Genomic DNA, 72,089 nt, shown 5'->3' on the forward strand with positions numbered 1-72,089 from the left:
AAATCAAATGGCTATGAAATATTACAGCACTGCACAAGCTGTTGTATTTAGCACCCCTATGAGAAGGAACAATGGAAGGAATCCAAGAAGGAGAATATAATGTAGTGTAAGGAACTCATGGTGGCAACAGTAAAGACAGACACAAGTATCGCACAATTCAAGGGTGCTTTTGGGGATGCCTTTTCACTCCTTAGTCCCCCTCTTCCGAGTTCAGACCCTTCTCTATTGTTAGCCTCCCTCCGTTGGGTTCACTACAGCTTTCCAAATCAGTTTCACTTCTGGCATTCACAAATCTTAATGTCTTTTTAAACAGTTCACTGTGGACATCCCTCTGTCGGGTTCACTCTTGTTAACACACTGTTCTTTGAAACTTTAGGCTTCTCCCCTTTCCATCGGCAACCCTCCCTCGGATTCACTCTTGCTAACCTTCCAGTTCCTTCTATTTTCTTATGATGTGGGAATGACGTCCCCTGGGTTTTCAATGGTTTGTCAGTCAAAGGTATTTGACTGTACAGAGGATTTTTCTAGACCCCTGGATGACCACTTTGACCTTTTCCTTGCGGCTCTCCTAGGGCCTTCTGGTATCGGTAGTGAAAGTGAGAAGTCCCCAAAAATGCAATTAATTCTCTCAATTAGAGTCAAATAGGACACACACCCGAAGGGAATGAGACCAGGACCAAGTGTGTGTGAAATCAAAAATCTTTTATCTAAAGTAGGGTAAGCAAAATCTACTCTGCTCACGCCGAGAGCGCTCTGCAGAAAACATGTTACAAATCATTTTTATACAGCTTTTGCGTCATCCAGGAGAGGGGAGGCCTAGGGGGCACATAATGGCCATATGCGATAGGAAAATAATAGAGTAGAATATAGGACAGACCCAAAACAGGGTTTATGACCTCCCTTTTTATCTGACCCTTATTGATTCCCTATTTCCCAATGTGAAAACAAAATCAAAATATCGAGGCTGACTACCCCAAAAGGAAACACACCGAGCACGGGTTACAAAGGAACATACAAAGTACTTTATTTTATACTGAATCCAGTCACTAAGAACAGAGCAAAAATCAGATAGCTATCGGCCCTCAGTACAACACAATGAACTCCAGCGTGGTTCAATGTGTTCAGTGAGAGACGCTGTACATTAGAATGCATTGGCTTTTTATGCTTTTTGTGAGCACGATGTCCAGCCCCACTTCGGGTTAATATTCCACTAATACATCACCGATATAGGGTTCATGCCAAGTCTCGCACAGCCGCATATAACTGGTTTGCTTTTAATACATATATCAACAAGCCTATACGGCAACTGTGTAATCTGGGATTTTCCATGTAGGTCTTCTTAAACATTAATACAATGTAGTTAAACAAGTGTTCTACGTTCAGCAATTGAATACATTGTTTTCAACGTATGCTCGTGGATTAGTTTAATTGCACGAGTAATCCTTTACACACATAGGTCAACGAAGGACAAGGTCTCAGTTCACGACCTCAACAAGTGGCCTGGAGGCAAGTTACATATTAGCTACGTACAGAGGTCAAGACAGCCATGTTGTATTTTGGAATGACATCGTCCACCATTTTAACTCACAGGGTGACTTTACAAAGCAAGCCTAAAATGGTGGATTGACCTAAAATGGCGGCTTACATTGATTTTAAGGTCAGGACCTTGCAACACGGATTACTTCGCAAGCGACTTACGAGCAGCTTGGCGTAGGCCGGTATACATATATTTATTGCAATAGGAGGCACAATATAATTTCTCTTTTGACAAACCCTCCTTTTGGCCTATGCCAAGTGCTAAAACTACTTTGGATATCCTTGCAAATAATTCCATGCATCATCGTCCATGCACCCTGAATCACTATCGGAAATATCTATTGCCATTAGGTCATTCGCTAAAATTTCTTTCAACACATATTCTTTGGAAGTTTTATCTGGGGCATACACTTTATGTCCTATCGAACCTATCGCTTGTGCGCAACATCCCCCTAGCATCGAACATATACCAGGTAGACAACAAAGAAACAACAGGATTCCCAAAATAATCAGCAAGACCGAAAGTACCTTCCAACCCCAAGATCGCAAGAAGTCCCAGCACCAAGCGCTAAGATCCCAGTTTCCCTCGGGAACATGTACTTCTGAACTAAGGACATGCAGATTCTGTATTGCCTTGAAGATGGTTGGGGAGGAATCTGGTACAAAAACACAGCAAGCGGACCCCACTAATTTACACACACCACCACGTTCAGCCAGAATGACATCTAATTACATCCGGTTTTGAAGTGCTACTAGTTTTATCTCTTTCTGTTCTAACGTCATATTATAGAGTATGTCCGTGGTCCGGTTGATGGTTCTCTCCAGTACTCTCGCTAGTTTTCTGATATCTTCTGAATTCGCTATCTGCCCCCAAAATGGCACAACTGATTTTGCTATATCTCCCAAGATTTTTGCTGGGGTGTCACCATTCTCGTCCCCCCGTGGACGAGCCTTTGAAACTTCTTTTGTACTAGCTATAAACACCCCAGGTAACAGGATCCCTAAATAACAGGTTCCCTACCAATCCCTGGGCAACCATGGGAATGCTAAATTACCGCAGACAAAGTAGACAGGTTCGCCTACATACAAAGGTCTGTTTTCCCCAGTCAAATTTGCAACGTTGGCACAACCTAGAAAATCTCCCATTGACTGAGTTCCATTTCTCTGTATGCAAAAAGAAACTGAATCGGGGCTTTGATTAACAGTGTAAGAAGGAGGCATGGCATCCTTATTGCCTATTGGAGCCATTTTAAAGGAAATCAAAGATTGGAAAGGACGAGACAGTTTATCAGAAGGCCTAATAGAAGCAACGTTAGGTTTACTCCTGTTTGCGAAAAGCGAGCATCCAAGGGGAGTCAAAACACGTTTCTCAAAACTATTCAAATTGGTGCCAGCAAAGTTCCCTGAGATGCTATCATTCCAACGGCCAAAGAACAGTGCTCTAAGAGAGGGATAGCAAGCAGTTGTCAAAGGTAAAGGATGAATATACCAACCTAACCCCTTATCCCCATGTTGCGGAAAATGTGAGCAGACCCAACAGTTAGACTTATTAAAAATGGCATGCGTAGCATTCATGATAAGTAGTAGAGTATTATTGTGGTACCTTTGTCTATGCTGAGAGTCCCTAGGGGACAGAGTATGCAAATGTACAAAGGGATTAGGAACATTAGGTATACTTTCAGTAGGTAACAAAAATTCTAAAGAATGAGTTTCCTCAAGGTACCACAACCCTAAGGCAGCGACTATTAAACACCCAAGTATCATTATAAAAACACAGCAATACGTTTTCGGGGCCCAGGTATTCTGTCCATTGTCCCGGTTGGTCACCCCCTTATTTACAAGTCCCATACGAGCGGTAGCGGTAGCAGGCATTGTAGTCTTCACACGGATAACCCCAATGTTCGTTGCTGGCGACCTCCAGGTTGCGCTGCTTCTTAGTCCTTCCACAACCCTAGCCAACAGAATCCCCTTTCTCAAATTTGGGCAAAAATAAGCCCTCCATGATCCTTTTCTTCTTCGAATGCACAGCCGAACTGTGCCGTAAGTCTATCAGATGCACAGCAAAACCGTGTCGTAAGTCTATTTTCTTGGACGCAGATTGTACCTTACTTTTCCCGGTAATGATTGATCCGGAAACAATATGTCGTCACTTCCCGTTGGAAGCAACGTGTCAGAGACAAATGAAGATGCTGAATTTGAAACAGAAGTTTCCAGATGCAAAACGTTTGGAGAGTGGGGAGACAAACCTCACGTGCTCAGAGAGATTCTCCCTCACACTCTCAGTGCTACTTACTGCTTTGGGATCGTTGGTTGCAGCATTAGCGAGGGGTTCTGTTTCTTCTGTAACGTGTGGCACTGTGTGAGGAAGTTTCTTGATGTGGGACGCGTGGATCCAGTTCTTTCTTCCAGAGACCCGCACCGCTGTTTGGGTGACCAACAGGACCTGGAACGGCCCACGCCAGCGAGGCACAAGGCAGGAAGAGCGCTCAAATGCCTTGATGAGCACCCAACTCCTAGGCCGTATACTGTGGCCCGGGCCCTCATATCACACAGGTAAAGCTTCTCTTACCTGGTGATAAATCAAATACAGGTTTTTAGTCAACTGGCTGCAATAATCTGAAAGTAATACATTTTCAACATTCCTCAATGAATTGCATTTAGGAAGTTTCCAAATATTGGCAGGTCTCTGCATTACCACCTCAAATGGAGAGAGCCCAGTCTTAGTTTGAGGGGTTGTACGCATCGATAATAACACAATCAGTAAGGCGTTCGGTCATTTTAGTTTGGTGCCGGTACACGTCTTAGCGAGCTTGTTCTTGATGATACTGTTGTGTCTTTCTACTAGTCTGGCGCTCTTATCATGTCTGGCCGAATGGAACCGTTTGTCAATTTGTAATGCCGCACATATCTGCAGAATTACAGCAGCGACAAAATGTGGACCATTATCCGACCAGATAACTCTTGGTAGCCCAAACCGCGGGAAGTATTCCCTTAACATGGTTTTTGCCGTAGTCATGGCTGTAGCATCTTTAACGGGGAAATCCTCAATCCATTTACTAAAAGCACAGATGACCACCAGCACATATTTTTTATTGTCACATCATTCCATTTCAATAAAGTCAAAGTGGATATCTTCAAAGGGGACAGAGGGTGGCCCAAAACTTCTCCTTGGAGTTACTGTCCCCTTTCCCACATTGTGTGGTAGGCAAATCATGCAATCCTGGACGTAGCGCTGGGCAATTTTCGAAATTTTGTCATTTACCCAAACTTTCTCTAACATTTTTGTCATCTTCTGGGCACATACATGCGTAGGACTATGGGCCATGATGACCGTCATCATTATATACGCGTCAGGGAGTAGCCATTTCCCTTCCGCTATGTCTACCCAACACCCGTCATCATCATGTTTCCCCAAGCCTTCAGCCCACCTCTTGGATTCTTCTAACGTGGCATCAGCTTGGATATCGTGTACAGACCCAACACCCTCATCCATTGCATAAGCATTTACAGTCACCCTTGAAACAAACATCTCCGTAAGGGGATCGGTAGCAGTTTGTCTAGCTATCTGATCAGCGAAAGCATTCCCTTTCCCTATGTCATCTGTAATCTTTCGATGTGCTGCACATTTCATAGCTGCTAACTAAGTAGGGAGCGCAAGCGCTGAGAGTAGTTGTACTATTAGGGAGCCATGTTGGATTTTAGTGCCATGTGAAGTTAGGAACCCTCTTTCTGACCAAAGTCTCCCAAAGTTGTGAACCACCCCAAAGGCATACTGGCTATCAGTATATATATTTACTGCAAGTCCTTCGGAAAGTTCACAAGCTCGGGTCAATGCTATAATCTCTGTGGCCTGCACAGAATTATGCGTGATTCTCTTAGTTTCCACAACTATGCTTAATGTGGTGATTGCATAAGCAGCTGTGGATGTACCATCTGGAAGTTTGAAGCAGGAGCCATCACAGAACAGCTCTCCTTGCGGATTATCCAAAGGCGTGTCTTTCAAATCAGTTCTACCCTTTGTTTCTTGTTCGGTAGTATACAGACAATCATGTGACTCTTCATCGCCACGAGTAGTATCTTGCAGGAAAGGTTGGAGTTCAGCTGGATTAAGAACACAACACCTCTTAATTTGAATGTGAGGAGCAAACAAGATCAATTCATATCTTGTCAACCGTGCAGAAGTGAGGTGTTGCGTTTGGGTTCGGTTCAGTAGAACATCTACAGAGTGAGGCACCATCAGGGTTAGATCATGGCCTAGGACCATTCCCTCACTCTGTTTTACAGACGCAGCAGCAGCACCGACAGCTCGCAAACATCTTGGCAAAGCGCATGCTACAGGATCAAGGGCAGAAGAAAAGTAACCGCACGGCCTATTCTTCCCTCCATGTTCCTGCGTTAATACAGCCAAAGCACACTGGTGCAGAGCATAATGCAGTCTTAAGCAAGTCAAACGATTGCTGGTGTTCCGTGTTCCATGGCAATGACGAAGAAATGCCCTTCTTTGTCAAAGCCAACATCGGTTTGATCACTGGTGAAAAATTTGGGATCCACAACCTACAGTAAGAAGCCATACCTATCAAGGCTCTAACTTCCTTCTGTGTATTTGGGACAGACATGCCAGAAATGTGTTTTATTCTTTCAGGTGTCAATCTTCTTCCCTCCTTTGACAGGAGATAGCCTAAATAGGCGACCTCCTGGTAACAATATTGACATTTTTTAAGTGAAGCTTTGTGACCATGCTTAGCTAGATGGATAAGCAATAACACAGTGCCCTCCTTACAGGCGCTCTCAGAGTCAGCAGCTAAAAGCAAGTCATCAACATATTGAAGCAATGTACAAGTAGAGCGCAATTCAAGGGTATGAAGCTGTCCTTTCAAAGCCCTACTATAGATGCTAGGACTCTCTGTGTACCCTTGTGGTGCACAAGTAAACGTGAACGAGCGTCCCCCTAAGGTGAACGCGAACAAGTATCTACTATCCTTGTGTATAGGAATACTAAAGAAAGCATTCTTTAGATCCACCACCCTAAAGTAAGTAGCTGTAGCTGGAATTATGGTTAGGATTGTCGGTACATCAGGCACAATTGGAAATTGTGGAGCGACAACTTTATTAATGGCACGTAAATCAATTATGAAACGGAATGGAATTGCATTATCGCCTTTCTTGTACACGGGTAAAATCGGACTATTACACAAACTTCCTGAAATTTCTTCAATCACCCCGCGATGCACAAAATCGGAAACAATGCATTTCAAAGCTTGCTCGCCCTCAACTGAAATCTTATACTGGGGAATGCGTGGCAGCTCAATTCCGTGTTTCAAAACTATCTTAACAGGTTCAATCTGTAAAACACCCACATCATTGTCGTCAACAGCCCATAAGCTCTCTGGTACATTAATGAATTATGGCGGCAAAGGTCTAGTCAAGAATTGTGAGACAGAAAATTGCTGTGGTGAAATCGTCAAGCGCACTCCATCAGAAGAACAATACATCACTGCATTTCATTATTTTAACAGATTCAACCCCAGCAATTTCTCGCCACAATTCGAAGTCAACCGAAATGGACAGTGGTCCATAAAGGGACCCAAAGAAATAGGTACCGGCGAAGAAACTGGACAAACAACTGGTGTGCCAGAAAACCCTATAGAAACATTGGTTTGCCCTGACAGTGGAATGTTTGGAACGCGCGAATGATCAATGGAACACTTCTGTGCTCCAGTGTCTATCAAAAACTGATGTTTCCTATTTCCCACCATCATTTCAATGTAGGGACCTTTCTGATTGACGGGAATAGGTGTAGGTTCCAAACCCTGCTTCGGGCAATCCTAACGAAACAGAATGTCATCAAACGGAAGCTCTTCAGATAAATATGCAGTGGAAGGATGATCAAATATGTTCCTGGTGTCCACACTCGAAATCTGATTGTTCTGCGAGAAAGGTTGCTGAGGATCCTGTGTAAACTGACCTCTACCAGGGCCCCCTACACCCGGGCGACCTCTGGATCGTCTACCCATATTCCCAAATGTGTTATTCGACCTTTGTCGAAGGACGGGGCATTGTGCACGCCAATAACCGTCTTGACGACAATAGGCGCACTGGTTAATGGTCACAGGACCCAAGGGCACATTCCCTTGCGGGACATACTGACCTCTAATCTGAGAACTACCCCTTCTGGGCCTCTAACAATTTGCTCCAATAGCACTTTAGTTTTCAAATCACCTTTTCGTTTTTCAACTCTATCTTTTTCATTATTGACACGGTTCTCGTAGTACTTAGCCAAGTGCAGTACTTCTGATTGCGATTTCGCTTGCCAAGTGCTCTCAAAAGACATCATTTGTGACTGGATGTCAGGCAGCAATCCACGCACAAATTTGTCCACAAATAATCTTTTCCCAGACTCTGTGCCTAGGTCTTGTCCACTGAAATCCGAGAATACCTGTTCGAACCGATTAAAGAACTTGGTAGCACCCTCAGACTTTCCTTGGACACAGGCCGTAAGTTTGTCCCAAATAATTATTTTCTCTGGAATTATGGTTTTTAATTTTGCAATAATTCTATCAGGCAAAGTCAATATCACCAGCTGGCCTTTCTCCATCGAGTCTAGTTATATTCACCCATGTGTTTCCCAACCCTGGCACGTCGTCTATAGTTCTAACCTGTTTCCCCAAATCTACGGGCAGGAGAACAGGGAATAACAAATCAATATCACCTAAGGTGAACACTGAGGATTGCAAGACGGACTCTATTTCTTTATAGAATCCTGTCGGATTTTTCCTAATATCAGGAATAGATTGTCTAATAGTATTCACTTCCTGTCTTGAGAACGGGACTTGAACCAACTGTGATACATAATGTGCAGGAATGTTCACAGCGACTATATTTCATGCAGCATCGGCCGCAATCTCAACCTTTGGGACAAATGTCAGAGGAACCTCTCTCATAGGCAACTGAGAAGTAGGTGACTCTGAACGCTTACTAAACAACAGAGCTAAATCGAGCGCTAAAGCAGTCGAAGAAGTGTCAAGTGAAAAAGCTCTCTTGTAAATACTCAATAACTCTGTGGGACAACTAATCTTTCTTTTTACACAATCATCCTGTAGGTACTCTATCATTACCTGTATCACTTTCCTCTGCATTTCTGGCGTATACTGACTATATGTGTCATATACTTCAACTGGAGTTATCGACATATCCGAAATCCATCTAAGCGCGTCCTTCGTACAAATTCGTACTTCCTCAGATATCGATTTACGACAAAGAAGGGACCGTTTCTGTACATACATACTTTCCTCCTCGTCATCCTCATTCTGCAACTTTCTAACTCCTTTCTATACCCAAATAACCTCTCGGCATGCTCATTTACTTTCTCCACAGTGTCTCTAGAAAACGCTAAAGTATTAAGATCCCTTAACCCTTGCGGGAGATCTGTATTATTTAATTTTCCCCACATTACACATAAATGAATCCCTAAACCTTCAATAAAAACATTTTTCTCAGGAAAATTATTCATATTACAAAGTGTGGCAAAAACATTAGCTTGATCATCCTTCTCCATACAATGCTTAGCCCATGCAATCAAATCACGTTTCTTCTCTGGTGGTACAGTATTGCGAGTGACAACCTTTGACCCTGCACCTCGATCGACTACAAGTGGCTCAGGACCACTTGGAAGACAGGGAGCAGGCAAATTCAATGGAGGTACTGTAACTGGTGCGATAAGAAGAGGTGGAGGAGCTGGAGGAAGGGGAACATTAGGAGGAGCAGAAACAACAGGAACAACAGCAGGTAGAGCAGGAATAGCAGGAGGAAGAGGCAAAACAGCAGGAAGAGGAACATACGGAGGTGGCGCAGAGGCACCAGGCCTTCGTTCATTTAACAATTTATCTATAAATTCATCGGAAGCATGGAGGTCTTTGGAAGGATATATTTTTTGAATTCCAAGTGAGAAAGCCCTATCCATATTCCTAATCGATTCAGAATGTTTATCTTGGTCATACAATAATGCTTTTTCGGCGTTCGTCTTATGACGGCGCACATGTTTTTCTTTACTTTTAAGTTGCTGCAACGCTTCTTTTTTCCAATTCTGCAAAACATCAAATTCTGCAGGTCTAGCCTTTTTCTTTAATAGAATTGACTCTAAATACTCAGTACAAGGGATCTCAAAACTGCCATTGACTGGCCACTGAAGTTCGGAGGCATGTCTGGTTTGTCTATGCCAAATGTCATTAAATACTATACTTCCAATGCCATGCTTACAGTACATAGTACATGCCGGTGACCCCTCCTGTGGTGCGGGATGGCTAAATTCCAAAGATTGTCTATCGCTGCGGAATAACGCCCTGAAGCAGGTAGACAATTTCCCAGGCATATCAAATTATTGGTGTTACCTGGTCAATAATTGTGTCTGCAGATACAATGCGCCAAATTCAAATTATCAGGGTTGAATTAACAGTCGGGTCACGACTCACCTGAACAAACCTAAGGAGGTCCGATCGGATTTCAAAGAATCTTACCTAACTAATCTTACCTCGTGTATGGTGATTTCGGCAAATCTCCCCGCCTCGATAAGTGGACCCTCGTCAAGATGCCGTCTCGGACCACAAGTTAATCGTCCAGGGAACTCCTTGGAGTTCTCTCAAGGTTACTCCTCACCCTGATGGAGAAGAGTGTGATGGTAAACTGGTGAGGAAAATCCTGGAATGGGGTGCCTATTGTAGGGGAAGCATGGTATCACAATTATGACACTGCCACAATAGGTACAATTTGTAAAACCTTTATTGAAGTTTCTGGGTTTGGAAAAACTCTTTATTTGCCCTATAACTAAGATGGGAGCAGTCTCAACCATCAAACGATAAACAAAACAGTCCTAGTGGAGTCTGCCAAATCAAAATGGCCTATGCTGACAAAACCTATGTCTGCCCTATCGCTTCTACAAAATGTGTATTAAGGAGAAATGTATCTAAAGGAAAAATCAGTGTTCAAAAGAACAAATGTGGCTGAATCAGCTCTCCCTTCCACGTTAGACCACACAGAGTAAGGCGGTCCCTGTAGGCAGGATGACACACTCTAGCTCAGGTTTTCAATACAATAAACAGTTCCAAAACGTGGATCGAGGCCTGTCTGGCCTTCCACGTTAAAGTCTCTCTTTCCAGACTTCCAAATAATTTTTCAACAAAATGTTCATGTAGGCCCCCATCTGTCGGGCTCAGACCTTTCACGACAAAGTTCACATAGGTCCCCCTCGGTCGTGCTCAGACCGCTTCAGGACAAAGTTCAACAAAACTTGCAAGGGGCTCCCTTCTGGAGCTTATTACATTTCGGGTCTCCCTCAGTCGGGCTCAGACCGTTTTCGGATGTTGAAGAGTTTCGAATGTGCATGGCTTTCTTTACAGACCTCCTCAGGACCACACTTTCCCCTTCGCTAGGAGTTAAGTTTGCTTACTTTGCTTTTGCAGTTCATTTGCTTTATTGTTACAAACAATGCACCTTTCACAAAGACTTTTGAGTGGGCCACTTCCTTTCGCCGGACCACTCTGTTACTCAGTATTGCTGATTTCACAGCTGTCCTACTTCAAAGTTCATTCACAGGCATGCCTTTCTTCATGTCTCATCCCATGTGTGCAGCCTTCACTTGCGATATAATGTTGCCACTTCGAACTTACTTTAACACACACTGGTCTCTCAGGTCGCTTGTCAACTCACCGGCTGTGTGTGTTTCTTTCTTGGTTTTACGGTTTCCAATTCACGAGTCAAGGTTAGTACTACAGGCTTTGTCATGATGCCTGCCCCCGGAAGACCAGACCAGGCCCAGCAGCCCCGGAAGCAGGCATCATGCCACTTGGAGCATGCCCAAAAGCCCCAGTTAGGGGCTGTTTGGGTGCAGTCCTGGCGCCTATGGCGCCAGGCTCATAAAGATAAAGTCAGTCCTGGCGCCATGGGCGCCAGGCTCATTATTGATAACTTACCTGAAGCAGACCATGCTGCATACTCACCTGAGGCAGACCATGCTGCATGAAGACTCAAGCCAAATGAGGCTTAGGAGGGACTATTTTACTGAAGGGACTATTTTGTTACTTGGGTGGGGCTGTGGAAGAATACTTACCTGGAACTTCTTCCAAGGCTATTTAAACCACGCCCGGACAGCCACTCGTGCTTCGCGTTATTCTGCTTGCTGCAGCGTAACGCTCACCGTGTTTTCAGCAGCTCCAGTCTTCAGCCACGCCGGCTTCAGTCCTGGGACTCCTGAAACAAGAAGAAAAGAAGGATAAAGGTTAGAACAGGAGTTTTAACTTTAATCCTTACCTGAATCCTGATCCATTTCGCCACGGAGCTGAAAGACGGAAGTCCTTGAATCATTGCTTCGCATTCCTACGGCGCCGCGCTGAACTCACCTGCTTGGCGGTACTGCAGCATTCCATCACGCTCTCTCCATCTCGCGGCCGCCCTCCGACACCTAAGGAGACAAAGACAGCAAGGTGAGCAAGGGGACTCTCTAAGGCTATACAAGCTACCCCCAAGGACTTACCTGATTTACCACGGGGGGTACTCACCTCATCTCGGGTCGGCGCAGTCAACTCTGCTTCATCACCGTACCCCGGCCCCTAAGGGGAAAACCACAATAGACTTACCTGAATCTTACCAATTGCCATTTGGAAATCTTCGAGTGGATTAATCGGCAACCTGCAAGGAATCGGACAGAGTGAAGATCAGACATTTGAACTCTTATGAACAATTGGACTTTAGAGTCAATACTGGAACTCACCAATTCCTCTACGCCAGTGAAGTAACTGGTCATCAACGCGCCCCTGCGGTCGACGCAGGATGGAGAGCTCATCCTTCCAAACCATCAGGTGAGACTAAGGAGGGGACATCAAGAGTGATCTGTGGGAAGACAACGGGAGTGGGGAAGGTAGGTTGACACTCAATTCCACGGGTGGTTAATTCCCCTTCTCCTTTGCAGAAAAATATTCCTGCGAGCCAGACAAACTAGGCAGAGCGGGCCAGTCCAGTCAGTCATCTCAGTGCTACACGTCACTCTGGTGGAAACAACAGCGGCCCAGTTCCGGTCGACGCCCCCGTGGGAACCAGGTGAGCGTAACAGAACGCGAAGCCTACCCACAAATACCCACCTGGGCATCATGGAGACCTCGGAAACTGATCACTTGGCCCAATTATTAGGGGAATTAAGGGCCGAAGTGCATTCCGCTCGCCAAGAAACCAATGCCCTCAGGAGGGAACTGATAGTGTCAAAAGAACGAACTGATGAGTTGGCCAGACAACTATTACAGAGCCAGGCTGAACAAACACCTCTACCAGGACTTGGGGCAAGTCCAGCTCCTGTACCATCGAGTAACCCGGTGCAGATAAATTTACCTGGAGTCGTTCCTTTGGCTCCGCCTGAATGTTTTGCCGGAGACCCAAAAGGGTTTGCAACATTCATGAATCAATGCCGCTTGCACTTTTTATGTAGACCTGGAGCTTTCCCAAACGATCAGGCCAAGGTAGCCTTTGTACTGTCATATCTCAGCGGCAGTGCGGCGGATTGGTCCATTCCACTAGTTAACCAGGATGGCCCGATTCTTCGAGATTTCCAGGGTTTTCGAACAAGCATGGAAAGACTATGCGCCTGACACTCCCGAGGACAGGCTTTGGACAACAAACTTTTATTCCTACGGCAAGGTAACCAGGATCTTTTATCTTACATTGCAACTTTCAATAGATTAGTAGTGGAAAACGAATGGCCTGAAGCCAAGCGAATCACATTATTCCATCGAGGACTTCGGGGAGAACTCAAAGATGTTTTGGCCCAAATCGTGAACCTGCCTCAAGACTGTGCTGAATATATAGATCTAGTGGTCCAGCTCGATCACAGACTTCAAACCAGGAAGGCTGACCGAACCAAGTTTGAGAACAGGGTGTTGGTTAAAACCCACGTAAGCTCCAAGGGAGTAGATGTCTCAGAACCTATGCAAATCGGGGGGGTTAAAGGACCCTTAACCCAGAAGGAAAGAAATAGAAGACGGCAACTGCAATTATGTTTATATTGCGGAACTACTGGTCATTTTCTTCGTAACTGCCCTGTAAAACCACCCAAGAAAGTCATAGGAGCAGCAGACGAAAACCATGTGAAATCTGACTCGGGAAACGACCACGCCCGGCAAGCGTAGAGGTCCGCTTGCCGAGCTTAAAGAAGGACACTCTGACCTCGCATTTCACCATACCCATTGTCCTTGTAGATCCAGAGCAGCCATCACGCATGCACGCGGTAAAGGCGTACGTAGACAGTGGAGCCATAGGAAATTACTTGGACTGGGAATTGGCTACCAGGATGAATCTATCTCTCACCCGCAAGACCACGGCCGATGTTGTCACCACTGTAGATGGAACGGAAATTGCCTCTGGACCCGTAACTCATTCCACTGCAGAGATGACATTGCTGAGTCAAGATGGGCATCGAGAGGCTATGGTGTTTGACTTAATCAAGGCCCCACAGTTTCAGCTGATACTGGGGATACCTTGGTTGGAAAAACATAATCCCTGTATTGATTGGCGAGAGAAGAGACTAACCTTCCCAGAATGTGCTCACACCTGCTACCCAAGGAAAACTCAAAACTCAGTCCTGGCCCCAGTAATTCCAGTAGCCATACAATTACCTGTTGAATACCAAGACTTTCAGGATGTCTTCCAAAAGGAACAGGCAAACACCTTACCACCTCACAGATCGTATGATTGTCAAATAGATCTTGTACCTGGAGCACAACCACCTTGCAGCAGAATCTATGCCCTTACGGAACCCTAAAATCTCCATTTGCGCCAGTACCCAGACCAGTACCTTGCTAATGGCTTCATTCGCCCGTCCAAGTCCCCTGCATCTTCAGCTTTGTTCTTCGTACCGAAAAAGGAAGGCGACCTTAGAACATGTATAGACTACCGCGCACTGAATCAGATAACCATCAAGAATCGATACCCACTGCCTTTGATCCCAGAACTACTAGACCAGGTGAAGGACGCTTGTATATACACGAAACTAGACCTTCAGGGGGCATATCATCTGGTACGTGTCAAAGAGGGTGACGAATGGAAGACTGCTTTTCGCACCAAGTACGGACTATTTGAGTACCAGGTGATGCCCTTCGGACTATGCAATGCACCAGCACCCTTCCAGTTCTTCATGAACGATGTCCTCCGAGAGCTTATCGACGTTTGTGTGGTCGTTTACATCGACGACATCTTAGTATACTCTTTATCAGAATCTGAGCATGTAAAACACGTCCGAGCAGTCCTAGAGAAGTTACGCCAGCATAAATTATATGCTAAACTGGAAAAGTGCATCTTCCACACTACGGAAGTGTAATTCCTTGGATTTATTCTGACCCTGAGAGGAATCCGGATGGATACTCGAAAAGTGGATGCCATTCTTAATTGGCCTTCGCCAAGTTCAATCAAAGGAGTTCAAAGCATTCTTGGCTTTGCCAATTTCTATCGCAGGTTTATCCCGGACTTCTCGCACATTGTACATCCCATTACAACGCTATTGCGAAAAAACAAACGCTTTGTGTGGACAGGGGAAGCCGAGAACGCCTTCCAAGAGTTAAAAGCTAAATTCACATCTGCTCCCATATTAAGACACCCGCGCCCCGAGCTTCCCTACATAGTGGAAACAGATGCATCCAGTTCAGCCATTGGAGCAGTCCTTTCCCAAAAGGATCCCATAACTAACCAGCTTCATCCAGTGGCGTTTTGGTCAAGAAAATGTTCAGCCCCCGAATTAAACTATGCCATAACCGACAAGGAGCTGCTGGCCATCAAGTCCGCCTTAAAGGCTTGGCGGCACTATCTACTGGGTGCCAGACATACCATCACGGTCATCACCGATCACCGCAATTTACAATACCTGAAGACAGCCAAAGCCCAATCTTCGCGCCAACTCCGTTGGGCATTGTTCTTCGCCGAGTTTGATTTTGTAATAACCTATCGACCAGGTTGTAAGAATGGTAAAGCAGACGCCTTGTCCCGGATTGGAATGGGAGAAGCAGAAATAACTTTAGAACCTGTACCCATAATTCCGGAACAGAGAATCCTTGGCCTGACATCCATACAGACACTGGAGGACATTCAAAACAAGATCCACCAACTCTTTCATTCCGTTGCCCTACAGGACTGGGCAAAGAAAGGTCCAGAGTACTCTGTCATCGATGATTTACCTTATTACCAAGGCCGGCTATTTTTACCGCAAAAAGAACTACAGGAACTTGTCATTTCCCATTACCATGACACCTTAATAGAAGGGCATCCGGGTATTTCAAAAACCGAAGCTAAAATTAGGAAGCAATTTTGGTGGCCCACCTGGCGAAAGGATGTCAAGTCATTTGTCATGTCTTGTGGCATTTGCGCACAAAATAAAGGGCAAAAGAAAAAACCTGCTGGATTATTGCAACCATTAGACATACCACCCACCCCTTGGCATACCTTGTCATTAGACTTTATCACAGATTTACCCCCGTACCAAGGTTACAATACCATTCTAGTTATTGTAGATCTTTTTTCTAAAATGGCCCACTTCATTCCTTTAAAAGGGATACCTTCAGCTTCAATCCTGGCCAAGGAATTCCTTGAAAATGTTGTCCGCCTGCATGGCTTTCCTTCAGTGTTAATTTCAGATCGGGGCAGTCAATTCATTTCACATTTTTGGAGGAAATGCTGCCAACTGGCACAAATTGATGTTAGGCTTTCGACCAGTCACCACCCTCAGACCGACGGTCAAACGGAGAGGACCAACCAGACTCTTCAACAGTACCTCCGTTGTATGCTACATCAGTCTGAGGGGAATTGGAAAGACATTCTGTGGATCGCAGAGTATGCGTACAATAATTCCGTACACTCAGGAACTGGACAAAATCCTTTTTTTACCATTTATGGGCACCATCCTCGAACCTCGGATTTGGACTCACCCAGGCATTTAGAGATGCCCGCAGTGGACCATCTCCACGCTGTTATTACACAAGCCTTTAAAGAAGCAACCATCTATTTGCAAAAGGCTAAGGAAAAATACAAAAAGGATGCGGATCAGCACAGAAGTGAAGCTCCTCAATACCAAATAGGGGACCAAGTATGGTTAGCCACTAAGCACTTACCACTCAAGGGGACTCGGACCTTTAACCCCAGGTATTTGGGACCTTTTTCTGTCAAGGCAATTATTTACCCAGTGGCCGTCAAGTTGGACCTACCTGCTCATATGCGAATCCATCCCGTCTTCCACGTGTCTCTTTTGAAGCCAGTGCAACCAGGAACTAGGCTAACCACTCCACCTGAACCTATCCTCATAGACGGGGAGCACGAGTTCGAAGTCAAGAATATTTTGGACTCAAAAAGAGTGAGATCAAAACTCTTTTACCTAATTGACTGGAAAGGTTATGGTCCGCAGGAAAGGTCTTGGGAACCTAGTGACCACGTGCATGCACCTCGTTTAGTGAAGAGGTTCCATCTGGAATTTCCAGACAAACCACGGCCAAGGGGGAGAACGACTTTAGGAGGGGCCTTGAGGGGGAGTGCTGTCATGATGCCTGCCCCCGGAAGACCAGACCAGGCTCAGCAGCCCCGGAAGCAGGCATCATGCCACTTGGAGCATGCCCAAAAGCCCCAGTTAGGGGTTGTTTGGGTGCAGTCCTGGCGCCTATGGCGCCAGGCTCATAAAGATAAAGTCAGTCCTGGTGCCATGGGCGCCAGGCTCATTATTGATAACTTACCTGAAGCAGACCATGCTGCATACTCACCTGAGGCAGACCATGCTGCATGAAGACTCAAGCCAAATGAGGCTTAGGAGGGACTATTTTACTGAAGGGACTATTTTGTTACTTGGGTGGGGCTGTGGAAGAATACTTACCTGGAACTTCTTCCAAGGCTATTTAAACCACGCCCGAACAGCCACTCGTGCTTCGCGTTATTCTGCTTGCTGCAGCGTAACGCTCACCGTGTTTTCAGCAGCTCCAGTCTTCAGCCACGCCCGCTTCAGTCCTGGGACTCCTGAAACAAGAAGAAAAGAAGGATAAAGGTTAGAACAGGAGTTTTAACTTTAATCCTTACCTGAATCCTGATCCATTTCGCCACAGAGCTGAAAGACAGAAGTCCTTGAAGCATCGCTTCGCATTCCTACAGCGCCGCGCTGAACTCACCTGCTTGGCGGTACTGCAGCATTCCATCACGCTCTCTCCATCTCGCGGCCGCCTTCCGACACCTAAGGAGACAAAGACAGCAAGGTGAGCAAGGGGACTCTCTAAGGCTATACAAGCTACCCCCAAGGATTTACCTGATTTACCACGGGGGGTACTCACCTCATCTCGGGTCGGCGCAGTCAACTCTGCTTCATCGCCGTACCCCGGCCCCTAAGGGGAAAACCACAATAGACTTACCTGAATCTTACCAATTGCCATTTGGAAATCTTCAAGTGGATTAATCGGCAACCTGCAAGGAATCGGACAGAGTGAAGATCAGACATTTGAACTCTTATGAACAATTGGACTTTAGAGTCAATACTGGAACTCACCAATTCCTCTACGCCAGTGAAGTAACTGGTCATCAAGGCGCCCCTGCGGTCGACGCAGGATGGAGAGCTCATCCTTCCAAACCATCAGGTGAGACTAAGGAGGGGACATCAAGAGTGATCTGTGGGAAGACAACGGGAGTGGGGAAGGTGGGTTGACACTCAATTCCACGGGTGGTTAATTCCCCTTCTCCTTTGCAGAAGAATATTCCTGCGAGCCAGACAAACTAGGCAGAGCGGGCCAGTCCAGTCAGTCATCTCAGCGCTACACGTCACGCTGGTGGAAACAACAGCGGCCCAGTTCCGGTCGACGCCCCTGTGGGAACCAGGTGAGCGTAACAGGCTTGGCCTTGCCTCCCCAACTCTGTCGTTCACCCGGGAGGATCGCTGGCGTCCTTGAAACACACTGCAGCCTTCTAATGTGTGATCTGGCCTTCTCCACATGTCTTTCGCGGCCTATCAGAGGCAACGACCTCCAGTACGGAACGCTTGGGATTTACGACCCGCTGCTTCCGTCCCTTGATCCATCGCTCAGCTCCAGTAGGCTTGCCTTCATCTCAGAAGTTTTGCTCGTACTTGTGTTCTGCCTTGCTCCAAGTGTGTCTCTAGGTTCTGCCTTTTATCCGTGTGAGGTGAGCTAATTGGTATCAGGTGAATTCACTTAAAGTCAAGTGCCTGACTTTGCCTGACCGATTAACGGGACATGTCCAATACGATGTATGAGAGTTAGTCTTGTTACTCTCAGTTACCCTCTTCCTCGGCCCAGTGTTTGTGTAAAAAGGGGGGAGTTGGGACCACAGAGAATCCTAATAACAGTATGGGTTAGATGAACAAAAAAGGGGGGAATACCGTGTCTCTCCATTGGCTGCCTCACCCCCACACCCCGAAGACCCCTCAACCAGGTGATCCTCCCGCACTAGTCCTCCCCCAGGGTCTGGATACAAAGGTGATGGCGTGCCCTGGCCACCCGAGAGAGAGATCCCCGGGGACTAGTGGGTGAGACACCCTCTGATTTTTCACACTATTCAGAGGCTACTTTGATCTGACCACCACAGAAGATCCTGCTGGAGCCAGGTCAGAATAGAAACCACCATAATTATGGGGTCGGAGATGGAGCTAAGCATGGCCAATTCTCATACTGGCCATGGGCACTGGCAGAACACAGTCTGTCATCAGACCCAACAGACTAAGAAACCAATGAGCTTCTCTCTGTCTCCTTTCCCTACCTCCTACTCTCCTCCCTGCTATTGCTCCTACAGTCTCTCACTGCTGGTCTTCACACAGGCTGCTGCATCATGGCGGACCAGACTATTCTGCACCTAGGCTGTACGACGGAGTAGCCTGGGACTTTTCTGCTTCGCCCTTCTTCCAGATTGGCCAGTGAGCCAGCCTGAGACTTTCTTCACTGCTCTACTCTCTGGGGTGGAGCAGACTCGCCACTCTTTGCCTCCTGGGCCGTACCTGACATATGCAGTCCAGGAGGACTTTAGAAGGGGCACACCTTGCCAGCCATGAGATGGCCTGAGTGGGGAATGGCTGTGCAGCCTGGTTTGGGCTGCTCCCCCTCACACAGCCCAGACTGGGCTCCTCCTCTCCGGCCTGGGCGATCCGACGCACGCTGCAGGGACCATTGTCATTCATAGGCCTGTCCGGACACCTACCACGTCCCAGGGGCGGCTCTGCTGCCAAAGTCAAGCAGCTTGCTCACTCTTTGGGGGGCTCCCTCATGCGCCATCCGGTGCTTCCCGGTCTCTGTGCCTCGGAGGACTGCTCGAGGCAGCAGCCCCTTAGGGGGTTATTTATTTTCTTGTTGTGCTCCTTCTTCTTTCTTTTTCTATTAACTCTCTCTGTTCAAATGTCTTTTTTTCACCTGTCTTTTTTTTATCCTCACTGGATTCTTTTCTCCCTACCCAGCCTATTTCTGGGCAGGGGAGTTCTGTTTCATTGTTCTCTCCTTTCTTTACTTTTCTCTGAACATTCCATCCAGCCTCATGGTGAGCTGGATGGTTTAACCCAAAACACATATGGGCACAGAAAAAAAGAAACACACACACAGCATTTAATAAAGTACATTTATTTACCCTGGTGTCTGGGTCCCTTGGGGATCCGGGCTACACCAGCCTTCTCATATTCACACCTTGTACTGTCTTTTCTACCCACATATCTCACACACATTCATACTAACACTAGAGAGCCACAAACACTCCAATGCCTCACGTACGCAAAAGCCCTCCTCCACAATCCACCACGCACTCTTTTCTTCTGCTGGCCTCCTGGTTGCCGTCCACCTCCTCCTCTGACGTCACCCAATTTACCAACACTTCCCATTTCCTATCCCCTACATATATATCCCTCCCTTGATAAGGGTTGATCCTCTGTCCCCATTGAGAGAAACCTGAACGTGTCTTACCCGCTAGTCCCCTGGGTTCTGTCATCCAGGTAGCCAGGGCACGGCCATCGTTTTTGGATCCAGTTCCTGGGGGTGGACCAGTGCGTGAGGATCACCTGGATGAGGGGTCTTCAGGGAGTGGAAGTTGGACACCGGATGGGAAGACGCTGTATCCCCTTCCCTGTAATACCTTTTCCCCATCCTACCAGGTAGGATACTTAGGAACTCAACTTCCCCCCACCCCATTTTCCGACACAAACATTTTGTCATGGACAGCTCACTGTGAGAGAAAACGGACTAACACCCGAGCCGTATATCTGACATGTCCCAACACAATGGTCAGGCAGAGTCAGGCAATTAGTGATCATTACACACACCTGACTTCTATCACGCTTGCCCACATGGATAAAAGGCGGAGCAAAAAAGCACACTTTGAGCAAGGCAAAACACACAAGGAAGCAGCAGTTCCAAGATGTCAGTTTGATACGAGGAGAAAGATGGCAAGACCGGAGATGGTTGCACGAAGGGAAGTACCCTTGACCTTTTCAGAGAAAGACTATTACTTTTATGAGCCTTTGAGAATAAGAAACATAAGACCTGAAATTATAGCTGAAGAAACCTGCATTGTGTGTCGGAGATACCCGGGGCTCTCCTGTGTCAATAGCCAAGACAGGGAGGAGCATTTGCCGCCGTGGTACTGTCCTTGACTCCTACAACAAAGCAGCACCAGTAAAGTCAGCGCAGGCGGTGAGTCAGGGAGACTGATACTAAACCGGTCTGTGTTAGAGCCAAGGTTGCAAGCGGCAACATTGTATGGAGAAATCTGAATAGAACAGTATGGGAAGAGTATGTGACGAGCAACGAGAATATAATTAAACAGCAGATGAGTGACTGAACATTTGAAGCCAAGATAGATACCGTAAAAAGAGTGCTCCGGTGCCACATGGGTGCTCATTCAAAGGTCTCTGTTAGGTATCCAACTGAGAGGTGGCGAATGTAAAAAGGAATTGTGAAATCAAAGTGGTCCTGCAACGGGTCAAGGTAAACTCTGTGCACATTCGAAAGTCTTCGATAGTGAACACTAACGGAAATTGGTTCAAACCCGGCTGAAGGAGACTAATTGTGTAAGAGGAAGGATCTGAGCCTGGCTGAGGGGGATCCGGGGTGAACCGTGTGTCATCCGAGAAAGAATATTTTCTGAACATTGTAAAAGGGGATCTGAGCCCGAAGAGGGGGATCCAAAGTAACAACCATTGTATAAAAAGGGATCTGAGCCCGGCTGATGGGGATCCAGGGTGAAGAGTGAATAACCAGAATTGATTATTTATAAGAGCAAAATAACTTTCTTTTGTTTTAGTACATCGGGCCCTCTGAATCAAGAGACTTTGATAAGTAATGAGACTTGGACACAGAAGGCCCTGATGCTAATAATTGAACTGTATCCTCGTGCCGAAGAAGCCAGAGATTGTGCTAGGCTCGAGTGAACTGCCTTGTCCCGTGCTGAAAACTTGGGGAAGTGAGGCCAACGGCCCGACCATCCTGACATATCATTTCTGTGAACACTTTTCGTTTTCATAAACATTACCCCCACACTATTTGTGCTTAGAGGTAAGGACTGGCAATAGTTTTTCTTTTAGTATAGGCCCTTTTAATTTGACAAGACACTACTAGGACTGCATTATTATTATTTGATGGTTGTAGCTTGATCCCAACTGTGTATTTAGGATTAGATAGGCGTTTCTCATAACCTTGGTGAAGTTCAATAAACACCAATGTACTGTGGTCACTTGTGTCTATCTTAATCTTACTGTTGATACCATGCCTTCCTTACACTATCCAATCCTTTTATTTCCTTCCCCTCTTGGCCGTGTCAGTGAGAGAAATGGCTTTAAAAGGGGTCGTGTTCCACCGACTTCCTCTGCATGCACTTGCCCCCGGGAAATGATGCATTGCTGGAAGATGGAGTGCAAAGTTTGTTTTCAGGGACCCTGCCGTTAAGTCCCAGGACCTTTGCCCTTCCAAGTCCATGGTGGTCTAGTGGATCGGGACTACTGACGATCTCATGCCACTGCAAGGCTGAGATGTGCTTCTCTGAGTCTCTGCACAGTGGGAGACAGCACATTTCTGTCTCATGCCGCTCCACTGCAGTGATCTGGTCTCAGCAGCGCTGGAGCCCTGAAATTGTTTCTGATCTTTCTGGCTTTTCTCCTCATGTCTCTATGTTCGCTGTCTGATCTTCTCTTATTGTGGACTCTGCATCTGAAATGGAACAAGAAGACTGGCGAGCGTATGCATGCAGAGGCACGGCATGAAACATGGCTCTGCAGAGAAACGAGTGGGCACAAGAAGGAGGGGAAGGAATTGGGTTTCTCTCTGCTTCCACCATCCACCTCAGGGGTAGGTCTGGCTCTGGTGACACCCTGGTATTTGTATTTTATTAGATTTTTAAAATGCCTTAAATCAAAGCTCTGCACAAGCAGCACAATGGTACAATAAATGATAAATGCAATATTAAGTCTGGGAAAGGTAAGTCTGGGAAAGGTAATCAGGATCAAAGAAGCTCCTCGAGTCGAACTCTAAATTGAGGAAAGGTAGAGATAAGGCCGAGAGAGAGAGGAAGAGCGTAACAAAACTTTGGGGCAAGTAAGGAAAAGAAACGGAATTTGGAGTGCGCACATGGGGGCAAATATTGGACAGGAGAAATTGAGACTGTGATTTAAGTGTGTGAGTAGGAGCATAGAGTGAGATTAAAGTTGAAAGATAAGGAGGCGCAGGATAGTTGAGGCATTTAAAAGGTACCAGCTGGGGTACCTGGCGTTGCCGGTGTCCTGATCGAGTGGGGTCTAATGTGCCCCGGAGGATGTTGCTCTTGTCATCTTGTCAGTAAATCTTGCTTCAGTTTGCTCTGGCATCTCATTTTCCCTGGAGAAAGTTGCTCTTGTCCTCTGGTCGGCAAGTCGTGCTGCTGTTTGTTGTGTTTCATAAGATGTTGATATTGATTTTCTCTTTGCATCAGATGGAGCTTTTCCAAGTGGTGTTAGTTTTTTGCGCAGCATGTTTCAGTCACTCAATGGTTTCAGCACATTTCAGAAAATGTCAAAAAAGATTGATTGATTGTGCTCTCTTCTCGTGAATGAACTTAAGTAAACTGTAACCTTGCCATTTCCCATATTCGGAGTGGCGTGATAAAAAAATTAAACATTTTTATTTTTAATTCCCTTTAAAGATGCTATAATAAACACTTTCGAACTGTATACAGTAGTAATACATTTCAAAGGAATAACCAACAGATTGAACATTTTGCTTCAGTGCTTTTCAAAATGTTGCCTCCACCCAGTACCTACTGTAATGAATCGGGGTGAGCATCAATACATGAGGGTGTCTACGGAGTGAATTTTTAGCATCTAAACATAGAATACAATCTTGCCCCAGACAAATGAGGAATCCATACAAAATTTGGTATCAGTGGGTTAAACTGTGTGGATTTTTATAGCCAGACAAACATACATACATATAAAAATTCCGCTTTATAGATAACGATACAGAGGAAATGATATAGTAAACAAGAGTTGAAGGAGACCCAGCGTAGGGACAGAAAAGTCGGACAAATGTAGTCCCGTGGAGAAAGAGAGAAGATGTATAGAAGAATTATAGATTGAGCAAAGAGGGGCACATTGGAAACAGGAAGACCAAAGAGAATAGATGAGCAAAAGAAAAGTTGAGACAATACCAGAGAAGAAAGCAAAAGCTTAGTAGCATGAGTTGTGAAAAAATGGTGAGACTTGCAGATGTTGTACAGTTGATAATGGCAGGAGTGAGATATGGGAGCAATGTGTGGGGAAAAAGATAGAGATGAGTCAAACATTATGCACAGGTTCTGGCAGTAGGAGAAGGAGCAATAGAAGAGGGGGGAAAGAAACAGAGGAGGGAGAGAATGGAGGTGGATGGTTGAAGCAGGGAAGAAAATAACCTCGATTTTAGAAGGATTCAGATGACGATTATGGGATGCCACCTAAGTTTGGATGGCAAGAAGACAGCCAGAGAGATTGAACTGTAGGAATTAAAGAAAAGGAAGTAAAGGAAATGATGATTTGACAGTCATATGCATAGAGATGGTGGGAGACTCCAAAGGAGGAAATAATGGAAGCCAGAGGACTTGTATTTAAGGAGAAAAGAAAAGGGCCTAGGGCGGAACCCCATAAATAAGTGAAAAGGTAGAGGAGAATTGGTGAGCCAGGAAACAGAGAACGTACCTGCTGAAAGATAAGAAGCAAACCATTGTAAGACAGAACCACCGCAAACAATATTGTGCTGAGTGGAAAGAAGAATAGAGTGTTCCACAGTGTTGAAAGCAGCAGAAAGATCGAGAAGGAAAAGACGAAAAGAGATCTTAGAGTAACACGCAATGAGGAGAGAGTTGAAGACAGCAAGAAGAGCTGTTTGCATGGAATGCAGAAGTCGGAAGCCCAAATGATGAGGGGAGAAAAGTGCATTAGAAATCGTATGAGAAGAGATCAGGGAGTAAACTATGCTCTCCAGAACTTTAGAGAGAAAAGGCAGAAAAGAGATAGGACTGAAGTTACCTGGAGAGGAAGGGTCCAAGGAAGGCTTTTTGAAGATAGGTAAGATAGATGATTAAAGGAAGAAGGAAATACAGCATTTGGGAGTGAGTAGTTGAAAAGAGCTGTATGAAATGGAATGCGAAGGGGATCAACTGAAGGAACAAGAGAGGAAAGGAGAGGGCAGGTAGGCCTCCCACCCCCGACTGAGAGTGGTTCCTGACCTCCTTTTGATACGGTCTTGTCACACTGGGTACACTCTAGAAAACATTTAAGGCATACACAATGGGTATTATACAGTGGTGTTGAAGGAAGGATTATCAAAATGGCCCAGCATGAATTGTCCTCCTTATGGACCCTTGATAATGAGCATGCCAGAACAGAGATCCTGCTCTCTTACATTCTCTAAAACCAAAGCTGGACTATTTCTTGCCTGTGGCAGATTAAGAGGACAATTTCCTTTGTTAACCTGGTTTGGCAAGAATATTTTTTGAGGGTCAAATCAACGTAGGACCCTGGCATGGCTTTTTATGAAGAACAAGGCTTCCCCTATCAGGGATATCCACAACACACAGAGTGTGCTGCGTATATAGCTGGTAAAGAGATCAACAGGGTGTTCAAGTCATTTCATAGAGTGCTATATGCTAACAGTGATTTGGTATCTGGTGATGATATTATCTCATACGTATCCAGTATATCTTGGAAGTCTCTTAGTTTGCCATTTTGTGAATAGCTAAATACTCCTTTCACTGTGCATTGACGCCCTTCTAAGAACCAAAATTAACAGGTGCGATGGAGTTCTCTAAGAAGTGCACCCTCTGCTATCCCTGTACCTCCTGTGATTGTGGGGGGGGGGGCTGACTCAGTTTTGTGCACCTCCTGATGCCTTTAGTGAGACGATAATCATACTGCTAGTAAATTCGAATGGTAACCCCCCCCGCCCCAAGGCATGTGGTCCTTAGAGACCTTGATCGATGACCAATGTAGATGCTGTGTTTCTCCCAAGATTCTTGTGGGAAGGCTGCTGAAACATGCTGCCATTCTTGCACACCGAGACCAAGGAAGGGTTTATACCTGGCAGATCCAACACCATGAATGTTCCGTTTGTTCTACATCCTCACGCAAACCCATCATGCAGCGGTTGCTGCATTTGTTGACTGTCAATATTTGAAGACTATTTCAGTGTGTGAATGAACTGCTCCAAATCACATTTTATTCCCTTGACCAGCTCCATAGCTGCCCTGTCAAATTGGAGCCTTACAGGTAGACTGGACCTCTTTCACCTGTTTAGGGATTTCGGTTTGTGCTGGAGCGTTTGTGATGCTCGAAGCTAACCACTTCTCTCACTTGGCCAACCTGCAAGCCAAGATTAAGAGGTGGGCCCCTCACCACCACTCTTTCAATAGCAGGTTCTCACTTTTCCAAATTGTAATTGTCTTTGGATGGGTAGAAGCTGCGATGTCTACTTGTTCACTTGGCCTGGCACCTAAAGGCCCCAAAGAATTGTCTGGGATATACATTCTAACATTACCTTTTTACAGGCCGAATCATGGGTCCACAGACATTGAACTATGTTAGCAGTGCAGTTACAGTTTGCTGTAAACTGCAATTCCTTGTTTCACCATATCTTGTGTGTATCGATAGAGTGTGAATATGTGCTTCCGCACTTGCTTTCCTATCCATTACTGATGGGTAGGGAGGGCACATTATGCAAGTTTGACCCAGTGCCATGGACTCTTCTTGCCTGGTCCAAACTTTATAAATATCTGCAGATCCTGACTTTCTATGTACTGGATGTTGGCCTATAGGACTTTGAGGTATTGTCCCCTAGTTATGACTCCACTGATATGAGAATGGGAGGGGCTATGGGAATGGTACATCTCAGGGATAAGTACCGTGATGGCACGTAGATCCCACCAGAGCTCTACACTGAGAAATTGGGATGTAATCCAGTCAAACTTCTCCAGTACTTAAAGATGCGTGAGTCTTTTAGGGTTGCTGAGGACTGTTAGTCCTTTGTACCTCAGCAAACCTAAGTACTTAAGTACATTGCAAACACTCTAGGCTGTAGAAGCATCATCTCTTTATATTGCCTCGCTCAGAACATTCCTCTGATCAGACCCTAAATGGCTAGATGTAAACGAAAGGGGGAGAAGAGTTATTTAGGCTTTCAGTTCTCTGATGCTGAGTTTAAGTAGATATGTTCCTACTTTCATGAGATCTCCGTCAGCTCCATGCATATATGTATCCAAGTCACAATCCTCAATGGGCCACAGTACTTTAGATAGGCTGGCTTCCTTTACTCTCAATGCAGACTCTAGCTGTCCAATGTATGTGGCTGTGGAGGAAGGATTCTTGTACAAGTTCTGGGGCAGTGTCCGGTAATCAAGATGTTTTGGTATTCAATACTTTCGAAGTTGAGTAATGTCTTATCTATGTCAATAACCATAAAAAGTTGCACCCTTCTTCTTAGTGGGTTGGCCTACCGCTTTAAGAGTCCAGATGGATTTGCGATGTTGTGAGCAAGAATAGACCTACTACAACTTGATAGTCATACAACACCTCCAATATTATGTCTGGGCCCCTTTCCAGATAATTTTATTCCACATTGAAACTGACTGTACACCTACATCTACACAAACAAATCTGCGTAGCCATCTTTCGCCCTGTCATGCAGAATACTCAGTGATGAGGCTGATTGGAGAGCTCTGTGACTTGTGGATGGCCATTGTGCCTCCTTCTGATAAAGGTTCATTGAGATGTGACTGCAGGCTGGAGCCTCATGGGGCCTCCGTATATGGGGCCTCACCGTCTCAGTATTGGCACTCCATTTTCATTGAGATGTGGCTGCAGGCTGGAGCCTCGTGGGGCCTCAGTATTGACACTCCAGGTTAATTGAGATGTGACGGCAGGTGGAAGCCTCATGGGGCTTCAGTATTGGCACTCCAGTGTAGTGCCTTTATTGAAAATCCACCTGTTTTTTTTGTATGTATATTACCACTCTTCGCTGTAGCATATCAGTCTATTGTACTTCTTTCGACAGTAATAAAAAAGGATAAAAATAAACCCACAAAGGGGTTCTAGCCTTTACTATTCCTGGGTGAAGAGAAGCCTTACGTCACCATGTTTGATCTGGGTGACTTCTTTTCATCCCAGAAAGTTTAATTAAAAGTGAAATCACTAGTATGTGTCTCTAATGAGACCTGGCCTCTAGTTCTCATTTTGCAATGCCACATTGCTTTACCATAAACCAAAAGGTGATGAATGCAAGATGTTTTCACCTTTATTACTGGGCTGCATGTCGATGTGAGGTGCTCTGGTGATGTCATGCATTTTGTGAGGGAATCTTGTGAATGATGCATTTAAGCTCTGCTGAGTTGTGCATAAATTAACGTTGGGATGTAGATGGAGAAGTGACTGTGCAGATCTTCAGGAAGTGGCCTGCCCAACCGAAGAAAAGAATAGCAGGACAGCAGGAAGCGTAATATTGAGTAGAGATGTGATGAGAGTTTGCAGAGGGAAGGGAGACTCTGAACTTCTGGGGCAATGGAGCAGAGAAGGAGCAGAGAAGCCTCCTAAATGATGAGCTTCTACTGAGAATCCTTGTAGACGGAAGGGCGTGGAACTCCGTAGGCTACTGTGAGTCAACTGACTCACAGTAGCTTACTGATAAAGTAGCCTACTGATACTACGCGCAGTAGCCTGCGCGTAGTAGCCTACGCGCAGAGGACCAGCATGATTGGTGAGCCACTGGAGAGAAGCTGCACATACAGAATGCTGTGGAACTGAACTGTAAAAAACTTTAAATTACTATTACCACTTGAACAAAGAGAAATGTCCTTGCCCAACAGAGAAATACAGTGTATGCCCTGAAAACAAGAAAGTGTGGAAACCTGCAAACATCTTATAAAGAGGGGTAGAACAGGCGTCCCTAGTGAAGAAAATCCAACAGCCATGATCCACAAACTGGTATGAATGCTGAAGAGAGGTGAAGTGATTGGTAGTCCCCACTTTTTCCGACTAATAAACTGGTCGAATCCCGCTTTCCCCCTTTTTAAATCTTTTTTTTACCGTAAAAAGGTTAGATGGTGTATTGGAGTTATGCATAAAGAAATTGAGGGAAGAGGCAGGTGCGGGAGGTGTGGGTGGTCGCCTTGTGCAATTTTCAGTAAATTACTTGGCCAAAAAGGTGGAAAAATGGGATTCGCTCGGTTAAACTTGATTAAATCTTATGGATCCGAGTGACTGATACGAGATTTTCTATCACTTCTTAAGTGATAAGACTGGTAAAGTAGGGGAAACTGGAACACGGCATATGGCATACTGATAACCTGAGTGTACTCCATGAACTATTAGAGTGCAATATGAGAAGAGGGCAGTGTGCCTAATGGAAGTTGTGAGGCTGTCACTCTTACATAAAAGCTAAGGTGCCTAGTGAAATTGAACCAAGTGAAAGGCAAATTCCCTGCCGATAAGCTGAGTGGAGTCTATGAAACAAAGGGTGACAGGAAGGGAATGGGTGAAGTGCTTGATGCAAGTTGTGATTCTATCATTTTCCAATAAATGCTAAGGTACCTAGAGAAAGACACCAAAGTGAAAGACGAGTGGCTTATGTTAACAAGAGTGAAGTCTAGCAATCTAAGTGCCACAAAGAACAGGTGATGTCGTGCTCTATCACTCCACAGTGAATGCTACACAGCCCAGTGAAAGAGAACCTTGTTCAGCATCATTAGTGTGCTGTAGCTTCTCTCCGAGGTGCAGCGAACAAGGGACCTATACCTGGGCAATCCCTCTCTCCCTGAGGGAGACACACTAAAACCAAATCATAATAGATAGAAGGTTTTAAGATAGGCATAAGCACTGGGTTTACTATGTGCAGCCTTTCATTCCGTCATGCATTAATCAGTCCTGTCACTGTCACCAATTGAAACAATCCAGCTCAAACTGCTATGCAACAAGTCCAAAACATTTCTGCAGTTGCTTTTGTTCCTATGAACAGAAGTAGCCTAGCATCTAGGTTTGGACGGCTCTCATTGGTGGCAGGCAGGCTCGGATTGGCCCCTCGAGCCGAAATCGTCCTTGGGGAGTGGCGGCCGGTTTCTGGCCACGCCTGGGCCGGTTTCTGGCCACGCCTGTGCCAGTTTGAAAAAAAAAAATGTTTTTTTTTCCAATTGTTTTTTTCTTTTCAAAAAGCCTTTCATCCTTCTTAGATCGATAAATGAGTACCAACACAGGTTGGGTGATATTGTATGCATATTTGTTCCATAAAAAAGAGCTTAAGCGTAAATGCTATAAATAACATATTATCATTTGGTCTTGGACGTCTGCTTGCATTCACAGTAATTTGGTAATGTGGGCCTATACACACAGATATTAATTATACATATGGTGATCCATTCTTGTATGAATTATATATCACTTTACAGTGATATCGTAACCATATTTTTGTAGTGTACTTAGGAACAATGCCATTTGATGCCACTTCCTGTTTTGTCAAGGGGTGAAAGGTCGTATTTCACGCTTCCGGGATGTCACTTTGGGGTGGGGTCAAATGGCATCACATCCGGTGATGTCATCAGAGGTCAAGGGTCGTGAGACGAGGCCTATTTCTTGTCCCAGTCCGACCCTGGTGGCAGGAATGGATCAAGGCTGATTTTCATTTTCAATGGCACATACAGACTAAAGAACGCAGGCACAGCAGTCTGCAAAAAACAATGCCAGTTGTTACACCCGCTGTTGGACTCGTGAGCTGGCCTTTCTATCATTCTGCTCGGATTGTGAGGTTGTTTGCAGTCGTCCCTGTTTCTAAGCAACGCTTGTGATTATGCTGCTTCAGCCAATCAGCCTGCACAGACCCCTTTATAACATCTGGCCTGGGCTTTGCCCAGGCGAAGTCAGGACAAGTATGACTTTTTGCTGGAGTGGACCTCTTGCTATTTCCATCACCATCAGAGCTCTCTTCCTCCATTTTCTCCGATGCAGCACTTGGCAGCCTTTCCTGTTCTTCCACCACGGGCGCATCCAGCACTTCCATCTGCTCGTCAAGACGCCTCTTCCACTCTAGTGCTTGGTCCTCTATTCCTCCTCTCTACAATATTTCTTTTACACCCCTACATGGGGACTATGCCACCTGCCTGATCTCTATCTAACCTACATAGTTCTTCTCCCTGGAACTATGCCAATCCTATTTACCCCCCTTGCACTGCAAACTCTTCCGCTATTTATCAGGTTCTCTGGAAAGCCAGATCTCTATGCAACAAATCTTCCTCTGTCCTAGACCTATTTTTAAGGTTAAACCAAAACTTCCTCTGTATTACTGAGACCTGGTGTTGTGGTCGTGTACATGATTGCACACAGGCAGGAGATTGAGTTAGTGTCCTTTTTATTTACATGACACACATAACTCTGATTTAGCCCCCAAATTACCTCTGAGCATACAGTGCAGTAATTGGTGGTAACATCAATTTAGTCCTGCTGGCAGTTCCTGTACTTAAGGTAGGTGGTGGGCCTCTGGTCAGGAGGTTGCAGGGGAGAGCGTTGGGGCAGCCTTCTTCTCTGTGGCTTGCCACACTCATAATGTCATGAGTGGGAAGCTCTGTTTGTTATCTCACGGTAGCTCCCGTGAGACTTGGCACAGGATTTCCTGGAAGTCCTTTACTCTACATACCTCCTTTTGTTGGACAACGTTTGTCCTACTCCATCACGTAGTCGGTGTACCTTGCCCGTCTTCTTCTTTCTCTCTCTGGTCGGGTGCTTTCTGCATTCTCTTTTTGCTGTGTTGCAGCCGTTTCACTGGTTCACTCTTGTCTAACCGCACTCCTCTTGGGACTGGCTTCCGCTTGGGAGGGTGTCCCTATGTCTTCCATCTCTGCATATCCAAATTGCTCTTCCATGGTCGGGTTCTCTTAGGCCAAGCTCTCTTCTGGACTTCGGTGCTCTTGTGTTACAGGGCTGAATGCTTCTTCTGTCCCCTTTTCATACAGTGCCACCCCCTTCAAGTTCCACCGCTTCCCGTCTTGGGTGAGTACATGGTTTGTCCCTCGGTGCACTTGGACCCAGTCTCGGGATCTCTGTGTTTCATTTTAATCTTTATCAGATCCCCTTCTTGGACTGTGTTTTGTTGTGGCTTTCTCCTTTCATCACTATGGGCCTCATTACGAGGTTGGAGGTAGCTATGGTGCTATTAGCACCCTGGCTACCCCCTTACCGCATTCCGGGTCCGGGTTCTCGGAATAGGGAATTACCGGGTCATTCCAACTTTGCAGGACTCAGTAAATCCCCATTCTGAGAACCATTCCCCATTCCCATTCGAGCCCCCATAGGGCTCAATGGGAATGGGGATGGAGCTAATAACGGGCCCGCTAATAGCGGCCCCGTTATTAGCTCCCTGGTCCCTTAGCGGCTCCCGCTAAGGGACCTCCTAATGCGGCGGTAAGGGGTTAACGGCAACGGCACCCTTAACATTGCCGTTAACCCTTTACCGCCGACCTCGTAATGAGGCCCTATATCTCTTCATGTTTTCTTTGCTCTTCTTAACTCGCCACACCAATTCTTCCATGTCCACCCTTTCATCCTCTCTCACACTTGCCAAACATGGAGGGGTCAAGGTGGGTGCTGCCCTGCGTCCTCTGAGAAGGTGGAACGGCAGTATATTTGTGACACCATTAAGGTTGAGTCGATGAGCAGCTATGTCTTCCTTGACTGTGCTGAGTGAGTCGAGTCCCGCTGCTGTGGCTAACTGCAAGGCTCTTTTAATGAACATGTTGGTGCGTTCCACCAACCCATTTGCTTGTGGGTGATATAAAGTTGCTTTGATTTGCTTAATGTTGTTCTTCTTCATGAAGCTTTCCATTTCTCTGGATACAAGTTGCACACCCTTGTCGGTGACCAGTTCTCTGGGTAATCCTCTCTGAAAGATGTTTTTGAGGAACTGAATCACTGTGGTTGTGGTTATGTTGGGCACAAATTCAACACCACCCATTTGGATAAATAATCCACTAACACTATGCTATACTTGTTTTCGTGTTCCATGTGTTCTAGCGGGCCTATGTAGTCCATGCCCATTTTTTGCCACACTCCTTCTGGCACTTCTGTGGGGTGTAGTGGCTCTTGTCCTACTTTAAGTCGCTTGTTGCTACTCACGCAGTCATGACACCTCTCTGTCATGGTCCTTATTTCCAAGTCCATACCTGGCCACCAATATGCTTCTCGCACTCTCTGTCTTGTCCTGTTGTTTCCAAGATGACAGACGTGAGCCCTGCATATGATGGTTCATCTCATGGCTATGGGTGGGATTACTTGGTCGCCTCTCATGAGCATCCCTTCACTTTCAAATATTTCATCTGACACTTTCCAATAGGGATACAACCCCTCTGGAATGGACCTCTCATTGGGCCACCCTTAACTGACCCATTCTGTGATTTCTGTTGTGGTTTCGTCTTTGGCTACTTCTTCTTTCCAATGTCTTTCGCTCATTTCAAGAATTCCACACTCCTCACGTTAGTGAGTGATGCAACGACAAATTCATCCTGTAGGAAGCTGGTTTCTGTGTCTTTGCGCTGCAGGAGTCTTCACATACAGTCTCCCTGGGCATTTTCCCAACCCGCAATGTGCTATATCTTATACATATATTATTGCAACCTGGCTGCAATGCGAGCAAGATGAAGTGTTGCTGTGCGACTCCCTTCCGGGCTCAGTAGGTGCACTAGGGGTTTGTGATCGGTAACCAGCAAAAATGTTGTACCACAGACGACGTATGCGCAGAAGTAATCCGTGGCCCACACACATGCTAACATCTCCTTTTCAATGGTGGAGTCATTTTTTTCTGCTTGCAAGAGCGCCTTAGACGCGAGCGCCATGATATGTTCATCATTGCCTTTCTTTTGAGTGAGGTTTACTCCTATATCAGGCGCGCTGGAATCCGTAGTAATCATGATTTTCCATTGGGGATTTTTAGGGTTGTAGACAGGGCGCCCCGCATGATTCCTTCTTTGAGGTCTTCAAATGCCTTCCATTGGTACTCTGCGCCTTTCTTGAGCAATTCACTCATTGGAGCAGTAGTCTCTGAAAAATTTGGTACGAATTTTGCATAGAATTCAGATAGTCCCAAAAATGATCTCAGCTCTTCTTTACTGGTTGGGAGAGGCACCTTCACGATGGCTTGCAGTAAATCTTTCTTAGGACTGCTACCTGCCTTGGATATGGTGTATCCCAGATATTCTACTTCATCCGCCTGCAGTACACATTTATTACAGCATAGACGCTCACCAGCTTCTTGCAGTTTGCCAACACTTTGCAGAGAGCTGTGTCATGTGTCTCCTTATCTTCTGCATAGATCAATATGTTATCTTGAAAGTAAGAGACATTTCCAATTTTTTTCAAGAGAGTCCATCATGCGCTGGCACGCAGAGGCCACTGTCAACAACCCAAAAGGCATTCTGTTGAATTGCTAAGTTTCAAATGGGATTATGAACGCCATGGGGGGTTTGGATTCTCGATGTGAGGTGATCTGGTGGTAGGGGTCCCTCAAATCTAGTTTTGAAAAGACTTTAGTCTCCTTCATCAGCAAAATCAGTTCATTTATGCTTGATAAGGGGTAACTGCCTGCCACCACTTCCAGATTTAGGCTGCGTAAGGCGATGCAGATGCGCAAGTCGCTGGTGTTCTGTTTCTTTATGAGAACCACTAGGCTGGGCCATTCTGATAACTCCACTGTCTCTATAGTTCCTTCCGATAGCATTTTGTTGAGCTTTTCTTGTAGTGCAACTATCGCCATTTCTGGCACCGGTCTCACCCTGCACATAGTTTTTGATGTGGACAGATGTGTCTGAAAATAATTCCGGGAATTCTCCTTTGGTGATTGCAGCCATTTTTGTTTATGGACAGCACTTGTCCGTCCACGTTGGGGTCGAGCCTAATATGCAATTTGGCCTGGTCATCCCAGCCTAATACTGGTGGTCCATTTTCTGCAAGGTACACTGTGGTTTTGGTGACTCTGCTTTTGAATTCCACTATCGCTCTGATGTACTATAGAAGATTCACAATGGCACCTCCGTATGCTGTGGGACTAATGTTTGTTTTGTATGCTTCTTACTCTTCCCACCATGCTTTTGTAAAAGTTTAAAGGTAGTATGGTGAGGTCGGAGCCCGAGTCTGCCATTACTCTTGTTTCATGGCCATTGACTTTAATAGTACAGTGGGGCTTTTCCCTCTGAATCGTGCCGCTGTTCACCATGAAAACTGTGGCAGATGCTTCTTCATCTGCCACAGTCTTCCTCGCTTTCCACGTGCACACTGACACAAAATGTCCATACCTTCTGCATTTCGAACATTCTTTATTCCTCACTGGGCATTCTCTGCTATTGGCTAGGTGGCTTGTGCTGGCACATCTGTGGCACTTCAATGGTTCACGTTTCACTACTGCGTCATTTCTGGCCTTGCGTTGCCCTCTGTCTCTTCTGCCACTGTACTTCGGGTGATTCCACAGCGATCCCCACGCCTGCAGGATGTCTCTTCTACCGCCCTCGCAATCTGGATTGCTTTGTCCAACACTATTTCCTTCTCAAGAATAAATGTATCTTGTACCTTTCTGTTGTTCGTGTGGGCTATGAGCATGTTGCAGATCCTTTCCTCTGACGTTGCTCCAAATGCACACATGGCCGCCAACTCTCTTAGCTTGACTACGTAATCGTCCATGGGTTCTGCCGGTTCTTGCTTCCTGCCATAGAATCTGATTCTGTGTAGTACCACGGTTTCTTTACATGAGAATCTCTTGGCTATTCTCCTCTTTGCTTCTTGATAAACATCATAGCCTTCTTCTTTCGGGGCTTCTGGGTTCAGGCCTGCAAACGTTCTTTGTTCTTCCCCGCCCAGCACATACAGTAACATGGCCTTCTTGCGTGCCACTGGATAGCCTGTTCCACCCATAGCTTCCAGGTAAGTTTGAAACAAAGGCTCCCATTGGAACTTGCAGGAAACAGTGGTGGTGGTGTTGCTCCTTGCATCGTAGGGCAGTTGGGCCGATCCGATCCTCGTCGTCAATTATGTTGTGGTCGTGTAAATGATCGCACACAGCCAGGGATTGAGTTAGTGTCCTTTTTATTTACATGACACACATAACTCTGACTTTGCCCCCAAATTACCTCTCAGCATACAGTGTAGTAATTGGTGGTAACATCAATTTAGTCCTGCTGGCAGTTCCTGTATTTTAGGTGGGTGGTGGGCCTTTGATCAGGAGGTTGCAGGGGAGAGTGTTGGGGCAGCCTTCCTCTCTGTGGCTTGCCGCGCTCGTAATGTCATGAGCGGGAAGCTCCGCTCGTAATATCGCGGTAGCTCCCGTGAGACTTCCTGGAAGTCCTTTACTCTACACCCAGGTTCCATCTTTTAACACTACTATTCCTGCCTCCCTCTCTACATCTTTTACTTCTTTTGGCCATACCCCCTGCTTTTCTGCTCATGGTGGTGGTATTGGCATTCTTTATCACTCAGCATTTGTCCCAACCCCTTCTACTTTAGATCGTCCTACCTTTACTTCCTTTGAATTCTCACATACTGTTTTCTTGAAGCCCTTTCCGATCTCTTTGGACTATACTTAATAATGGAGTATTCCTAGAAGTAACCTATAAGCACACAGTATGCAAGTCATTCTAGTGGAAGTTAGGACATTCTAGCCAGACAAGTATGGTTCCATTGATTTTCTCAATTTTGCAGCAAGACAAGAAAAGCATTGCCAGTCCCTGCTCAGGAGAGCAGCCCCCTGGGCCCTCACAGGAAGAAACAAACCCTGGCCTGCATCCACGCAACCACATGACTCAGCACACTAAGATGGCTGACATGAATTCACATGCACAGAACTGTGGGCAATCTGTCCTGCAACTACACTGGAGCACCAGGCCTGCCGATTGGCCGGTACCAGCATCTATGCTGCTGGAGCAGGACCTACAGCATAGCAGGGACACTGATAAGCAGACCCAACTTCCAACTCAAGGTAAAGCGCTTTCCCGTAATATGCGCATTGTAGAAATATGTTCCAAGCATTCGAGATACTGTTCACCAGTAATACCCACCTATCTGCAGTCCTTGCCACTGCTGACTCGCTATCTCCCCCCCACTCTGCAATGCCCCCTTTAATGTCCCACAACACAAACCTAGCCCTAGACCCGCAGTACATCATTGCTTCAAGGAGCAACCTGCTCTGTCCGCACAGGACCAGATGCTGCACCCCACTACTGAGCTCTACTGCAATCCTCCTAGCTCCATTCCCACAACAGGGAGCATGTCCTTGAGGCTATGGCCCAAAACACTCCCATGCAACGTCACTCCACTAGCCTCTAGCGTTATCCCAATGAGAAGCTCTACAAAGGGCCACTTTGTGCAAAGTACCCCAATACTCCTGCACACTTATGTGGTGCTCCCAAAACCGTCTTGCTTCTTTCCTCCTTTGAAGATTCCTAGCAACCCACACTGCCCTGTTTCTATTTATTTATTATATTTGATTGTTTGCTTTTAGTTGCTTATACAGGAAATTCATTTCAAAGCGCCCACAGGGCAGGAGGGATGGGACATGGGTTAGCAGGGAAATCAAAAACAGAAAATACAATTGAAAACAACAAATACAGAGGCGGAAGGGACAGGCAAACCTACTATGCCTTGTGAGTATTCAGAACGTGCAAGTGCAGGAAGGTAGAGGGCAGTGGGGTATGTGCTGAGGTGTTGGCGCTCGAGGGCAAGCCACAGGTGAAGTGCAGGGTATATTAAGTGCTATGTACCAGGAGCCGCGTTGGGTGAAAAGTGTGAATCTCCAGTGCAGAAGGTGAGCCGAGGCAAGTGCTCAGAAAGATAGATGCTGGGGAGATCGGGTGTGAATGGTCAGGGGCCCAGTGGATGCATAATGGTCCAAGACACCAATCCCAGCAACTGTGTGAATTAGCAGGGGAAGCAGGAAGGGAAGGAGGAGGAAATGAGGAGGGTCTTGAGGTGTTTTCGGAATTCAGAAGGTCCTGCTCAAGATACAGCAGGAGGGAGAGGCTGTTCCAGAGGAGGCAACCAGCTGAGGAAAGTGAGCAGCTTCCTGCTCTCTGTTTAGTAGATGATGCAGGGGGATTTTAATGTAATCCGTGCAGCAACCAGGAACCAGTGGATGCTTTTTAGGGCAGGAGAGATGCGGTCCCTGGGATTAAGGCCAAGGACGAGTCTTGCTGCTCTATTCTAGATTAGCTGAAGAGGACGCAGAGTGGAAGAAGGCAGATTGAGGTGGAAGCTGTTGCAATAGTCAAGCCTAGAGAGAACCAGGGCTCGGGAAACATTGAGCTTCTGGGGGAAAATGAGAAATGGGAGAATTCCTTTGAGAAGGAAGTGTTGGAAGTGGGACTTCTTGGCAATGTCCTGCGTGTGAGGGAAGAGGGATAAAGAGGAGTCAAAGATGACTCCAAGGTTTCTGGCTACAGAAGAAGGAGGAGGGAGAGAGCCCAGGGAGGGTAGCCAAAGGGAAGGGAGAAGGAGGGAGCAGGTGTCCCAATTGGAAGGATCTCAGTTTTTCTAGCATTAAGGCAGAGATCACTTGAAGAGCACCAGGCCTGGATGGAAGACAGGCAGTCAGGGATGAAGGAAGGTGCGAGAGAGTGAGCAGGAAGTCTGAAAAAGAGTTGAGTGTCTGCATAGCACTGTATGTTGAGGGAAAAGAAGGAGATGAGGCGTGCCAGTTGTGCACAGTAGATGTTAAAGAGCCAGGGAGAGGGGATATAATCCTGGAGGACAACACAGGTGGAGAAGGAAGTAGGAGAGGAGAAGGTGCACAGGATGACGTGGAAGGAGCGGTCAGTCAGGAAAGAAGCCAGCCATTCCAGTGCCCGTTCTGAGACACCAAGGGTATCATGGAACCTTTGTCTGAGGATGGAATGGTTGAAAGTGTCAAAGGCAGAGGAGAGATCAAGTAGAATGAGTAGAGCTGGGGAGTTGGAGTCCAGAGATGCAAGCAGTTCTTGACGGGTGTTCAGTTGAGCAGTTTCCGTGCCTCTGGATGCTCGGAATCCAGATTGATGATCATGAAGACCACCAACAAGGTCAGTGTGCAAGTTGAGTTGGGGCAAGGCCAGCTTCTCCAGCAGTTTCTCCAGGAAGGGGGTGATTGAAATAGGGCTCTAGTTGGATGGACAGGTAGAGTCTGCTGAAGGCTTTTTCAATAGTTGGCACACAATGGACTGCTTGAGAGAGTAGGGGAAAGAGCTAGTGGCGACAGAGTGGTTGCACAAATCAGTGAGTGTGGGGGCAAGAGAGCCAATGATGTCCTTGAAAGTTCTGGATGAGCAGGGGAAGGGAACCTGTTAGGAAGAATCCTACATAGAGCGGACAACTCTGATAACTTCTACAGGTGAGACAGGGGTGAAGGAGGAGAAAGTGGAAGGATGAGGGGGTGGCCAAGGGAGGCAAGGGGGTATGAGATGGGTTATCTGGGTGAGTAACAAGGGTGTTCAGTATGTCCTGAGTTTTGGTGGCAACGTGTGTGGCCAGTGCATTGCAGAGGGCCCGGGAAGGAAGAGGGGAGGATGAGACTGCGGAAGGGTTGGCTAGCTCCCTGCAGATTTTGAAAAGTTCAGCCATGTTATTGGATCTACCAGATACCCGTGCCTGAATGTGGGCTCTTTTCCTGGCTCGGATGGTGAGTCTGTATTGCCTTTGGAGTCGGCGGCAAGCCAGTTTGTCAGAGGGTGAACCTGAGGTTTGCCACTTCCGTTCTGCTGCTCTGCACTTATATTTCAAGGCTGCAAGTTCGGAATCATACCAGGTGTTACGTTTAGAGGCAGGTTTCAGGTGATCCTCATGGCTGGGGAAAGGATGTCAAGGGTATTGATGATTGCTGAGTGAAGATCGCTGAGAGCAGAGTCTGTGGTGGTGTTTGAGGTAGAGGGGGTAGGTGGGATGAAGGTAGAGGCAAAGGTAGCAGCTGACACTCCTTTCATCGGGCGAACGTTCAAGAACAAGGTTGGCAGGGCTTTTTGGGTGCGGTAGGTGGTCCAAAGGGACACAGGTGGGAGGAGAGGAGGGCATGGTCTGACCAGGAGAGAGCGGTTAACAGAGGGAGAGTGAGTGATGGCATCAAGGGTGTGTCCAGCTGAGTCGGTGGGACCGGATGGGAGGATGGGAAGGGAGAAAGAGGCGCAGAAGTTCAGTAAAAAAACTGGATGCTGAGGCGTCCGATTGGATGTTGAAGCCACCCAAGAGGAGGAGGTTGGAGGTGGATGAAAGTAAAGAGGAGCAGAAGTCAGCCCATTCAGAGAGGAACAGGGTAGTAGCACTGGAGGCCGATAGATGGTATGGTAGCAATGGTCAGAGTGGAGGAGGGAGAGATGACCAACTTGCAAACCAGGCTTTCGAAGGAAGTGTAGAGTTGGGTGGGTACAATAGTTGAAGGAACCCACTCAGGATAGATTAAGGCGACCCCACCACCAGCACAGTGAGGTCGAGGCTTGGAAATGATTTTGAAGCCAACAGGGAGGAGAGAGTCAAAAGCAGTGACAGAGCTGGCATTGGACCAAGTCTGGGTGAGAGCGAGAAAGTTGAGGTCAGTGTCTTCAAGATGGAGGAAGATGTCAGCAGAGAGTTTGTTGGCAGAGCGGACATTAAGAGTTGCCAGGTGGAGGTGGTCTCTGCCTTTGAAGGTTTTCTGAGGAGGAGTACATGGGTGTGGTACTCCGGTCAGAGGAGGAGGGATAGTGAGAGTGGTGAGGGGAGACGGAGCAGGAGGAAGGAAGTTGATGAGTGAAGGCAGGATCCGGTCGAAAAGTAGAAGGTTGGGTTGAGGACCCTGGAACAGGATAGTGCCAGTGTGGTAGACATTAACGATGCAGCGTGAGAATGAGAAGCCAGCAAAGAGGACTTCCCACTTGGTTCCACCATTAATGGTTGAGGAAGTCAAAGGGGAGAGTGTCGAGATAAGATGAGGAGTGCAAAGAGCCGGACAGGGGACAGAGAAGAGGATATCAGTGAAGACCTCTCTAGAGGTTGCACTGATGCAGGTGTCTGCAATGGGAACGCCTTGGTTTGTGCTTTTTCATTCCAGACTTTGTGAGAGAGGGGGGTTAGGATATAGAGTAGCAATTGGAGAAGATATGAGAGATGGATGAGTGCCATTAGGATGAAGGAGGAAAGTTGAAGGAGAGGAGTGATTGCACTGCAGAGTTCTGACCTAATCTCACAGGCCCACGGAATGAAGTTAGGATGAAAGATGTTAATACACACACCTAATTTCGAATTTCAAATGAAAGGCCACCGGCAATGAAGTTAGACTGCAGGATGTAAATACAAACAGCTAAAATCGAATTTCAAATGAAAGGCCACATGCAATGAAGTTAGAATGCAGGATGTCAATACACACAGCTAAATACGAATTTCAAATGAAAGGCCACAGGCAACGAAGGTAGGTTGCAGGATGACAATACAAACAGCTAAATTCGAATTTCAAAATGAAAGGCCACAGGCAATGAATGTAGGTTGCAGGATGTCAATACACACAGCTAATTTCAAATGTCTAAATGTCTAGGAACATACATTCTCCCTCCAACATCGCCAATAATACCAGCAACCTGAACAGTGCCTAGACACTACCAAGTACTTGGCTCAATCTGCATGCACAAGCACCCGCAGACCAGGCCCTGCCTAGCCACATCGCTACCCCCCATTGCCCCAACGCACGCCTGCAAAACACTACCAGCAGGAACTCTCGTTTAGGGACCGGAGTGCCACCCCCACTAAAACCAGACCCAAGCATACAGCAGCCTCTACCTCCCACACACCTATAAAACCATCATCACTGCAGAAAACTATAACTAGGACTTCAACCTGCCAACAGAAGGGACATGATTCTACCCTACCAATACAATGTGCGCTAATAAATGCTATCTCTATACCTGCACACGCCCTCGATATCCACAACCTCATCACCACACTCAATCTTGATATCTTAGCAACCATGAAAACCTGGCTACATGCAGCTCTGGACCTGCCATATCTATTGCCATACCTTCCGGTTACACTATCTTCGACTCTGATAGAGAGAACGCGAGAGGTGGGTGAGTGGCACTCATTGCAAGGGACACTCTCCCCATTAGAGAACTGAAAACCTCCCTGTCCCACAACTGTGACATCCTGGCAGCTAAACTGGTGCTCTCAGATTCGGCCACTATTACCCTTCACATCATGTATCGCCCCCCAGGTCTTGCCCTGTCCTTTGAAGAGAACCACCTACACATCCTGGGAACCCACATCAAGCCGACCTCTAAAACAATTCTGCTGGGAGACTTCAACTTAGGTCCCAATGACCCTAATGATCCAGCTGCCTCATCGATATCCAACTCACTCAGCGCCCTTGGTTTCCAGAATTGCGTCCTTACCCCCACACACAACAAAGGTCTGATCCTTGAATGGATTGCTGACCTCAATTCTCAAATATCTGTCCTTACCAACAGCCCTTGCCCGTGATCTGACTACAACATTGTGCAGGTCTCCATCTCACTTTCCAACCACTCTACTCCCATTCCCATCCCTTTGCCCCCTTCCTTGGCGAGCAGCTCCAAAGGCCTCACAAGGGAGCGCTTAGCACCTATGCTCAGCGCACTCCTACCCAAGCCCCCATTTGCCAAAGACCCTAACATTCTTGCGAACCAGTACACTGAAACCTTAACTTCTGCTATTGACACCATAGCCCAGCTAAAGCCACGCAAACTTAAACCATCGGCACATAGAAACTCATTGTTCACCCAAGAACTTCAAACTCTCTGTACCAACAAATGAGTAGCGAGGCAAATTGTAAGAAATCTCCATCTGAGGCCAAATAGTTACTATACACGGTAGCCACCAAATGTTACAAAAAGGCCATTATCTCTAGCAAATCCTCCACCTACAATGCCTGCATTGCAAATGCCAAATCTAAATCCTGTGAGATTTTCACCATTCTCAGGGAATTAGAGACCCCTACCTTCCCTCCTACCACCATAACTAAAGATGTCACATGGTTCTTCAATATTCAATATGTCATGCTTACTAAACTTGACACCTTGCAAAAGAAAATCGATAATAAACAATCCCAGACCAAACCTTCTCAAACACCTCAGACAGCCCCCTCCCCCTACACGACCAGCCTTCAGGACCCCCTCATGTTTCACTTCACTAATGTCTCGGAAGGAGAAATCGAATCTATCCTAAAAAGCCTTAAACCATCTAAGTGTAATGGAGACATTTGTCCTGCAAGCCTTATAAAAGACAATTCAGACATCCTAGCACCCCTCATTACCTCCTTCATCAACGCATCCTTCTGCACTGGCATAGCCCCTACTAGCCTCAAAGAAGCTCAGGTTCTCCCGCTTATTAAAAAACCAACACTAGACACCTCAATCCCTACGTACTACCACCCAATTACAACTGTTCCCTTTTTACTTAAAATTCTTGACAGAGCAGCCTATCTGCAAATCCAGAAGCTAACCACATCTTGGGCATGCGCTAATCAGGATTCCTCCCAGGCCATGGGACAGAATCGGCTCAACTCGACCTAAAGATCCAGATCGACAAAATTAGGGATGAAGGCAACCCTTCCCTGCTACTTCTCCTTGGTCTGTCAGCTGCATTGGACCAGGTTGACCACAAAATCCTAGGTCAGCACCTATCTACCTCTGCCAACTTCTCTCCTGAGGCTATAGTCTGGATTGCATCCTTCCTAAGGGACAGATCCATTAGAGTATTTGCGTAGAATGCCAGCGCCCTACCTTCACCCATCATCTGCGGTGTTCCGCAAGAGTCTTGCGTGTCCCCAACTTTGTATAACATATTTACGAAAAAAACTATTCACCCTTCTGGACTCTATCAGCAAATCTTGTACAAATTATGCGAATTACACGTAAATCTTACTCCCCCTCTCCGGAAACTACGATGAGGATTCCACCATGCACTGTTTATGCCTAAATGACGAGAAGACAGCTTCTCATACTGGGCCCTCCCTCTGTAATAAAAAAAACTGGACCCCCAATACTCATCCTTTAAAATTGATAGACCCCAATACCTGTTAAACGAGTCTTCACGAGATCGCTGGTTACCTTTTCTTCCTGTAGACCGTGGAGTTGAGGTTGCCAGTATGTCGGTGTATCTATTGCCGATGAATGGGTAGCGCGAGAAATTAGCCCAATCCCCTCCTGACGATATAAAACAGGATGGCACTGAACCAACTCCCAACGCCACGGGTGCCACTTCTCAGTATTTGCGTGACGTCGGGACAGTGTTTCCACTGGCTGAGAAGGCTTGATGAAGACACCGATGATAGCGGAAGCTGAACTCAGGAACATCCAAGAAGGCAGCAAGGCACAGGTACCAGCAGGGCACAAGACAGGCAAAGGAGAACGGACTGCAAGGACAAGCAGGACAGACAGGGGAATCCCACTTCCTAGAAGAAGAGAAGTATTCTAGGAACCCACACAGGACCTCCCCTACCCTAAACCAGGAGGCAGGCAAGGACCCAGCAAAACACCCTAAACCAGGAGGCAGGCAAGGGCCCAGCAAAACACCCTAAACCAGGAGGCAGGCAAGGACCCAGCAGAACAGGGAAGCAAGGGTTAGGAGGACCAAGGAGCAAGAAGAGAACAAGGAAAAGAGGCAGGGCTAGGCAGGATAAGGCAGAGCAGGGAACTGGAGGGCTGAGGCACGGGCGCCAGGACTCCAGCAGCGCATACACAGTAACAACCGCGTTGAGACGCGTTGTCCCTGTGTATGCGGTGCTCTTTTAAGGCCCGGGATTAAAGCGAGGCTTGGAACGCATGTTCCGACACTGCGCATGCGCGGGACGCCGAATACTGACGATCCGCGCATGCGCAGATCCTCGCAAGATGGCAGCGTCCACGGAGCCCATCCGGACCGCGGGTCGGCGTGAGGAGAGACGCCACCGCGGGTACAGCCTCCATGAAGGAGGAGACCGCTGTGGCCGTGGACCAGGGACCCCAGGACAGGTAAGTGGCGCCCGTGAGCGAGCGCGCGGCGTGACACCATACCCCCTCCCGGACAACCCCGGAGCACCGGGTTTCCAAGGATAGCGGAGATAGAAGTCCCGAACCAGGCGCGGTGCATGCACGAAGGAGCGCGGTTCCCAAGTGCGGTCACAAGCAGGATAACCCTTCCAGCTAACCAGGAGCTGCAGAGCACCCCGCCAAATCCGTGAATCACATATCTCCTGCACCTCAAATTCAGGGACCCCCCGAACCAAAACCGGGGCAGGACGGGAACAGGTACGACCCATAACATCGGGCACATAGGGCTTCAAAAGGGAGACGTGAAAGACAGGATGGACCCTCCAAGAACGAGGCAGAGACAAACGAAAGGCAACAGACGAAATACGCCCAATGATGCGAAAGGGACCAAAAAAGCGGGGAGCTAGTTTCACAGGTAAGTTGCGTACCGGTAGATTCTTGGAGGACAGCCATACCCTGTCCCCAACATGAAGGACAGGCTCAGGGCTCCGTCTCTTGTCAGCCCGCTCCTTCATATGTGCTTGTGCCACTGCCAAGGTACCGGCCGCCAGACGATGTTGATCGCGGATCAGGGACACCAGGGCATCTGCAGATGGTACGGCACTGGAAGATGTAGGACGAACTGGCAGCAGTCTGGGATGAAGACCGGAGGAGCAGAAAAAGGGGCTGAGTCCGGTAGCAGAATGAACAGCGTTGTTGTAAGCTGCTTCCGCGGTGTCCAACCATTCCGACCAGTTGTCTTGGGTGGCATTGGCATAACAACGTAGGTATTGCTCAAGGGTCTGATTGGTGCGTTCCGTCTGCCCATTAGTCTGCGGATGATAGCCGGAACTCAGGGCTCGCTGAATGTCCAAATGCCGACACAGTTGGTCCCAAAAAGATGAGATCTATTGAGACCCCCGGTCTGATAGAATCTTCACCGGAAGACCATGAAGACGATACACCTCGTGTAGAAAACGTCGTGCCATCTGGGAGGCAGTGGGCAGCTTAGGAAAGGGCAAGAAATGAGCAGTCTTGGTGAAACAGTCCACCACCACCATTATACACGTGAAACCACCAGACAGGGGCAGGTCAACGATGAAATCCGTGGCAATGGTATGCCAAGGGTACGGAGGCGTAGGCGTGGGTTTCAGGAGACCAATGGGCTTTTTGCGAGGAATCTTGGTCTGGGCACATACAGGGCAGGAGTCCACGTAGTGCTTTACCAGTGTGGCCCATCCAGGCCACCAGTACTGCCGTGCAACCAGTTCTTGTGTTGTGCGGACTCACGGTGACCACAAACGACGGAATCATGGCAATTCTGTAGAACTATTTTCTGGAGCTCCAAGGTGGGAACGTACAGACGATCCTTGAAGAACAACAAGCCGTCACGTTCTCTGATGTCAGCGCGTTGTAGTATCTGTGATTTTGAGGGATCCGTTGGTGTGGCCTCTATCAACTGTTGGAGCTGGGGAGTCACCATCGATAGAAAATGTTTTGACGCTATCAGAGGCTCCGGTTCCTTGGCACCTTCAACGTTGTTTTCCAGAGACCGAGACAGGGCATCAGCCTTAGTATTCTGGGAACAAGGAATGTACGTGACGGTGAAATCAAACTGCGAAAAGAAAAAGGCCCAACGAGCATGATGGGAGGTTCTGCATTGCAAAGAGCGCAGGAACTGTAGATTACGGTGATCTGTGCGAACCACCACCGGGTACCTCCCACCCAGCAAGTGATGTCGCCACTCCTCGAAAGCTGCTTTTATCGCCAGTAATTCCTTTTCTATCACTGCATAGTTTCTCTCGCTCACTGACAATTTCCTTGAGTAGTAAGCCACCGGGTGCTCTGTTCCCGTGATTGCATCTTGCTGTAGTAAGACCGCACCAATTGCGTAGTCCGAAGCGTCTGTTTCAACCACAAACGGCTTTTCATCATCTGGATGTCTAAGAACAGGAGCCGACATGAAAGATCTTTTCAATCCCAGAAATGCCTCCTCGGCCTGCGTGTCCCAGAGAAACGGCACCTTGGTACTGGTCAGGCGGGTTAGGCTGTTGGCAAGTTGAGAAAAGCATGGAATGAAGCGTCGATAAAAGTTGGCGAAGCCCAAGAACCTTTGAAGTGACTTCACGCCATGTGGCGGTTTCCATTCTCGTATAGCTTGCAGCTTTGCGGGATCCATCTGCACTCCTGTGCTGCTGATCACATAGCCCAGAAATTCCATGCTTTCCCTATGAAATTGGCATTTTTCTACTTTGGCATACAGGCCGTTATCTGTTAGTCTACGGAGAACTTCCTGAACATGCGCAACGTGTGCAGTACGAGTGTCAGAAAAAACCAGAATGTCATCAAGGTATACCCATACAGAGATTCCAATAAGGTCTGAAAAGACATCGTCCATGATCCGCTGGAAGACGGCCGGGGCGTTGCAGAGTCCAAACGGCATCACCCTGTACTCGTAGTGACCAATAGGTGTTTTGAAGGCCGTCTTCCACTCATCTCCCTTCTTAATCCGCACCAGGTGATAGGCCCCTCTTAGATCCAGCTTGGTGAAGATTTGTGCGGATTTCAGGGATTCGATGATGTCCCGGATGAGTGGTAATGGGTACCTGTCTTTCCTCGTGATCTCATTTAGTTGACGATAGTCGATACAAGGGCGCAAAGTGCCCTCTTTCTTCTTGACGAAGAATAACGGGAATCCTGCGGGGGACTTGGACGGCACTATGTAGCCCTTGTTGAGGCAATCCGTAATGTACTCCTGTAGGACGCCTTTCTCGAGTTGAGTCAACGAATAGATCTTGCCGTGGGGAATGACCGCACCAGGCAGGACGTCAATGGAACAATCAAAGTGCCGATGGGGTGGTAATGGTATGTCCTCAGGCTTGGAGAACGCCTTGTGGTATCCAGCATATTCTTGAGGTACCAACTGAGTGGCACATAAACGGGCAGATACGTCAGCAGGATTGAGGGACTCCAAACTTGCAGGAAAGGTTTCGTGAAGTCGACAGTCCCGAGGACAACGTGTCGAAGAGAACACCAGGGAACGAGCGGTCCAGTCGACCTGAGGATTGTGATATAACAGCCAAGGTAAGCCCAGCACCACCGGAAAAGAGGGAGACTTGATGACATCCAATGAGATCCGTTCGAGATGCCCTTCCACAGAGAGCCACAAGGGATCGGACTGTTGGCAGACTGGACCAGAAGACAAAGCAGAACCATCGATCACCTCGACCACTGTTGGTCGTTCTTTGTAATGTAAACGGATCCCATTGGCAATCGCGAACGAGGCATCGATGTAGTTGCCGGATGCTCCGCAATCCAGAAGGGCCCAGGTTTTCATACACTTCCCTAGCCAGGCAACACCGACTTTCAGGATCAACAAGGGTACCGGGTTCATAGGAGAAAGGTCAGATTCAGAAAGGCGGCCCGCTGCTGCCTTCGCCTCAAACAACGGGCCTGTTAGTTTTCCTGTTTCTTCAGAGGGCGTAGCGGACAGGTGCTTAGAAAATGGCCAGAACCACCGCAATACAAGCACAAGCTTTTCTGTCGTCTTCTTTTCTTTTCGGTCTCGGACAACGGGCCTGTACTGGAAGGACCGGTTGATACCTGTCAAATCTGCGACGTTCACTCCGTCGTTCAGTTAACCTGTGGTCAATGCGTAAGACTTGTTCCACCAATGCAGGCAACGTTTCTGGCTCCGGAATGTGCAGCAATTCGTCTTTGTACTTTTCTCGTAGTCCCCGACGAAACAAGGTTTTTTGAGTGATTTCGGGCCATTGTGAATCGGTTGCTAATTGTCGAAACCGACTGATGTAGTGGATTATGTCACCTGACCCTTGTTTGATCTCCATTAATTGATTCTGGGCCATGGCTGCCAAATTGGGCGGTTTAAAGACGTCCAAAAAGGCTTTCTCGAAGGCAGCGAAATCACCCAACAGAGGACTGTTGGTAGAGACCAAAGGTGCGGCCCAAGCAAGTGCATTGCCGGTTAGGTTTCCAAGGATATACCCGATCTTAGCCTTGTCTTGACCAAAATGACTTGACCTGAACTGGAAATGGATCCGACAGTGTGTACAGAACTCTGCCACTCGACGCGGGTCACCATCATACTTCATCGGAGTAGTGTAAGCCATGGAGTTCTCAGGTGGTGTAGCTGGTTGTGTGGGATTAGCCAAACTCCGGTCCAACGCTTGTCTGAGGGTGTTGTTCTCCTGGCGGAGGGTGGTCATTTCAAGACGCATGGCACGTATTTCTTCGCGTAGTTCCTGCATGTCGTCCATGTCGAGACTGGGGGAGAGGCGTCTCAATCTGTTAAACGAGTCTTCACGAGATCGCTGGTTACCTTTTCTTCCTGTAGACCGTGGAGTTGAGGTTGCCAGTATGTCGGTATATCTATTGCCGATGAATGGGTAGCGCGAGAAATTAGCCCAATCCCCTCCTGACGATATAAGACAGGATGGCACTGAACCAACTCCCAACGCCACGGGTGGCACTTCTCAGTATTTGCGTGACGTTGGGACAGTGTTTCCACTGGCTGAGAAGGCTTGATGAAGACACCGATGATAGCGGAAGCTGAACTCAGGAACATCCAAGAAGGCAGCAAGGCACAGGTACCGGCAGGGCACAAGACAGGCAAAGGAGAACGGACTGCAAGGACAAGCAGGACAGACAGGGGAATCCCACTTCCTAGAAGAAGAGAAGTATTCTAGGAACCCAGACAGGACCTCCCCTACCCTAAACCAGGAGGCAGGCAAGGACCCAGCAAAACACCCTAAACCAGGAGGCAGGCAAGGGCCCAGCAAAACACCCTAAACCAGGAGGCAGGCAAGGACCCAGCAGAACAGGGAAGCAAGGGTTAGGAGGACCAAGAAGCAAGAAGAGGACATGGAAAAGAGGCAGGGCTAGGCAGGACAAGGCAGAGCAGGGAACTGGAGGGCTGAGGCACGGGCGCCAGGACTCCAGCAGCGCATACACAGTAACAACCGCGTTGAGACGCGTTGTCCCTGTGTATGCGGTGCTCTTTTAAGGCCCGGGGTCAAAGCGAGGCTTGGAACGCATGTTCCGACACTGCGCATGCGCGGGACGTCGAATACTGACGATCCGCGCATGCGCAGATCCTCGCAAGATGGCGGCGTCCACGGAGCCCATCCGGACCGCGGGTCGGCGTGAGGAGAGACGCCACCGCGGGTACAGCCTCCATGAAGGAGGAGACCGCTGTGGCCGTGGACCAGGGACCCCAGGACAGGTAAGTGGCGCCCGCGAGCGAGCGCGCGGCGTGACAATACCAGTCTCTCCCTTTGTGAAAACACTTGCCGTTGTATCTGGATGCAACACTTTCGTTATCATGACAAGTTAGTGTCATTGCCTCCTCTGCCGCCTATACTACCAAACTAATCAATGCTTCAGACCATTCCTCTCCCCCGACAGCTCCCTGACTACAGCCTGAGCCACCATAGGATACAGGATTAACTATTGTAATGCCATCTTCACAGGTAATTCTGATATCAACATTCGGAACATGCAGATCATTCAGAATAACGCACTCAGAGGTGCACTGAATATCCCTAAAGCTGACCACATCACTGCAGCAAGAAAACATGCCTACTGGCTCCCGATTCGTTTAGCGGATTATTTTCAAAACACCTTCCATCACGCATAGATGCCTATCCAAAGACACTGCACCGTACTTATCTCAAAAAATCACCCATACGTCCTCTTCCAGACCAACCAGAGCAGCCTATAACTTCTGCATAAGCCAGCCCAAATTAAAACAGGCTAAAGCTGGAGGATCTAGCTTCCCAGCAATCGCTGCCGAAACACTGGAACCTACTCCCGCCTAGCCTGCGGGCCGAACAGTCTTATTGGAACTTCAGGAAAGCAGTAAAAACTCTGCTGTTCACCGAGCGTTGTCTACTACGGCTGCCTCTTCTATGGGGGTTTGTCTATTAACCTATGATGTCTGGCGAACACTATATGTAAATAATGCTTTGTTCTTTATTCTGTTCACACGATTAAGTATTTTATGTAACAGCACCTTGATGCCTCTAGGCTTGCTTTATAAATGTAAAAATAAATAAATATATCATCCTTGTGGTTCTATTGGCACATTTTGTGTAGACATTGACAAACGTCTCTCTTCTATCCTTCCTTCTACTATCCCCCTTATCCTTTTGGGAGACTTTAATCTCCACCTCTCTTCTATTCATGCAACTCTCCCTCTTCTCGCAATTCTTGACTCTTACTTTCTTTCCCCTCTTTCTACTCCTCCTTCTCATATGTCTGGCTCCTGTCTAGATCTTATTTTACCTCTCCCCTTTCAACCTCCGCTGTGTCGTCACTTCCAACCTATCTTTCTGATCACTATCTTCTTTCTGTTTCAGCCCCGGGGCTACGCTAATGTCAGAACTGTTGGGACTAGGGGCTAGATGGCCCTTTGTTTGTAGCTCCTGAGATTCTATCCGGGGCTACAACCAAAAGACCAGGGGCTATAGCCCCCTTAGCCACCCCCTAGCAACGCCTCTGCTGCTGACCATGCAGCATGGTCTTCCTTGTCAGGGTGATTCAACATTTTCTTCCGGACGTTCCCCTTCACAGCTGCGCTCTTCTCTGTTGGGTTCATCTTCGTCTGCCGAGTATCCTGATCCTCCTTGTATGCTTTCTTCTTCTTCTTTTCTCCATTGTTTATTTATTTGAATTGTGTCTCCTCCTGCTTTTCTGAAGAAGGAACTGTTTCTTGTTATGACCCATCCATTTCTTTCTGCCGTGACAATGCATCCCTTGACGTGAGAGACCTTCATGGTTTGTGGGCCGAACGGTGGCATGTCCTTGTGTACTTGCGTTTGTCGTACCAGTATTTATTCTCCTACTGTTATCTCTGCTGCACATGCTCTTCTTCTTTTGTCTGTGCATTCTTTCATATTTTCTTTTGCTCGATTGTCCTTTTCCCTTGCTTCTGCCATTGTTTCATTCTCTTCCACTTCCAAGCCCCCCAAGGGAATCCTCGTCCCGACTGGACGTCTAAATATGAGCTCTGCCAGGTATTTCCCTGTGGAGCCATGAGGTGTGTTGCGGTAGTCCCTTAGGAGCTGGCAGAGAGCCTGTTCAATGGGCATGCGTGTGATTGTTGCAATGCGGACGGCCCTCTTGATGTTGGCCATGAAACGTTCCACGACTCCATTCGCCTCGGGCCAGAGCGGTGTAATCTTTCAGTGTTGGAACCCAAGGTAGTTGGCAAAATCTCGAAAATCTCTGCTGGTGAATGGTGGGCCATTGTCCGATTTGACCACCTCGGTACTCAGAACGCAGGGAATATGGGATCTAATGCCGGTATGAGTGCAGCGGCAGCTGTGGAGGGTACAATTTCTACCTCTGGGTAGCAGGAGTGTTCATCTAGTGCTACCAGCACATATTCCCCTGACCTGAGAGGCCCAAAGAAGTCTATTGCCACTTCCTCCCATATCCCTTTTGGGAGTCCTGACATGTGTAGTGGTTCCGGGAATACTGTGCTTTGTAAGCTAAGGCAGATTTGGCAGGATTTCAGTGTTTTTTCCATTAGTTTGTCCATGCCAGGGAACCATATTTTGTTTTGCAGCATGCGTTTTGTCGACACCATTCTGCAGTGACTTTCATGTGCGATCTCTATAATCTGTTGATGGAGTGCTGCTGGCATGATTATTCGGTCCCCTTTTAGTAACAGGGATGACGGTGAAATGGACAATTCATACTTTGACTTTGCCAGTGTTTTGAAGAGTCTTTCATCCATTGCTTGATTTCCTCGAATCGCCTCTTCTGACGACTTCCATCTTCCATTTCTAATGTAGGACGCTACCAGGGCGAGTGTGTTATCTTCAGCCTCGTGTTTCGCAATGTCCGTCATGGGAATAGCCGGTGGAATTGCCTGGTGGATTATGTTGTGTATGTAGCCATGCGCTCTATTTTTCGAGGTTGTCCTTCCGGCGAGTGGATGTTGCGAAAAGAAGTCTGCTGGGTTTTCATCTTTTCCTGCTTTGTGCAGTATAGCGAATTTGTATTCCTGGAGGCTTAGCCCCCACCTTGCGATTCTTGGCGGCATTTGTGCCGTTGTTTTGCCGTAGATTGTTATGAGGGCTTGGTGGTCCGTGATTAGCGTGAAAAACTTTACAAATAAGAACAGATAAAAATGCTCACAGGCCCACATGACTGTCAGTGCCTCCTTTTCTGCTCGCGAGTTTCTCTGCTCTGTTTCTGTGAGACTCCTGCTGGTATACAAGACTATTTTTCTTTGGGCATATTCACTTCCCGAATGCTGTGCAAGGATTGCCCCCAGACCCACGGGACTGGCGTCCACAGTCAGTTCTGTTTGTAGATTGGGGTCAAAATAAGACATGCACACTGCCGCAGCCATGTCTCTTCTAATTGTGTCAAAACTCTCTAGTTGCACTGGTCCCCACTCGAACTTGTCATCTTGCTTCGTGAGCGCATGCAGGGATGCGCTAGTGGTGGCGAAGTCTGGGAGGTATCTCGTGCAATAATTCGTCAGACCCAGGAATGACTGTACTTGGGCCACGTTTTCAGGTCAGGGCGCTTCCGTCAGTGCCTTTATTTTGTCAGGGTCGGGTTGGATTCCTTTCTAAGAGAAAAGGTGGCCAAAGAATTTTAGGATCCTTTTGTTGAAGTCGCACTTGTCTCTGTTCAGCCTGAGGTTTGCATCGTTCAGTGCCGTGCATACTTTCATCCGCGTGGCGTCGTGAGTTTCCTGAGAGTGTCCAAATATGAGAATGTCATCGCTATAATTAATGAATGCGGTATGTGATGAATGATCCTCCTTATTTCTTCTTGACAAATATTGGCCGCTGACGAGATCCCAAAATGTAGGTGTTTATATCTAAAGAGCCCCAGGTGCGTGGTGAAGGTTGTTATGTAGCGTGACTCCTCACTGAGTTCGATCTAGGGATTGCCCTTGTTCGGATCAAGGCGGGAAAACACTGTTGCTCCGTTCAGAAGGGGCATCATGATGATGTTCTCGCAGGATTGCTTGATTTGGGGCCCTCATGTCGACGCATAATCTGATTTGGCCATCTGCACTCTTTTGTGGCACCGGGACGATGGGTGAGACTCATGGGGTGGGCCCAGAGGCACGCTGTATGATGTCTCCTTCCATCAGCGATTGTAGCTCTTTTTTAAACTGTTGCTGAAGGTTGAATGGGATTCCTCTAAAATGTTGCGTGATGGGTTTCACTGTGTAGTTTTACCTTGTGTCCCTTAAGTTTCCCTATGCCCTTGAAAAGACTTGTAACATTTTCTGCCAATTTGGCTAATGGCGACATGTATTTTCCTGCCACTATTTGGTATAAATTGTGGATCAATCCCATTTGGACAGCTGATTTGAAGCTCAGGATTTTGCCGCTTGCGGCATCTGTCACCAGGACGTGCACTGTCAAGTGATCTTTCTTGTCTTTGTGGCAGCACGAAGTTCGGAATGCACCTAGGCACGGAAGGGGTTCCTTGGCCCCATATGCGTAGATGTCCATTTGTGCCTTACGCAATCTTGGTCTGCATTTGAGCTTCAGGTATTCTGACTCGGGTATGGCGCTGATTGTGGCTTCAGAGTCTACTAAGAAATTGAATTCCTGATCTTGCAACGTTAAAGTCAGGGTGGGACTCTGCTCTGCGGCCGTTGGATTTCCCAGAGCATATAGATAGCCCTTTTTCCTTCTATCGGTGCTGGAGTCTGATTCTGATTCGATGGTGGAAGGCGTTGATGTGTACAAGCTATGTATTCTTCTTCGCCCTTTTCGCAGCCCTTCTGGGGACTGAGTGTTTCCCTCTGGTGTGTCCTCTCTCCTTATGGTATCTTCTCTCCGTTCCTTTCGCCCTGTCTTCCTTTAGGTACCTGGGTGGGGACCTTTGCCGGTGTAGTCCTCGATCCGTGGAGGCGGCCCTTGTTGATTTTGGATTACGGCACATCATGCAGTAGTGATCCTCGCTCCCGCATGCTGAGCATATCTGGCTGATGGCGGGCATGATCCATCATGTGGAAGGTTGTGTCTGCAACAGAAACACTGATATTTTTCTTGCTTGGTGTCGTCTGGCGTGAGGGTTTGAGACGCCATCTTGTGTATGCACTCCTCTTTGATGACTGGTGCCATGATGTGTGTCTTGCTCAATGTGTATATCTGTAGATCCAGAGCTGAAGATGTTCTGGCCAACACAAGTATTTCTGCCAGTGAGTGTTGGACTTGCAGCAGTTTCTTTTTGAACATCAGCGACTCACACCTTGCAGTCACCTGCAATTTTATGGCCTCTTAGTTGCTATATAGGTGGAATTCGCAGGGTTTCACCCTTGCTCTCAGGTGTGTGATGGATTATTCTGTATTGGATTTTTTCATGCTCTCCCCTTGGAGCTGTATGGTTGTATGAACAATATGCCTTTCATAATCAAAGTTTCGATGTGTGGCAAAATGTTCCTTTCATATCTTCTTTAGCTCGTCATATTTATATTCCACATCTTCGGACAGTTCACAAATGATATCTCGTACCTCTGGGCCAGCAGTCACTGTGAGTAGGCCGATGATACGCTTGTCTTCTTGTAGCTGGGGTGATTGGGGTGCCCTCTGCACTCACCCGTGGGCCCACAGGCCTTGCCGGTCCTTTCATGCCTCCCTCTGTTTTATCGCTTCTCTCCCACGATGATATGCATGCAGCATGTGCAGCGAAACGCTCCTTTTTCCAGAGTGGGTCGGGTCTTTTAATCCTCTTGCCAGTGTGAGGTTTCTCTGTGTCGGGAGGGGCACGCTGGGAAAGCACATCAGCAGCGCGCACAAGGATGCGATCAGACACCACTTGAGTTCATCATAAACTGATTAATTGGCACGCAGTGTGCGCACACATTTCCCCGGTCACATGACCAGCTCACACGTTGGCGCGTCCCAACATGGTGACGTCCCACGACACTGCACTCTCCTTCTTACTTTCAACGCAACTTGCATCATTTTAATACCCCACTCTTAGTCTCTTCTTGAATTTCTACTCTCCCATCTCACCCCTCCTTTGCTACTCTGTTTGCTGACAAAGCTGCATCTGTCTTTTCATCTTCGCTTTCTTCTTTCCTAGATTCTCTTTACTCTGCGTCTGCTTTTCACCCTTCCTGTAAACCCCCCCTAAACCTTGGCTCTCCCCTCATTTCTGTGCTATCCAACTTGTTCTCCGACACCTTGGACAGCGCTTGCTTAGGCCCAAGACTGAGGGAAAGTGTAATTCCTATTCTTGCTACCACGCCCTTTACGACAATTGTCTTCTCTCAGCTAAACGTTCCTATTTCTCTGATCTTTTACGCACACAATTAACCCATCCTAGATGAATTTTTCAAACTCTTTCTCGCCTTCTTTCTCTTGATTCCCCTGATCACTACTAATTCCACATTATCAGCTTCCGATGTTGCACTATTTTTCTCTGCTGAGGTGGCTTCTCTTCGTTCTGCTATTGAATCTTCTGCCTCCCAGTCACTTGCTAACTTTCTTACTTCAGTTCCTACAGGAACTGTTTCTTGCTTCACTCCAATCACTAACGACGAGACTGCTGCTGGTCCGGCTCAGGCTTATTGTCCCCAAGACTGGAGTCTCTCCTGGTGAGGCCCTGCTTGCCTCTACCCCCAGGGAGGGTATGGCATAGCAGGGTCACCTCCCTAGACTCACAGGGAAAGGTTCCTACTTGGGAGAAGTGACTGAATCTTGCGATTCATCACATCCCTTCTGCGAACTCAACCTCAAATTGGGGTGCCGCACCACACCCAGAACTGCTACCAGCCTCCGCTGTCAACTAGTTAGGCCCGACATCTCACCCCTATACGCAAAATGGCTAGGATTGTTGAGCATGCGTATTCCCATTTAAAACGCTCCTGACCTAAGGATAACACACAAGTAGAGCTCAATAGACCTCAACCCTATGTAGGTCATAAGAACCACTGGGCCTAGTCTTTCTTTAGGCATATTAACTTCCCGAATGCTGTGCAAGGATTGCCCCCAGACCCACGGGACTGGCGTCCACAGTCAGTTCTGTTTGTAGATTGGGGTCAAAATAAGACATGCACACTGCCGCAGCCATGTCTCTCCTAATTGTGTCGAAACTCTCTAGTTGCACTGGTCCTCACTCGAACTTGTCATCTTGCTTCGTGAGCGTTTGCAGGGATACGCTAGTGGTGGCGAAGTCTGGGAGGTATCTCGTGCAATAATTCGTCAGACCCAGGAATGACTGTACTTGGGCCACGTTTTCAGGTCAGGACGCTTCCATCAGTGCCTTTATTTTGTCAGGGTCGGGTTGGATTCCTTTCTAAGAGAAAAGGTGGCCAAAGAAGTTTAGGGTCCTTTTGTTGAAGTCGCACTTGTCTCTGTTCAGTGTGAGGTTTGCATCGTTCACTGCCGTGCATACTTTCATCTGCGTGGCGTCGTGAGTTTCCTGAGAGTGTCCAAATATGAGAATGTCATCGCTATAATTAATGAATGCGGTATGTGACGAATGATCCTCCTTATTTCTTCTTGAAAAATATTGCCCGCTGACGAGATCCCAAAATGTAGGTGTATATATCTAAACAGCCCCAGGTGCGTGGTGAAGGTTGTTATGTAGGGCAACTCCTCACTGAGTTCGATCTGGTGATAGCCCTTGTTCGGATCAAGGTGGGAAAACACTGTTGCTCCGTTCAGAAGGGGCATCATATCGTTGATGCGGGGCGATTGTTGGTGTTCTCGCAGGATTGCTTGATTTGGGGCCCTCATGTCGACACATAATCTGATTTGGCCATCTGCACTCTTTTGTGGCACCGGGATGATGGGTGAGACTCATGGGGTGGGCCCAGAGGCATGCTGTATGATATCTCCTTCCATCAGCGATTGTAGCTCTTTTTTAACCTGTTGCTGAATGTTGAATGTTGAAAATGTTGCGTGATGGGTTTCACTGTGTAGTTTTACCTTGTGTCCCTTAAGTTTCCCTATGCCCTTGAAAAGACTTGTAACATTTTCTGCCAATTTGGCTAATGTGGACATGTATTTTCCTGCCATTATTTGGTATAAAATGTGGATTAATCCCATTTGGACCGCTGATTTGAAGCTCAGGATTTTGCTGCTTGCGGCATCTGTCACCAGGGCGTGCACTGTCAAGTGATCTTTCTTGTCTTTGTGGCGGCACGAAGTTCGGAATGCACCTAGGCACGGAAGGGGTTCCTTGGCCCCATATGCGCAGATGTCCATTTGTGCCTTACGCAATCTTGGTCTGCATTTGAGCTTCAGGTATTCTGACTCGGGCATGGCGTTGATTGTGGCTCCAGAGTCTACTAAGAAATTGAATTCCTGATCTTGCAATGTTAAAGTCAGGGTGGGACTCAGCTCTGCGGCCGTTGGATTTCCCAGAGCATTTAGGTAGCCCTTTTTCCTTCTATCGGTGCTGGAGTCTGATTCTGATTTGATGGTGGATGGCGTTGATGTGTACAAGCTATGTATTCGTCTTCGCCCTTTTCGCAGTCTTTCTGGGGACTGAGTGTTTCCCTCTGGTGTGTCCTCTCTCCTTATGGTATCTTCTCTCCGTTCCTTTCGCCATGTCTTCCTTTAGGTACCTGGGTGGGGACCTTTGCCGGTGTAGTCCTCGGTCCGTGGAGGCGGCCCTTGTTGATTTTGGATTACGGCACATCACGCAATAGTGATCCTCGCTCCCGCATGCTGAGCATATCTGGCCGATGGCGGGCATGATCCATCATGTGGAAGGTTGTGTCTGCAACAGAAACACTGATATTTTTCTTGCTTGGTGTCGTCTGGCGTGAGGGTTTGAGATGCCATCTTGTGTATGCACTCCTCTTTGATGACTGGTGCGGTGATGTGTGTCTTGCTCAATGTGTATATCTGTAGATCCAGAGCTGAAGATGTTCTGGCCAACACAAGTATTTCTGCCAGTGAGTGTTGAACTTGCAGCAGTTTCTTTTTGAACACCAGCGGCTCACACCTTGCAGTCACCTGCACTTTTATGGCCTCTTAGTTGTTATATGGGTGGAATTCGCAGGGTTTCACCCTTGCTCTCAGGTGTGTGATGGATTTTTCTGTATTGGATTTTTTCATGCTCTCCCCTTGGAGCTGTGTGGTTGTATGAACAATATGCCTTTCATAATCAAAGTTTCGATGTGTGGCAAAATGTTCCTTTCGTATCTTCTTTAGCTCGTCATATTTATATTCCACATCTTCGGACAGTTCACAAATGATATCTCGTACCTCTGGGCCAGCAGTCATTGTGAGTAGGCCGATGATACGCTTGTCTTCTTGTAGCTGGGGTGATTGGGGTGCCCTCTGCACTCACCCGTGGGCCCACAGGCCTTGCCGGTCCTTTCAGGCCTCCCTCTGTTTTATCGCTTATCTCCGGCGATGATATGCATGCAGCATGTGCAGCGAAACGCTCCTTTTCCAGAGTCGGTCGAGTCTTTTAATCCTCTTGCCAGTGTGAGGTTTCTCTGTGTCGGGAGGGGCGCGCTGGGAAAGCACATCAGCAGCGCGCACAAGGATGCGATCAGACACCACTTGAGTTCATCATAAACTGATTTATTGGCACGCAGTGTGCGCACACATTTCCCCGGTCACATGACCAGCTCACACGTTGGCGCGTCCCAACATGGTGACGTCCCACAACACTGCACTCTCCTTCTTACTTTCAACGCAACTTGCATAATTTTAATACCCCACTCTTTGTCTCTTCTTGAATTTCTACTCTTCCATCTCACCCCTCCTTTGCTGCTCTGTCTGCTGACAAAGCTGCATCTGTCTTTGCTTCTTCGCTTTCTTCTTTCCTAGATTCTCTTTACTCTGCGTCTGCTTTTCACCCTTCCTGTAAACCCCCCCTAAACCTTGGCTCTCCCCTCATTTCTGTGCTATCCAACGTGTTCTCCGACACCTTGGACAGCGCTTGCTTAGGCCCAAGACTGAGGGAAAGTGTTATTCCTATTCTTCCTACCACGCCCTTTACGACAATTGTCTTCTCTCAGCTAAACGTTCCTATTCCTCTGATCTTTTACGCACACAATCAACCCATCCTAGATGTCTTTTTCAAACTCTTTCTCGCCTTCTTTCTCCTGCTTCCCCTGATCACTACTAATTCCACATTATCGGCTTCCGATGTTGCACTATTTTTCTCTTCTGAGGTGGCTTCTCTTCATTCTGCTATTGAATCTTCTGCCTCCCAGTCACTTGCTAACTTTCTTACTTCAGTTCCTACAGGGCCTGTTTCTTTCTTCACTCCAATCACTAACGAGGAGACTGCTGCTGGTCGGGCTCAGGCTCATTTTCCCCAAGGCTGGAGTCTCTCCTGGTGAGGCCCTGCTTGCCTCTACCCCTAGGGAGGGTATGGCATAGCAGGGTCACCTCCCTAGACTCACAGGGAAAGGTTCAAACTTGGGAGAAGTGACTGAATCTTGTGATTCGTCACATCCCTTCTGCGCAATCAACCCCAAATTGGGGTGCCGCACCACACCCAGAACTGCTACCAGCATTCGCTCTCAACTAGTTAGGCCCGACATCTCACCCCGATACACAAAATGGCTGGAATTGTTGAGCATGCGTATTCCCATTTAAAACGCTCCTGACCTAAGGATAATACACAAGTAGAGCTCAATAGACCTCAACCCTATGTAGGTCATAAGAACCACCGGGCCTAGTCTTTCTTTGGGCATATTCACTTCCCGAATGCTGTGCAAGGATTACCTCCAGACCCACGGACTGGCATCCACAGTCAGTTCTGTTTGTAGATTGGGGTCAAAATAAGACATGCACACTGCCGCAGCCATGTCTCTCCTAATTGTGTCGAAACTCTCTAGTTGCACTGGTCCCCACTTGAACTTGTCATCTTGCTTCGTGAGCGCACGCAGGGATGCGCTAGTGGTGGCGAAGTCTGGGAGATATCTCGTGCAATAATTTGTCAGACCCAGGAATGACTGTACTTGGGCCACGTTTTCAGGTCAGGGCGCTTCCGTCAGTGCCTTTATTTTGTCAGGGTCGGGTTGGATTCCTTTCTAAGAGAAAAGGTGGCCAAAGAATTTTAGGGTCCTTTTGTTGAAGTCGCACTTGTCTCTGTTCAGCGTGAGGTTTGCATTATTCAGTGCCGTGCATACTTTCATCTGCGTGGCGTCGTGAGTTTCCTGAGAGTGTCCAAATATGAGAATGTCATCGCTATAATTAATGAATGCGCTATGTGACGAATGATCGTCCTTATTTCTTCTTGAAAAATATTGCCCGCTGACGAGATCCCAAAATGTAGGTGTATATATCTAAACAGCCCCAGGTGCGTGGTGAAGGTTGTTATGTAGCGCGACTCCTCACTGAGTTCGATCTGGTGATAGCCCTTGTTCGGATCGAGGTGGGAAAACACTGTTGCTCCGTTCATAAGGGGCATCATATCGTTGATGTGGGGCGATTGTTGCTGTTCTCGCAGGATTGCTTGATTTGGGGTGCTCATGTCAACACATAATCTGATTTGGCCATCTGCACTCTTTTGTGGCACCGGGACGATGGGTGAGACCCATGGGGTGGGCCCAGAGGCATGCTGTATGATGTCTCCTTCCATCAGCGATTGTAGCTCTTTTTTAACTTGTTGCTGAATGTTGAATGGGATTCCTCTAAAATGTTGCGTGATGGGTTTCACTGTGTAGTTTTAACTTGTGTCCCTTAAGTTTCCCTATGCCCTTGAAAAGACTTGTAAAAGTTTCTGCCAATTTGGCTAATGGGGACATGTATTTTCCTGCCATTATTTGGTATAAAATTTGGATCAATCCCATTTGGATCGCTGATTTGAAGCTCAGGATTTTGCCGCTTGCGGCATCTGTCACCAGGACGTGCACTGTCAAGTGATCTTTCTTGTCTTTGTGGCGGCACAAAGTTCGGAATGCACCTAGGCACGGAAGGGGTTCCTTGGCCCCATATGCGTAGATGTCCATTTGTGCCTTACGCAATCTTGGTCTGCATTTGAGCTTCAGGTATTCTGACTCGGGCATGGCGTTGATTGTGGCTCCAGAGTCTACTAAGAAATTGAATTCCTCATCTTGCAATGTTAAAGTCAGGGTGGGACCCTGCTCTGCGGCCGTTCGATTTCCCAGAGCATTTAGGTAGCCCTTTTTCCTTCTATCGGTGCTGGAGTCTGATTCTGATTTGATGGTGGATGGCGTTGATGTGTACAAGCTATGTATTCTTCTTCGCCCAGTTCTTCTGGGGACTGAGTGTTTCCCTCTGGTGTGTCCTCTCTCCTTATGGTATCTTCTCTCCGTTCCTCTCGCCCTGTCTTCCTTTAGGTACCTGGGTGGGGACCTTTGCCGGTGTAGTCCTCGATCCGTGGAGGCGGCCCTTGTTGATTTTGGATTACGGCACATCATGCAATAGTGATCCTCGCTCCCGCATGCTGAGCATATCTGGCCGATGGCGGGCATGATCCATCATGTGGAAGGTTGTGTCTGCAACAGAAACACTGATATTTTTCTTGCTTGGTGTCGTCTGGCGTGAGGGTTTGAGATGCCATCTTGTGTATGCACTCCTCTTTGATGACTGGTGCCGTGATGTGTGTCTTGCTCAATGTGTATATCTGTAGATCCAGAGCTGAAGATGTTCTGGCCAACACAAGTATTTCTGCTAGTGAGTGTTGGACTTGCAGCAGTTTCTTTTTGAACACCAGCGACTCACACCTTGCAGTCACCTGCAATTTTATGGCCTCTTAGTTGTTATATAGGTGGAATTCACAGGGTTTCACCCTTGCTCTCAGGTGTGTGATGGATTTTTCTGTATTGGATTTTTTCATGCTCTCCCCTTGGAGCTGTGTGGTTGTATGAACAATATGCCTTTCATAATCAAAGTTTCGATGTGTGGCAAAATGTTCCTTTCGTATCTTCTTTAGCTCGTCATATCTATATTCCACATCTTCGGACAGTTCACAAATGATATCCTGTACCTCTGGGCCAGCAGTCACTGTGAGTAGGCCGATGATACGCTTGTCTTTTTGTAGCTGGGGTGATTGGGGTGCCCTCTGCACTCACCCGTGGGCCCACAGGCCTTGCCGGTCCTTTCATGCCTCTGTCTGTTTTATCGCTTATCTCCCGCGACGATACGCATACAGCATGTGCAGCGAAACGCTCCTTTTTCCAGAGTGGGTCGGGTCTTTTAATCCTCTTGCCAGTGTGAGGTTTCTCTCTGTCGGGAGGGGCGCGCTGGGAAAGCACATCAGCAGCGCGCACAAGGATGCGATCAGACACCACTTGAGTTCATTATAAACTGATTTATTGGCACGCAATGTGCGCACACATTTCCCCCGTCACATGACCAGCTCACACGTTGACGCGTCCCAACATGGTGACGTCCCACGACACTGCACTCTCCTTCTTACTTTCAACGCAACTTGCATAATTTTAATACCCCACTCTTTGTCTCTTCTTGTATTTCTACTCTTCCATCTCACCCCTCCTTTGCTACTCTGTCTGCTGACAAAGCTGCATCTGTCTTTTCTTCTTCGCTTTCTTCTTTCCTAGATTCTCTTTACTCTGCGTCTGCTTTTCACCCTTCCTGTAAACCGCCCCTAAACCTTGGCTCTCCCCTCATTTCTGTGCTATGCAACGTGTTCTCCGACACCTTGGACAGCGCTTGCTTAGGCCCAAGACTGAGGGAAAGTGTTATTCCTATTCTTCCTACCACGCCCTTTACGACAATTGTCTTCTCTCAGCTAAACGTTCCTATTCCTCTGATCTTTTACGCACACAATCAACCCATCCTAGATGTCTTTTTCAAACTCTTTCTTGCCTTCTTTCTCCTGCTTCCCCTGATCACTACTAATTCCACATTATCGGCTTCCGATGTTGCACTATTTTTCTCTTCTGAAGTGGCTTCTCTTCATTCTGCTATTGAATCTTCTGCCTCCCAGTCACTTGCTAACTATCTTACTTCAGTTCCTACAGGACCTGTTTCTTTATTCACTCCAATCACTAACGAGGAGACTGCTGCTGGTCGGGCTAAGGCTCATTGTCCCCAAGGCTGGAGTCTCTCCTGGTGAGGCCCTGCTTGCCTCTACCCCTAGGGAGGGTATGGCATAGCAGGGTCACCTCCCTAAACTCACGGGGTAAGGTGGGAGAAGTGACTGAATCTTGTGATTCGTCACATCCCTTCTGCGCAATCAACCTCAAATTGGAGTGCCGCACCACACCCAGAACTGCTACCAGCATTCGCTCTCAACTAGTTAGGCCCGACATCTCACCCCGATACACAAAATGGCTGGAATTGTTGAGCATGCGTATTCCCATTTAAAACGCTCCTGACCTAAGGATAACACACAAGTAGAGCTCAATAGACCTCAACCCTATGTAGGTCATAAGAACCACCGGGCCTAGTCTTTCTTTGGGCATATTCACTTCCCGAATGCTGTGCAAGGATTGCCCCCAGACCCACGGGACTGGCATCCACAGTCAGTTCTGTTTGTAGATTGGGGTCAAAATAAGACATGCACACTGCCGCAGCCATGTCTCTCCTAATTGTGTCGAAACTCTCTAGTTGCACTGGTCCCCACTCGAACTTGTCATCTTGCTTCGTGAGCGCACGCAGGGATGCGCTAGTGGTGGCGAAGTCTGGGCGATATCTCGTGCAATAATTAGTCAGACCCAGGAATGACTGTACTTGGGCCACGTTTTCAGGTCAGGGCGCTTCCGTCAGTGCCTTTATTTTGTCAGGGTCGGGTTGGATTCCTTTCTAAGAGAAAAGGTGGCCAAAGAAGTTTAGGGTCCTTTTGTTGAAGTCGCACTTGTCTCTGTTCAGTGTGAGGTTTGCATCGTTCACTGCCGTGCATACTTTCATCTGCGTGGCGTCGTGAGTTTCCTGAGAGTGTCCAAATATGAGAATGTCATCGCTATAATTAATGAATGCGGTATGTGACGAATGATCCTCCTTATTTCTTCTTGAAAAATATTGCCCGCTGACGAGATCCCAAAATGTAGGTGTATATATCTAAACAGCCCCAGGTGCGTGGTGAAGGTTGTTATGTAGGGCAACTCCTCACTGAGTTCGATCTGGTGATAGCCCTTGTTCGGATCAAGGTGGGAAAACACTGTTGCTCCGTTCAGAAGGGGCATCATATCGTTGATGCGGGGCGATTGTTGGTGTTCTCGCAGGATTGCTTGATTTGGGGCCCTCATGTCGACACATAATCTGATTTGGCCATCTGCACTCTTTTGTGGCACCGGGACGATGGGTGAGACTCATGGGGTGGGCCCAGAGGCATGCTGTATGATATCTCCTTCCATCAGCGATTGTAGCTCTTTTTTAACCTGTTGCTGAATGTTGAATGTTGAAAATGTTGCGTGATGGGTTTCACTGTGTAGTTTTACCTTGTGTCCCTTACGTTTCCCTATGCCCTTGAAAAGACTTGTAACATTTTCTGCCAATTTGGCTAATGGGGACATGTATTTTCCTGCCATTATTTGGTATAAAATGTGGATTAATCCCATTTGGACCGCTGATTTGAAGCTCAGGATTTTGCTGCTTGTGGCATCTGTCACCAGGACGTGCACTGTCAAGTGATCTTTCTTGTCTTTGTGGCGGCACGAAGTTCGGAATGCACCTAGGCACGGAAGGGGTTCCTTGGCCCCATATGCGCAGATGTCCATTTGTGCCTTACGCAATCTTGGTCTGCATTTGAGCTTCAGGTATTCTGACTCGGGCATGGCGTTGATTGTGGCTCCAGAGTCTACTAAGAAATTGAATTCCTGATCTTGCAATGTTAAAGTCAGGGTGGGACTCAGCTCTGCGGCCGTTGGATTTCCCAGAGCATTTAGGTAGCCCTTTTTCCTTCTATCGGTGCTGGAGTCTGATTCTGATTTGATGGTGGATGGCGTTGATGTGTACAAGCTATGTATTCGTCTTCGCCCTTTTCGCAGTCCTTCTGGGGACTGAGTGTTTCCCTCTGGTGTGTCCTCTCTCCTTATGGTATCTTCTCTCCGTTCCTTTCGCCATGTCTTCCTTTAGGTACCTGGGTGGGGACCTTTGCCGGTGTAGTCCTCGATCCGTGGAGGCGGCCCTTGTTGATTTTGGATTACGGCACATCATGCAATAGTGATCCTTGCTCCCGCATGCTGAGCATATCTGGCCGATGGCGGGCATGATCCATCATGTGGAAGGTTGTGTCTGCAACAGAAACACTGATATTTTTCTTGCTTGGTGTCGTCTGGCGTGAGGGTTTGAGATGCCATCTTGTGTATGCACTCCTCTTTGATGACTGGTGCCGTGATGTGTGTCTTGCTCAATGTGTATATCTGTAGATCCAGAGCTGAAGATGTTCTGGCCAACACAAGTATTTCTGCCAGTGAGTGTTGAACTTGCAGCAGTTTCTTTTTGAACACCAGCGGCTCACACCTTGCAGTCACCTGCACTTTTATGGCCTCTTAGTTGTTATATAGGTGGAATTCGCAGGGTTTCACCCTTGCTCTCAGGTGTGTGATGGATTTTTCTGTATTGGATTTTTTCATGCTCTCCCCTTGGAGCTGTGTGGTTGTATGAACAATATGCCTTTCATAATCAAAGTTTCGATGTGTGGCAAAATGTTCCTTTCGTATCTTCTTTAGCTCGTCATATTTATATTCCACATCTTCGGACAGTTCACAAATGATATCTCGTACCTCTGGGCCAGCAGTCATTGTGAGTAGGCCGATGATACGCTTGTCTTCTTGTAGCTGGGTTGATTGGGGTGCCCTCTGCACTCACCCGTGGGCCCACAGGCCTTGCCGGTCCTTTCAGGCCTCCCTCTGTTTTATCGCTTATCTCCGGCGATGATATGCATGCAGCATGTGCAGCGAAACGCTCCTTTTCCAGAGTCGGTCGAGTCTTTTAATCCTCTTGCCAGTGTGAGGTTTCTCTGTGTCGGGAGGGGCGCGCTGGGAAAGCACATCAGCAGCGCGCACAAGGATGCGATCAGACACCACTTGAGTTCATCATAAACTGATTTATTGGCACGCAGTGTGCGCACACATTTCCCCGGTCACATGACCAGCCCACACGTTGGCGCGTCCCAACATGGTGACGTCCCACAACACTGCACTCTCCTTCTTACTTTCAACGCAACTTGCATAATTTTAATACCCCACTCTTTGTCTCTTCTTGAATTTCTACTCTTCCATCTCACCCCTCCTTTGCTGCTCTGTCTGCTGACAAAGCTGCATCTGTCTTTGCTTCTTCGCTTTCTTCTTTCCTAGATTCTCTTAACTCTGCGTCTGCTTTTCACCCTTCCTGTAAACCCCCCCTAAACCTTGGCTCTCCCCTCATTTCTGTGCTATCCAACTTGTTCTCTGACACTTTGGACAGCGCTTGCTTAGGCCCAAGACTGAGGGAAAGTGTAATTCCTATTCTTCCTACCACGCCCTTTACGACAATTGTCTTCTCTCAGCTAAACGTTCCTATTCCTCTGATCTTTTACGCACACAATCAACCCATCCTAGATGTCTTTTTCAAACTCTTTCTCGCCTTCTTTCTCCTGCTTCCCCTGATCACTACTAATTCCACATTATCGGCTTCCGATGTTGCACTATTTTTCTCTTCTAAGGTGGCTTCTCTTCGTTCTGCTATTGAATCTTCTGCCTCCCAGTCACTTGCTAACTTTCTTATTTCAGTTCTTCCAGGAACTGTTTCTTTCTTCACTCCAATCACTAACGAGGAGACTGCTGCTGGTCGGGCTCAGGCTCATTGTCCCCAAGGCTGGAGTCTCTCCTGGTGAGGCCCTGCTTGCCTCTACCCCTAGGGAGGGTATGGCGTAGCAGGGTCACCTCCCTAGACTCACAGGGAAAGGTTCCTACTTGGGAAAAGTGACTGAATCTTGCGATTCGTCACATCCCTTCTGCGCAATCAACCCCAAATTGGGGTGCCGCACCACACCCAGAACTGCTACCAGCATTCGCTCTCAACTAGTTAGGCCCGACATCTCACCCCGATACACAAAATGGCTGGAATTGTTGAGCATGCGCATTCCCATTTAAAACGCTCCTGACCTAAGGATAATACACAAGTAGAGCTCAATAGACCTCAACCCTATGTAGGTCATAAGAACCACCGGGCCTAGTCTTTCTTTGGGCATATTCACTTCCCGAATGCTGTGCAAGGATTACCTCCAGACCCACGGACTGGCATCCACAGTCAGTTCTGTTTGTAGATTGGGGTCAAAATAAGACATGCACACTGCCGCAGCCATGTCTCTCCTAATTGTGTCGAAACTCTCTAGTTGCACTGGTCCCCACTTGAACTTGTCATCTTGCTTCGTGAGCGCACGCAGGGATGCGCTAGTGGTGGCGAAGTCTGGGAGATATCCCGTGCAATAATTCGTCAGACCCAGGAATGACTGTACTTGGGCCACGTTTTCAGGTCAGGGCGCTTCCGTCAGTGCCTTTATTTTGTCAGGGTCGGGTTGGATTCCTTTCTAAGAGAAAAGGTGGCCAAAGAATTTTAGGGTCCTTTTGTTGAAGTCGCACTTGTCTCTGTTCAGCGTGAGGTTTGCATTATTCAGTGCCGTGCGTACTTTCATCTGCGTGGCGTTGTGAGTTTCCTGAGAGTGTCCAAATATGAGAATGTCATCGCTATAATTAATGAATGCGGTATGTGACGAATGATCCTCCTTATTTCTTCTTGAAAAATATCGGCCGCTGACGAGATCCCAAAATGTAGGTGTTTATATCTAAACAGCCCCAGGTGCGTGGTGAAGGTTGTTATGTAGCGCGACTCCTCACTGAGTTCGATCTGGTGATAGCCCTTGTTCAGATCAAGGTGGGAAAACACTGTTGCTCCGTTCAAAAGGGGCATCATATCGTTGATGCGGGGCGATTGATGATGTTCTCGCAGGATTGCTTGATTTGGGGCCCTCATGTCGACGCATAATCTGATTTGGCCATCTGCACTCTTTTGTGGCACCAAGACGATGGGTAAGACTCATGGGGTGGGCCCAGAGGCATGCTGTATGATGTCTCCTTCCATCAGCGATTGTAGCTCTTTTTTAACCTGTTTCTGAATGTTGAATGGGATTCCTCTAAAATGTTGCGTGATGGGTTTCACTGTGTAGTTTTACCTTGTGTCCCTTAAGTTTCCCTATGCCCTTGAAAAGACTTGTAAAATTTTCTGCCAATTTGGCTAATGGGGACATGTATTTTCCTGCCATTATTTGGTATAAAATTTGGATCAATCCCATTTGGACCGCTGATTTGAAGCTCAGGATTTTGCCGCTTGCGGCATCTGTCACCAGGACGTGAACTGTCAAGTGTACTTTCTTGTCTTTGTGGCGGCACAAAGTTCGGAATGCACCTAGGCACGGAAGGGGTTCCTTGGCCCCATATGCGTAGATGTCCATTTGTGCCTTACGCAATCTTGGTCTGCATGACCAGCTCACACGTTGGCGCATCCCAACATGGTGACGTCCCACGACACTGCACTCTCCTTCTTACTTTCAACGCAACTTGCATAATTTTAATACCCCACTCTTTGTCTCTTCTTGTATTTCTACTCTTCCATCTCACCCCTCCTTTGCTACTCTGTCTGCTGACAAAGCTGCATCTGTCTTTTCTTCTTCGCTTTCTTCTTTCCTAGATTCTCTTTACTCTGCGTCTGCTTTTCACCCTTCCTGTAAACCCCCCCTAAACCTTGGCTCTCCCCTCATTTCTGAGTTATGAAACGTGTTCTCCGGCACCTTGGACAGCGCTTGCTTAGGCCCAAGACTGAGGGAAAGTGTAATTCATATTCTTCCTACCACGCCCTTTACGACAATTGTCTTCTCTCAGCTAAACGTTCCTATTTCTCTGATCTTTTACGCACACAATCAACCCATCCTAGATGTCTTTTTCAAACTCTTTCTCGCCTTCTTTCTCCTGCTTCCCCTGATCACTACTAATTCCACATTATCGGCTTCTGATGTTGCACTATTTTTCTCTTCTAAGGTGGCTTCTCTTCGTTCTGCTATTGAATCTTCTGCCTCCCAGTCACTTGCTAACTTTCTTATTTCAGTTCTTCCAGGAACTGTTTCTTTCTTCACTCCAATCACTAACGAGGAGACTGCTGCTGGTCGGGCTCAGGCTCATTGTCCCCAAGGCTGGAGTCTCTCCTGGTGAGGCCCTGCTTGCCTCTACCCCTAGGGAGGGTATGGCGTAGCAGGGTCACCTCCCTAGACTCACAGGGAAAGGTTCCTACTTGGGAAAAGTGACTGAATCTTGCGATTCGTCACATCCCTTCTGCGCAATCAACCTCAAATTGGGGTGCCGCACCACACCCAGAACTGCTACCAGCCTCCGCTCTCAACTAGTTAGGCCCGACATCTCACCCCTATACGCATAATGGCTGGGATTGTTGAGCATGCGTATTCCCATTTAAAACGCTCCTGACCTAAGGATAACACACAAGTAGAGCTCAATAGACCTCAACCCTATGTAGGCCATATGAACCACCGGGCCTAGTCTTTCACATGGCCAAGGGCAACAAGAGACAATCAAAATTGTCCTTTTCAAATAAAGACCTCCGTGCTGCACCCAGACAGAAGGCTCACACCTCCACGATGACTTCAGCAAGAGAATATAATGGGTCAGTGGTGGCCTTGGCATCCTATATGCCAGAAGTTCCGGACGATGCACAGCAGGGGGACCAGTCTAGAGGTTGCGCTGATGCAGGTGTCTGCAATGGGAACGCCATGGTTTGTGCTTTTTCATTCCAGACTTTGTGAGAGAGAGGGGGGATAGGAGATAGAGTAGCAATTGCAGAAGATATGAGAGATGGATGAGTGCCATTAGGATGAAGGAGGGAAGTTGAAGGAGAGGGGTGATTGCACTGCAGGGTTCTGACCTAATCTCACAGGCAAACGGAATGAAGTTAGGATGCAATATGTTAATACACACACCTAATTTCGAATTTCAAATGAAAGGCCAAAGGCAATGAAGTTAGACTGCAGGATGTAAATAACCAGAGCTAAAGTCGAATTTCAAATGAAAGGCCACAGGCAATGAAGTTAGGTTGCAGGATGACAGTACAAAAAGCTAAATTCGAATTTCAAATGAAAGGCCACATGCAATGAAGTTAGAATGCAGTATGTCAATACCCACAGCTAAATACTAATTTCAAATGAAAGGCCACAGGCAGTGAAGTTAGGTTGCAGGATGTCAATACACACAGCTAATTTCGAATTTCAAAATTTCTAGGACCATACATTCTCCCTCCAACATCGCCAATAATACCAGCAACCTGAACAGTGCATAGACACTACCAAGTACTTGGCTCAATCTGCATGCACAAGCACCCCCAGACCAGGCCCTGCCTAACCACATCGCTACCGCCCATTGCCCCAACTCACGCCTGCAAAACACTTCCAGCAGGAACTCTCGTTTAGGGGACCTGAGTGCCACCCCCACTAAAACCAGACCCAAGCATACAGCAGCCTCTACCTCCCACACACCTATAAAACCATCATCACTGCAGAAAGCTATAACTAAGACTTCAACCTGCCAACAGAAGGGACATGATTCTACCCTACCAATACAATGTGCACTAATAAATGCTAGATCTATACCTGGACACGCCCTCGATATCCACAACCTCATCACCACACTCAATCTTGATATCTTAGCAACCACAGAAACCTGGCTACATGCAGCTCCGGACCTGCCATATCTATTGCCATACCTTCCTGTTACTCTATCTTCCACTCTGATAGAGCGAACGCGAGAGGTGGGTGAGTGGCACTCATTGCAAGGGACACTCTCCCCATTAGAGAACTGAACACCTCCCTGTCCTACAACTGTGACATCCTGCCAGCTAAACTGGTGCTCTCAGATTCCGCCACTAATACCATTCACATCATGTATAGCCCCCCAGGTCCTGCCCTGTCCTTTGAACAGAAACAACTACACATCCTGGGAACCCACATCAAGCCGACCTCTAAAACAATTCTCCTGGGAGACTTCAACCTAGGTCTCAATTACCCTAATGATCCAGCTGCATCATCGATATCCAACTCACTCAGGGCCTTGGTTTCCAAAATTGCATCCTTACCCCCACACACAACACAGGTCTGATCCTTGAATCGATTGCTGACCTCAATTCTCAAAT

Source organism: Ambystoma mexicanum, chromosome 7p, assembly GCF_040938575.1.
Source record: "Ambystoma mexicanum isolate Mex_15411 chromosome 7p, UKY_AmexF1_1, whole genome shotgun sequence".
Taxonomy (NCBI): domain Eukaryota; kingdom Metazoa; phylum Chordata; class Amphibia; order Caudata; family Ambystomatidae; genus Ambystoma; species Ambystoma mexicanum.